Source organism: Oryza glaberrima, chromosome 11 (assembly GCF_000147395.1).
Source record: "Oryza glaberrima chromosome 11, OglaRS2, whole genome shotgun sequence".
Taxonomy (NCBI): domain Eukaryota; kingdom Viridiplantae; phylum Streptophyta; class Magnoliopsida; order Poales; family Poaceae; genus Oryza; species Oryza glaberrima.
The window spans coordinates 11,445,339-11,517,427 of record NC_068336.1 but is presented as its reverse complement, the minus strand read 5'-3'; the positions used below and the strand labels follow the sequence as shown (position 1 = coordinate 11,517,427).

At 43.2% G+C, this 72,089-nt stretch overlaps 1 protein-coding gene and 2 long non-coding RNA genes across 3 annotated transcripts; 1 reads left to right on the top strand and 2 right to left on the bottom strand.

Moving 5' to 3' along the window:
- Positions 1-787: 787 nt before the first annotated feature.
- Positions 788-3,502, bottom strand: LOC127754020 (uncharacterized). Its single transcript, XR_008012741.1, has 3 exons — positions 3,082-3,502; positions 1,228-2,437; positions 788-1,108 (listed from the first exon to the last, which is right to left on the bottom strand). It is a non-coding gene; the product is annotated as an uncharacterized LOC127754020 (long non-coding RNA).
- An 18,260-nt stretch (positions 3,503-21,762) lies between these two features.
- LOC127755357 (uncharacterized) lies at positions 21,763-29,206 on the bottom strand. The gene is made up of 7 exons (XM_052281012.1): positions 28,921-29,206; positions 28,736-28,805; positions 28,528-28,633; positions 27,916-27,982; positions 24,389-24,464; positions 22,601-22,890; positions 21,763-22,047 (listed from the first exon to the last, which is right to left on the bottom strand). Exons 1-7 carry the CDS (start codon positions 29,137-29,139, stop codon positions 21,955-21,957), a joined length of 921 nt encoding a protein of 306 aa, XP_052136972.1. The 5' UTR covers positions 29,140-29,206; the 3' UTR covers positions 21,763-21,954.
- Positions 29,207-50,294: 21,088 nt separating this feature from the next.
- Positions 50,295-52,530, top strand: LOC127753845 (uncharacterized). Its single transcript, XR_008012717.1, has 5 exons — positions 50,295-50,493; positions 50,831-51,112; positions 51,208-51,312; positions 52,158-52,219; positions 52,314-52,530. It is a non-coding gene; the product is annotated as an uncharacterized LOC127753845 (long non-coding RNA).
- Positions 52,531-72,089: the final 19,559 nt, after the last annotated feature.

Sequence of the window (72,089 nt, the reverse complement as noted above, 5' to 3'; positions counted from 1 at the left end):
GTTAACGATGAGATAGGCCACTTTTTCCAGACGAAAAAGGGTTTGAGACAGGGGGATCCCCTCTCACCAATTTTATTTAATTTGGTAGCGGATATGCTTGCCATTCTCATCAATAGGGCTCGAGACCTTGAGACTCTAAATGGAGTAATTCCTCAATTGGTAGACAATGGTCTCTCAATCTTGCAATATGCAGATGATACCATCTTGTTTATGGACGATGATTTGGTTAAAGCCAAGAACCTAAAATTGGTACTAGCTGCCTTTGAAAGGTTATCGGGCTTGAAAATTAATTTTCATAAAAGTGAGATGTTTTGTTTTGGGAAAGCTAAGGAGGTGGAAAAGGATTACACCACTTTGTTTGGTTGTAAGATGGGTACTTTTCCATTCAGATACCTAGGCCTTCCTATGCATTTCAAAAGACTGTCAAACAAAGATTGGAAGGATCTAGAAGATAAATTCCAGAAGAAACTCAGTTGTTGGAGAGGCAAGTTTTTGTCATCAGGAGGAAAGCTGGTGCTCATTAATTCAGTGTTGAGTAGTCTGGCAACATTCACTAGTAATATGCACGTGCTAACGCTACGACGATATTTACCAATGTATTGTAACACATTTTAAAGAAAAATTTCTTTCACAAAAGAAATTTATTGTCATAATTTGTAGATAATTATATACTTTGATTCTTATCTCCATACAGTGAATAGCAACATGCAGTATATTATCTGTTTAAAATGTAATCCCCAACAATCAGAATTAAGAAATCAAATCTCGATTTTTCAACCAGCAAACATATCAATAAATTGCATGATCTGCACTTTTTATCAGTAAAATCAACTACAAAAATCACAAATGCCAACAACACTTTTGCAGGAAGACAGAGCATGTGCAACCAGTGTTATTGTTAATGGAAGGAGACTTCTCGTCTGTATCACAAGACCATTCTGTTGTAGCAACAAGAGACTCGCTGATCATTAATAAATAAACTACTCCCAACACCAGAATTGTGACCTAAAAGACCAAGTAGCAACCCGCGGCAATGCTTCTTCCAGCCGTTCTTGTTTTCCCAGTTGAAAGCCTATGTGTTGAGAACCTTGGAATCCTTTTCACGCACCTGCAATCAGGACAACAATGAATAAGCAAATTAAGCTGGAGGATGCATTACAACAAAGGCCATGGAGTTAAACAGGTTATACAATAAAGCAGTAGTTCTAAGAAAATGCATTTAGTTACCTCCAAATAACCATCTGCCAACTCCATCTACTACACTTAGCCAACCGTCACAACTTACGAGCTAAATATGCATTTTCACCACTTGTATGCACCTTATGATTAATAAAGATGATGTTGTCAAAAGGATAGAAATATGAGGTTTATCTTGATATTGCCCCTGCTAACAAAACAACACACGGAGGGCAACTATCTGAGTTAACGCATATGTATAGAAATATTAAAAAGCATATTAGTTCCTATACCAGTTTAAGGTAGCTATATTGGTAAAAACAAGGTGCAAAAAGAATAATTAATATTTGAGGGATCAGAGAATCAAGAGAATAACTACATAATTAATTAGTTGAAAATAGCTCAAATTGGAGCGGTACATGTGCAGCTAAAATAACCCATGCATGGAATACCTACAAGCATGTGCAAACAGGTACATATAAAGGGTGCATTTTGTAGACAATTTCTGCTGAATGAAAGCCCCACTGATGGCAACCAGATGCAAGATTGCCTGAGTTGACCATATTAATAATTCTAAGCCCAGCCCCCTCCATACCATCAATCAATTTGTAGGATATGAATAGTGAATATTGCACATGGGTTTTCGAGGACAACCTCATTTTCTTTTGATACGAGTCTTATCTTTAATATACGGAGTTCTGGTTGTACACTCAAAAGTCGAATTTTATATAAATATCAACATGTAACAGTGATATAAATTTGTAGTTTCCAATTTCCAGTACATTAACAGAGTGGTCCTCATTTAACTATAACATCAGCAGCAGCAGTGATAAACTCACACATATAAAACCTATGAAATTTCATCACCAATTCAGAATTGCATGGTAAACACGAATCCCATTATATACCTGTTCTACTCCGTACAACTAATTTATATATATATACTTGCCCTACTCCATACCAAATTTAGTAATTGCATGCTCTTAGGGCATATAATTTGTACCTCTATCTGTCCATGTTCAAATGTCATTACTGAAGATATAACCAATTGCTAAAGGGGAGCTCTTATGGTATAATAGATAATGTTTTTTTTGTTTTGAAATGAGGCATTCATGAGCTGCAAAGAATGTGAAGAAATTGGTTCACAAAGGCGGCACGAAGGTGGTGGTGCCCAGGCGCGGTTCCAATCCGGTGGCGGTGGATGGTGGCACCGGCGTTGTCGGCGAAGACTGGAACCCAGGCCTGGCGGCAGGCTTGTTACCTGCAAGAAGAATTTCACTGATTAGTTTGCCTCTTGACCTCTTATTCTGATTAACAGGAAGAAAATTTGATATAGACAAATCAAAATATGAACTCAGTTTGGTAGATCAGAAATAAATCAAGAAAAATCACAAGCAGATTTCAGAATATTAAATCCACATGAACACAGATTCTACATTAAGCTGCATTGCCCTCGACATTATGAATTCATCTATGAAATTATTCCATGAACAAACAACACATCATATCTGACTTTGGATTGTACCCAGCAATTTAAGATCAACACTAAAAGATGTATCACATCTGAGCTGACTTCAAGGGTCAGTGATATTGTACACATTTCTTTTACTTGTAAATGACAAATCCATTTTTCTTCTAGGGTCACTGATACTTGTAAATGACAAATTCATTTTTCTTCTAGGGTCACTGATATTTTACACATTCCTTTTTCTAGATATTCAGAAGAAAGATATATTAACCCATGCCAAGTTTTGTTTTTCTGAATTCATTTTTCATCCGCCCGATTGACTCGAACAAGAAAAAAGAGAAACTGAAGACCTGGCAGTTCAATCAAATATATACTCTCCATCAATTTTTGTACAACGAAGACCTGGCAGAAGAGGAGGAACTGAAGGAGGCACTCACGGATCGGTGGGCGGCGTGGTCGTGGTCGATGGGGATCGGCGGTGGCGTGGCCGCGGAAGACGTGCGGGCGACGGTCGATGGGGATCGGCGACGAGGGAGGCGGCGTCGCGAGGGAGGGGATCGGTGGCGGCGCGCGATGGAGGATCGGCGTGAGGCGTGGTCGTGCTCGACGGGGATCGACGGTGGCGTGGCCGCGGAAGACGTGCGGGCGACGGTCGATGGGGATTGGCGGCGAGGGAGGCGGCGGCGCGAGGCCGGGGATGGAGGGCGGCGGGTAGGGAATCGCGAGGGGAGGAGGGCGATAGGAATCGGTGGCGCTGCGGAGCAAATTGAGGGGCGGCGCGGGGCGTGGAGATCGGCGGCGAGATTGAGGCGCGTGACGGGAGTTACGGGAGAAAGAGAGGGGGAGGGGAGGCCAATCTGCGCGCGAGGGAGAGCCGGAGAGGTGGGTGATCTAGATCGTTGGTTGCACAGCATATGATTTTGGCCGTTGGATTTGTCCAATGATGAATGAGTATGAGTAAGATGAGTTGGTGCATTATAGGGTAGATGTTTTTTTTCTTTGAAATCTCTAAAGGAATTTTAAAGAAGCTGTATTTTTACAGATCCAGATTTTTTTGGCAATGTGATGAGCACAAAAAGAAGTATAGGTTAGCTAAATGGAGTGTGTTGTGCAGACCTAAGGAATGTGGGGGTTGGGAATCCAAAACCTAGAAATGCAGAACAAGTGTATGCTTAGTAAATGGATTTTCAGGTTGATCAATGAAGACGGAATTTGGCAAAGTTTGCTTAGGAAAAAATATTTGACAAAGAAAACCATTTTGCAAGTCCAAAAAAGACCAGGGGACTCACATTTTTGGGCTAGTCTCATGTTAGCCAAAGAGTCTTTTCAAAGGTTTGGTTCCTTCTTATTACAAGATGGCTCAGAAGTAAGATTTTGGGAGGATTGTTGGATAGGAGTTCAATCCTTTGAGAAGGAGTATCCTAACCTCTACAATCTAGTTAGAAATAAAAATGAGGTGGTGGCCAAGGTAATGAGTGGAATACCGTTAAATGTGTCTTTCAGAAGATCAATAGTGGGAAGAAACTTGGAAGCCTAGTATGAGCTAGTGTCGAAAGTTGTTAACACTGTATTGACAGATCAGAAAGATCGCTTCTTTTGGAAAAACAATAAAGAAGGCATTTTCACAGTAAAATCTATGTACAAGTTGCTCATGTATGAAGGGCTGGTTCCTAGGAAGAATTTCATTTGGAAGCTCAAAATTCCACTTAAAATCAAAATTTTCTTGTGGTACCTCAAGGAAGGGGTAATTCTCACTAAGGATAATCTAGTAAAGAGAAGGTGGAAGGGTAGCCTAAGTTGCTGTTTTTGTAACTCTAAGGAAACAATACAACACCTTTTCTTTGATTGCTCAATGGCTAGGTATATTTGGAGTGCGCTCCTTTTTACATTTGGCATTAGGCAACCGTGTAGCATGTCTCAAATGTTTGGGAATTGGCTGAATTTTGTTGAACCTAGGCTCAAGAGAATATTGTTTGTGGGCATAGCTGTATTTCTTTGGGCAATTTGGTTATATAGGAATGATGTGGTCTTTAATGGCTCCAATCCTACATCTTTCTTGCAGGTCATTTTCATGGAAACACATTGGGCAAGGACTTGGTCTTTGCTTCTTAAGGGAAACGATGAAGAAATAGTTAAGAACTATTGCAAAGTGCTGGAGAAGCGTGTGGTGGAATTCTTCTTCGTGTATGGCTGGAACCTTAGAAGAAGATTGGAAGTCTAGTCTTTTCTTCGTTTGTTGTTCTTAAAACCTTTGTGCTGTCATCTCTTATGTAATGGGAGAGGTCAGTTGATGTATTTTGTACCCTTTTATTAGAGAGAGTTTTATGTACTCGTGTTCGAATTTTTGGCTGTGTACACCCCACAAAGGTGTAGAGGCCGAGTTTGATAATCTTTTATCTAAAAAAAAAATGGTGACGATGGCGGCTCAGTGGTCGACATTGGCTCACAGCGGCGCGTGGCACAGCTCGGTGGTCGGCGACGACGTGTGGCGCGGCGTTGTGCGGCGGCGGTGGGAACAATGGGCGACGGCGTCAACAAGCAGTGGGCGGTGGCAGCTAGCAGCGGTGGCAGCGGCTTCGCCGCGGCGGCGGCGAATGTGGGGCGCCACGGGGTGGCCCCTGGTTTTGCAGCGGCGGCGCGGTGGTAGCGTGGCGGCAGCAGACGGCTTGGGCGGCGCGACAAAGGCGGCGACGCTGGGATTGGGCGAGATGGCGGCAGCGCACATGGTGTTGTTGACAGCGGCGGCTGCGCCCATTGCAGGAGGAAGGAGGGATGTGGTTCGGACTTGGGCAAGCTGGGCCAACTGGGCCGAAGGAAAAACGGAAAAAGAATGGGCCAAGTGAAGGGTTTTTGGTCCAATTTGAATAGGGATTGCTATGAATTTTGTATAGAGAGTTTGGAAAGGGAAACAAAGAAGATAAAATCTAAAAGATGAATGTATGTGGATGCTCAGGACTTGAATAAGGAATTTGAATGGAATTTAAAGGAAATGGAAATCAAAGCATGGTTGGATGGGTGGATGTAGACCTTTTTGGATTTTGGCCAAGGAATAAAATAGGATTTCAAGGAAGTGAAAACTAAAGGAGTTTATTTGTGGATTTTGAACTTTAGACAAGAAATTCAAAGGATATGGATCTAAAGAAAGAGATTGGTGGACTTTTTAAAATTTGGAAAAGAAATTATAAAGGGATTTCTAAGATAGGAAACCTAAGGGAATTTTGAATTGAGAGTTTTAAATAAATTTCAAAGGAAATAAAATTTAAAAGACAAATGTTTGAGGTCTTTTGAACTTTATAAAAAGAATTTAAATATAAAGTTTTTAAAACAAAAGGGGTTTGAAATCAAGATATTTAATTTTGAGTTATAGATTTTAAAAAGGATAAAAATAAAGATGCTCCAATTTTAAAAGAATTCAATAAGGATCAAAATGCTCCAATTTTATAGAACTCAATAAGATCCAAATATAAAACTTGACGCAAATATTTTCTTTAATATTTAAAAATTAAAATAATCAAATGGGAAGGAAAGGCAATAATTTAATTTCTAACTTTGGATAAATTTGTGATGGTGGCAAAATAAATGGAAGGGAAGCAAATAGGACTTTAGCCCCAATATATGTGGTATGGATTCTCGGTGATTTATTGGTGGGCTAAAGGAAATTGGATTTTGTACGGAAGGGATTAGAAATAGGTTTCTTAGCACAAGAGCAATCATTCTGGAAATATTATTCTTGTGCCAGAAAGAATCAAACCTAAACTGGCGGTTTGATTTATAGATAGAAGATTTTGGATAGTGGAACATCTAAAAGAGTTTGTGGAAGGTGTTGTATGAAAGAGAACAAGGATTTCTAAGGATAGGTCTAGGTCAAGGGTTTGATCCAGAATAAATTCCCGCAAAAAGGAAATTATACCGGTTTAGCCCCAAAGATAAAAATGGTTAATGGGATATAACAGAGAGTCGGGTCAATCGGGGAAATATTGGCCCAAGCTAAATAGTAGACTTTGGAATCTTGAATGGATAATTTGGAGGAACAGGATTTCAAAGGGGAAATATTTGTGGGAGTATATAACTGGATTCAAAGAAAATATAATTTAGAGCCAAAGCTAGAGATTAAATAAAATAAATGGAAAGGTTTTATAAAATTTGGGAAAAAAACAAAATAGAGAATAAAATAAAGATTTTAAAGAAGAGAACTTTTAACTTTGCAAACAAAATCTAGATCCAGGTTAAAGAAAAAGGAAAAAGTAAGATTACTCCAACGGAAGAATCGAGAAGAACATGACTTAAAATATTCCGCAAAAATTTTTCCCTGAAATTTGAGTCCGTTACACTTTTGTACCAAGTTCTCCACTTTTTTGCAGACAATTGTCAAGCTCTAAAGGTTGTTGACCACTTGGCTAGATTAGGCTTGGTTTGTCTAAATGGGATTCTATTGGTTTCGGTGTTGATGCAATGAGTAGGGTTAATATTGCCCATCAGACCAAGAAAGAAATGTGATGGCTCTTGCAACATGGGGATCATAATCTGGTTTCTAAGGTACTGAAAATAGAAAAATTGAGGAAGAAGCCCTAAGTATGAAGAAATAGAATAGGATGAAGTATGAATTACAGAAGATTGATGAGAAGCAATGGATTTACCTCAGGGACATCAGAAGTGGTCGCCATCGATCTTGAGCGGAGAGGTTTGCCGTCAGAAATTTGCGTCGCCAAGTGTTGATGTGAAAACACGGCGGCCTGGGAGATCTGCTTAACTCCAGTGCAGGTCCAAGGCTAGACTCGAGTGTGTCAAGGGCGTGCCAGCTGATTTGATCCTGCAATCAGCAAGAGAGATAAAAGCAGAATTAGTCAGACAATAGCCGATCAGCCGGAAGGTCGATAGTGTATCGTTCGTGGTCTCAGCCGATGGAGTTAGACCAAATCGGCTATGTACTGAGTATATCAAAGAATATTAAACTCTAAACATGCCTAATCGGCTGTCATACCGTCTATCAAGTTTAATAAATTGGTTTAAGACAATATTGTGAAAGTAGCCGATGCGACAATATTTAGAGCAAGAAAGATAATGTACTAGCTAATACTCTAGTATGAACCTATATAAACAGATTGATATATATAAACATATCAAACAGAAATCAGGCATGAAGGTGCAAGAAATCTAGCCGATACTGACTAAAGCTTGACATGCATATATAAAACGAAGTATCTATATAAGTGGTGAATATACATGAAACAAGTAGTAAAACATGTATATTAGGTAAGAACAGCTGAAACCCCGATACTTAGGGATGCAAGTGGGGCGGGCAAGTGGGCTTTTTTGTCCCGCTTATCCCACTTCTAATTTATTTTTTCTTCTAAATTTTGTACTACCATGCAAAAAATAGACTAGCAAGCGGGTTTTTATGCAGGTAGTGGGACTACCCACTTGCATCCCTACCGATACTATCCTTATTATGTCTAGTTGTTGGCTTGTTTGCATGGTTCTAGGCTCGTTTGCATGGTTCTAAGCACGACTAGACAATCAAGCAGTTAAACACTTTTCAGGATGGTAGATGCATTAGCTAATCTAATCTAGCAAGACAATTTAGCCGAAACCAGCATAAACCCTAAAGCAAGCAGCGACCGATAGAGCTAAATTGAGAAGCTAAGAATAGATTAACTAATACATATGATAGCAATGACTCGCGATATCGAGCCTAACATGTCTAAAGCAACATGTTAGCCCTGATAGCGCGGGCCATTGAGACGAATTAGCTCTTGTGAAGAAATCGCCAAAAAGAGGAAAAGTAAAAAGGGTGGCGATGCGCCGAAGTTGTATTGGATTGGCTCCCGTATTACAATGCTATGGGGTTCATATTTATACCCCGAGTACAAACTAGTCCATTATGGACACAACTCGAACCTTTCTAAAGATAAGATACAAACAAGACCATAAATAGTGGTCTCTTGCCAAATCTCTAACAAATCGACTCAAACTAACCTAATTAATAGATACAATTACTTTATCCGAGCTCTATCTCTAATTGGCAATGACGGTTATCCTAATCTAGGCCCATGCTGAGCCCAAGTCATACCATATCAGTCTTCTCAACTTGTTCAATCTTCGGCCACTGTTTCCAGCCAATGCGGTATGCAACGATGCGTAGTCCAATTCTGAGTCCAACTTGGTTCAACACCAAATCCGCTTCGATCTTCTTCTTTCTTCTCCGAATCTAATGCCCGCAAGTTCCGTTGTTAACACCAAGAAATCACCGAAGAGCTTGAATCGTTGGAGAAATCAATAAGGGCTAACAAAGTTGTTGAAGCAGTGGCGGAAAAGGTGATGGAGTGAAGTTTTCGAGGGGGTTCTTGCTATTTATGAGCTAACGGTTGAAATGGAAAGCCCTAGGATTTTGCGGGATTGAAAGAGATAGTTTCGTCGCGTCATATAACACAGCGGAATTGGGGGGCAAGTGTTAACAACAAAATTTGACAAGATAGATTCGGATTGGGAGTTGGATATCAAAGCGGATTTGAAAGAGATTGGATCTTGCCAAAACAGATTGTACATTGGCTCACAGCGTATCGGCTAGAAATAGAGTCGAAGTTTGATTGAGCCGATATGGAAAGCAGCCGATATAGTTCGACTTGGGCACGATTGAGATTACTGTCATTGCCGTATAGAGATAGAGCTAATTTAAGACAATTGTATTCATTAATTAGGATACTAATGTCGTTTTGAGTTAGAGGTATGGTAAGAGTCCACCATGTAGACTTGTTTGTTTTTATCTTTAGGAAAGTTTGAGTTGTGTCCATAATGCTTGAATTTTGTACTCTCGGTATAAATATAAACCTTAGATCATTGTAAAAAGGGACGACAATCCAATCAATATAACTTTCGGTGCATCACCACCATTTACTTTTACTTTTTCGACGAGTTCTTACTTCGAGTCGGGCATCGACTGCGATCTCTCAACAAGAAGTAAATTGTCTCGATGGCTTGCACTATCGGGCCTATTATGTAGCTTTAGATGCATTAGTCTTTTTATTGTCGGATAAGGCCTTGTTGGATCCTGTAGAGACAAAAGACCATGTAAGATCTGGTCGTGTAAGAGTTTTCGCCGTGCGTATTAACCAAGCCGTGTGATCGGAAATTGAGTTTTCCAACTTCACGGCTAGGGGCTAGGATCAGTGCTTATTCAACCAAGGCAGGTCAAGGGTCCAAGAGCCTTTTCCTCCAAGAACGATTCTCTGACGACAAGGCTGGGGGCTAGGGAGAGTGTATGACTCAACAAACTGACTGATCGAAGTTGGTAAGAGAGAAGACGCTCATATACAAAACATTGGACCCACCACATACCATGTCTTATACAGAAACTGACTTCAGGTATGGAGGGAGTTTCGGATAAGGAAAGACAACTAGAGTTCTACATGGAAACGACAAGGACTACTCGGATTGTATCCATATTGGTTTCCCTAGTTCTACTTGGACAAGGGGACACCTATGTGTATAAATACAAGGCCCCCTAGGAGGAGAGGAGAGATAATCAACACCCACCACAATCTACAGAACAACAGAAGCCACAGCATACAAGCCAACATACGCCAAGACAAGACGCCGGATATTAACTTCAGGGATAAGCACGGCTAGTCTCCTACGGTGTCTCCGGATACTGTCAGGAGAGACGAAAGCGCTATCCCTGATCTCGCTGGGCACGGATTCGAGGAGGAAGACTACCCTGTTGTCGACTATGAGTCAGATCTTCAGACCGCCATGTCGACAACAGTTAGATAGGCTAACCCAAATATTGTACTGGTGTGATTATGATGAATAAGAGCAACAACCGGCTTCGGCCAACAGGATGTAGGGTTATTACCTGACAATTCAGGGGCCCGAACCTGTATAAAAATCCTCGTCCCCATCTCTTTTGCCTCAATCTCGCATATATCCTAGTACCAACGATCCCCATACTATGCAAATACCGGAATCGTGACATCAAACGTCGACAACTTGATTGTTTAGACTTTAGGTTTCTCTACATACTTTGAGTTGCGTCAACCCTAGTCTTGTCTAGAACCCTAAAAACTAACCTGGAATTATACATAACTAGTAATAGCATTGGAGTTTCAGCCGATATTACCTAATATACATGATAGTGCATGTCTCATAATCTATTTTGTGTATATTTGCCACTTATATAGATAGATCACTCTAAGTAAATATATCAAGTTTGATTGATCTCGACTAATCCATCATATATGGTGATTGATTATTACTTGATATATTTATCTAGATTAATTTGTTTATATAAGTTTGTATTGGAGTAATAGCCAATACATTATCTATTCTTGCTCTAAATATTAGATTATCGGCTATTTCTATAATATTGTCTAAAAGTGATTGATAAAAACAAAAGAGATAGTATTGCAATCGATAGGACATATTTAGGGTTTTGTTTTACTTATCTATCATAAAGCCGCAACCGATTTGGTTTATCTGTATCGGCTGGGTCCTGACGATACGTCGTTGGCTGTATTAGCCGATCGGCTATCGTTCATCTAATTACGTTTGGTGTCTTTCTTGCTGGTTGCAGAATCAAACCAGCTGGCACGTTCTTGTCACTCAAGGAAAGCCTTGGACCTGCACTGGAGTGAAGCAAATCTCCTAGGCTGTTGTGTTTCTCGTCAACACGCTTTTGGCACGCCCAGTGGCCGGGGCCACTTCGCCATTCATCATTCCACCATCTTTCACTGAAATCACAAACGACAACATCGTCCTCGTCACTATTGAGCACTTGTCTGATGAACAGAAAGCAGAGATGAAGAAACTTGTTCAACAGATGCAACATATGTGTCTTGGTTGTTACAGTATGACTCGACAAGGGAAGCTGATTCAAAAGAATAAAGTCGAGTTCCCAAAGCTTATTGAAGAAAAGACTGATAAGAAGCCTGATGGTGAACAAGATGGGGATAGAGAAGAATCCAAACCAACTCTGCAAGATCACATTGACTCAGCCGTGCATCATGCATTGATCAACCAATCTAGTGTGCTTGTCAATACATTGACGGGCATGATCAAATCAGTGGTAGATGGGTCCATTGATGAGGAGAAAACTAAGGGGCCAATATATTTTCCAAATCTTGTTTTTCCATCTTACAAAACTGTAAGGACTAAGTTGGGAAGTGGGCAGCATCAAACGACTCCTACATCGGTTCCAATTGCGCCAGGAGTTGATACAATTTTACTCACAAGGCAGCAGCCGATATCAGGGTGCAGACATCTAATACTTTGGCTCTAGAGCAGCTGATGCAGATGTTGAAGCTAAAGCAACCAAGTACTGAAGTACAACCATCAGCCACTCAACCAAGCTCAAGTCAGCCACCTTTGATTCTTCAGCAGCCAGCTCAACACCCAATTGGGTCATCACAGCCGATCGGCCCATAGTATGTGAATGTGGATCCACAAGGCTATAAATATAAACCTCAACAGCCAAATATGGGATTCAATTTCAATAATCACTATCAACCTTTTTCACCAATGAAGCATCGGCCAGAAGGATCTCCTTTTGTTCAGTTTTCACCTCAACCTATGTATAACCAGTTTGAACAGCAATTAATATAAATGAGGTGTGCAACAGTAGCCATTGGCCGATATGATTGCTGATGTGATGAGAGAACATTTTGGCCTTAGGCCTAAGGATAGTGGGATCATATATCGGCATCCCTATCCAGAATACTTTGATAGAGTACCTTTGCCAAACCGATACAAGATTCCTGATTGCTCCAAATTCTTAGGGCTAGACAATGTTTCAACTTATGAGCATATTAGCCGATTTTTAGCACAATGTGATGAAGCATCAGCTGTGGAGGGCTTGAGAGTTAGGTTTTTCCCCTTGTCGTTATCTGGGTCGACTTTTACTTAGTTTTCTTCTTTCCCATACAATTCTATCAGAAGTTGGGCCGATCTAGAAAAGCAGTTTGACAAGTATTTGTTTAGTGGGGTTCAAGAGATGAAGCTGTCGGATTTGACTGCAACTCAACAAAAAGTTAATGAATCGGTGCCAGATTATATTCAGAGATACAGGAAATAGGTGCTATAGCTTGAACTTAATCGATTCACAAATCACAACTAGCTGATTTGGCTTTTCAGGGATCAATAGTTGCGTAAGCTGATCTTGAGTTGACTGTTAAGATGCCTGCCCCCTGCATTGGTTGTTGCTAACTCTACATAAATGTGGAAGGAGCCAAAGAAGAGGGAATAGAAGCAATCAGTTGCCTATGGCCAGCCAACTCAGTCTTGATGGTTCTGTAAGGTGGGAAAATATTATTTAGAAAATATGTATGCCCCTTAACTTTCTCCTCAACTATTGATCATATCTAATAATGTATTGACCAAAACACCAGATTGGTTGATCAAAGCATGATGAACTGCATAATCACTGGTTCCTTCTTCAATCTTCGACTTCGACATTGTTACTTTTCCCTTTTGTATAATTGATCCTTGTCAAGTCATGCTGAAGGATCCCAAGTACATCTTCTGAAATTGTTGAATAATTTGCTCCATCTCTACCCTCTGCTCATCGGACAGCTTGTTGGGTGTAACTGGGATTAAATTCTATTATGTAATAATCAGGAATCATATGAATGGCTTGATGTCCTATTGGGTGTGCCAAAAGTGTGTTGATGAGAAAACACGGCGGCCTGGGAGTTCAGCTTAGCTCCAGTGCAGGTCCAAATCTCGCTTTCAGGTTCAGGGCGTTCTAGACGAAAAATCCGCGCTCGGCCGATGGTGCCGGGACTGTGTTGGCATGAACTAAGTCGACGAACACAACGACCTGGGAGATCTTCTTAGCCCCAGTACAGGTCCAAAATATTGATGAGATGCGGGTGTGCCAATCAGTTTGACCCTGTAACTGACAAGATAGACAAATATGTTGATCACCAGAGAGCCGATCGGTTGACAAGCCGATGGAGTAATTCCAGCTGATGCCGATACTAGTCGATACTCCCTCCATTCCATAATATAAGGCACAACCACTTTTTTTAATGTTCCATAATATAAGGCATGCATGTATGTAGGCAATTAACTATGGCCCATTCTCCATTAAATTATTACTTTTTTAAATCCTCCACTCTCATGTTCTCTAATTCTATTGGATGCATGCATTGTATTTATTATGATGATCCTAACTACAAGATGATAATAATTATTTCTTGGTCATTGAGTTAGGGGTGGTTATGCCTTATATTTTGGAATGGAGGGAGTAGGTTTTTAAACAATCGGCTATATGTCCAATGTAGATAATGATATAAAGAAAATCGGCTAATGATAATAAAATAATAATATAATACAGTAGAATCCAATCGGCTAACAATGATATGATAGAATAAGTGATCCCATGGTTAAATAATACATCAGCTGATGGTATGATGTCATTAAATCCAAATGATTAGATAAACAATGAAACCTTTGTTGCGATCGGCTAAATCCAACTTATATGTAATCCTTATAAGCCGATGCAATAACTCATCGGCTGAAACCCCAATGAAACCCTTATTGGCAATCAAAAGCAGGTTAGTATTTTATGGTTCTAAGCACGACTAAAGTCGATACAACTCGAAGTATGCAAAGAAACATAAAGTCTAAACAATAAAGCCTTTGACTATTTTTTAAGAGTGGTGGATACCTTAGCTAATCTAATCTAGCAAAACAATTTAGCCGATACCGGCAAAAACCCTACAGCAGATCCCAACCGATATAAGTAAATCGAGCTACTAAACTAGATTAACTAAGATATATGATAGGTAGTTAGGCAAATATATCAACCGAACCAGAGCGATCCAAGAGGTCGGAGCCTTGAACAACACTAATGTAGCCGATACAATTGCCAGGGCCGACGGAACGTAGGACTTACCCCTTCATCGAAGATCGAAAGGTGATGCAGCCGCGCGTTAGGTGCCAAGGTCCGCCGGTGATAAGTAAAAACCTCTAAAAAGAGGGTGGCAATGTGCTGAGAGTAGTTGTATTGATCTATATGATAGTTTACAATGACCCCAAGTGTACATATTTATACCCATGGGTAGTTACTAGTCCTTATTGGACAAGAAAGAAACTTTCCTAAAGATAAAAGGAAAACATAAAGTCTTTGTCGAACACTAAATCGCCTATTAGGTATGGGATAATCAATCATGTTCCATCGGCTATAGATGCAATCAAACAAGTAATCCCTAATCTGATGTTTCTCTGAGATGTAAGCAAACGGTATAGATCAAACTTAATCGAGACAGTATGGATAGCTCTTAAATCAAATCAAATAGATTGGAGATTACATGTGTTTATATTATAGTCGATGACACAATACTTAGGTTAAAAAGATATCGTATTATAAATATATTAAGAGCAAGCTTGTCCAAGATATAAGGACTAGCTTGCTCTTAATATACTTAGGTTACATGTGTTTCAATAAAGACAATTTAGCCGATGCTGGCAAAACCCAAGAAAAGGCTTGGTCGATATAGGTAAATTGAATAATTAGGTTAGATTAGCCAAGATATATAACAGTCAATAATTGTATAGGATAGATTAGAACATCTACAATGACATCCTAATCTGCTGATACAAAACCGATGCGACAAGCCATACCTCTTGTTAGAAGATCAAAATTGATGCCCTAACTCGAAGCAAGAACTCGTCGAGAAAGTTGAAAAAAGTAAAAAGGACGGCGATACGCCAAGATTATTATTGAACTGTTGTTATTTTCCTACGAGATCCTGGGCATATATTTATACCCATAGAAGTTAACTTGTCCATATCAAACATGCCACAAACTTTAAAAAACATACTAGCCCCTTGTGGACTCTAACATATATTTCTAAAATACATAAGGAAAACTGACTCTTATTCTAATTAATAGATACAGTTTCCATCTCAGGACCTTTTCCTTGTTTGGCAATATCTCTTAAGCCTCAACTCCAATTCGATACGAACTCGAAATCTAACTTTATCGGCTGACCGAGTCCGACTTTGTATCGACCGATACGATCTCCAGCCGATGCGCTGCTCTGTTTTGGGAACCACTTCGGATCTATCTTTATCCTCGCGTATCTCACCAAATTTGCTGTTAACAGGAGCTCAGCACGGTTTCACGTTCTATTTCACTACCCACTAGGGATTCTTTTCACCTTTCCCTCACCGTACTACATCGCTATCGGTCACCCAGGAGTATTTAGCCTTGCAAGGTGGCTCTTGTTGGTTCACACAGGATTCCACGTGTCCCATGCTACTCGGGGTTAGAGCGTAAGCTAGTGATGCTTTCGGCTACTGGATTTTAGCCATCCTTGGGACAAAAATTTACTAAATTTGGCAAAAAAAAAAAAGATCCAAAATAACATATTATTAACTAGCACAGAAGTTTCCCATCTCAAACTTTGGAAGTTTTACAATCTGATATTTCAGAATTTTTGACCAAAATTTGGAAGTTTTCGTCCTAAGGGTATTTCGGTCATTAGGAAAAAATTATACATTGCTAACTTGACCGCAATGGTATATTATAGAAGTTAAGTGAAATGCGATGGTATACCGTAGAACTTGACAAACCTAATGACATATTCTAAAATAGGCACCAAATCAGTGGCACACAATGGATTCTCTCTATTTTTTTTATGCTTGTTCACTTAATACTATGGTACGGCATTTTTAGAAAAAGTCAAATATTATATTATATAAGTCAAACATTAAATTATATACACTTATAATATAATTTTCAAATTATACAATTCACTATTCACATTTTATAGGAGAAATATAGAATAATGATTTATTATCTATTGATTTATGAGAAAAATATTAGCCAAAATTAACATATACCTAAAAAATAAAAATTAATATGAAAGAATGAGGGAAAATAATAAAAAATAAGAGATAGTCATGATATATCGTGCAGTGAGAAAAGGAGACCACAATCGAATGCTTTATCATTGAGCAAAATCGAGGGTATTATTTTTTTTTTATCTTTTTATAGTAGAAGTCTGTATTGTCATGTTTTAACATATCATGAGATTATTAGTAATAGTTAAGTAGACCAACCCAACAATACCGCATAGAAACGATAAAACTGTAATGGCTTAGCATAGCACGAGACTACCGACTAATGGACAAAAAATAGTAAATTCATTTTGTACAACATATTTTTAAAAATTTTCATATTATATCATTCTTTAATCATTATTTTCATTTACACAACGGCTAACTTTACATTTTTGTTTCAATTTAGACAACCCCATTCTATCCATCTTCAAGTCTAGTGATTTCCACCATTGCTTCACCTCCAAATCCAGTGACTCTACAACCACTCCATACACACACTCTCTCCCCTTTTTCTTTTTCCCTTTGATAGCTGGGAACCGCCAGATCATACAAGGAGGAGCCCAGATCTAGCGTCTTCGCTCTCGGTCAGGTCAGCTCCTGTCATCCCGAGTCCTTGCAAGGCCGATACCCTCGGCCTCAAAGACGACCATGACAATAGCGTGCATGAAGACACGAGACGCGGAAAGACAAAACGGTGATTAGAGGGTGCAGTTGCACATGCGAAGATGAAGAGGAGGAATGATGGTGGCTCGTGAAGAAAGAGCGGTGGTTGGCAGTGCATGGAGCGGTACTGACATAAATCCTCAACCAAATTTGTTGTGTTTTTTCTCTGTGAACCATCAGTCATTATAAACAAAATGGGTAACATTACTAAATTCGACATAAAGGTGAGGCACTCGAGTATCTTCCCCCTTCCCTTCGCGTGAAAGAGAAATCCCCCGACTCGTCTCCTCCGCTCCTTGCGCGGTTGCGCCATCTCGTGGCTGAACAGGGAGGGGCGCCGATCTCCATCTGGCGAGCAGAGGAGGGGATCCTGGTGAGCATCCTCATCCTCTTTTTGATGATTCATCTCTCTCCCACCGGGAGTACTTCTGTCTGGAATTTGCTTGCGTTAACCCTAGCTTCTCTTGTAGATCTGAAAGAAGCTCTTCTTCTTAATTTCAGAGCCTTAACCTTAATACAAGTAACAGTTTGTTTGTTCCCGAAAAGTTTGGGGGTTCAACTGAACCCTCATGTCCCAAGTTGGATCCGCCCGTGTCACCTATCATGAATTTGAAGAGCACAACACATAAAAATATGCTGCTAGGAAGCAAGATGAACATATTGTTCTAAAAAAAGTTGGTCCTAGGCACCAGGTAGCTCTCCCAATTTGGCATTATCCATTGGGGCTCTTGTGCTGCTATTTAGTGTTATATTGTCCAATATATGTGTCATATACTCGCCAATTGTTTGGAATTCATTAGTCATGTTGGACCAAGGCGGTGACTAAGTGCCCCTAGGCGGCTCTTACCCTGTCAACCCTCTAGTGCCTCTTGAACCATGGATGGACAGCAATTGTGCTTTTGCACCAATGTACCCAACACATTTTTTTTTCAAATTACCTTGAGACTTCTTAGTCCTGGATGCTTTTACACAATGCTCAATGCGAAGTTCAGTAACTATAGGGTACATGCATAGTAATGGAATGTCATAACAAGTTCAATAGAAACATAGAACAGCCAAAAATGTAACACATAGTATAATTCGTTTGCTGTTTTCTTTAGAATACTATTGTTTTGTGTTATTTAGCAGTTTAGATTCACATTCATTGTTCTGAATATTATTTTGGAATCCAAAGCATAATAATCATAGTACCATACCATCTAATTAGAGCAACTGTGACATGTTGCTGTGATGTGTGCTTAGTACCAGGAAATTGGGAATCATTATAGGTAGGTTATGATTTTGAGTGATTAAAAGGGGAGTTTTTGTTAGTCTGAGTTCTAGCAGCATAGTGAACGACCTGGTATGTTAGCTGCATGTTAGCATTCCTCTTGGTATTATCAATCAGCATAAAATGCAATATGACTAGCGAGCTTCACTTTGAAGCTTTAGGCCCTTCTCTTGAGCTCCAAACTTCAACTTCCTAGTTTTCGATTAGCACGCTTTCAAACTGTTAAATGATGTGTTTTTTGCAAAAACAATTTCTATATAGAAGTTGTTTAAAAAATTCAAATAAATCCATTTTTCAAGTTTATAATTAATACTTAATTAATCATGTGCTGATGAGCTTTCTCGTTTTGCGTGCGCTAAAGATCTCGAGAGGAATCGAACACAGCCTTAACTACATATTGTTGAAATGTGGATGTTGCAATGCTTTCATCAAGGCAATAGATGTGACATGGCAGATCGTTGTAAATCAGTTTTACTATGGCAGCAGTATTTCCCTGTGTCAATTTCTAGTTGCACTTTAGTGTATTGCTACAGTGATTGCTAGCTCAGCACCACCTTTGTGTTGTATAAATACTTTGGATTTATTATATCTTGTTTTATTTACCCAAATAGGACTAATTTTCATGAGATTTGGTGTGCTTTCTAATGCAGACTGTTTTTGTGTGCATGTAGGAAGCTGATTTTATCATCTGAATCAAGTTTATATATCTACAATATCTGCACAAATGGAATTGGGGGACAAGGCAGTAGGCTTTATTTTAACCTTGACAAGTCTATCCATCTTTACATACTATACTTTCTGGGTCATCATCCTGGTTAGTAACTTCTAGGCATTTTTCATTTCAAATATAACATCTATGATTTTATTTCTGGATGATAAGCTGTTCCTCTTTTTTTCAATATAGCCATTTGTTGACAGTGATCACTTCGCCCACAAGTACTTTCTGCCTCAAGAGTATGCTATTTTGATCCCAGTGCTTGTCGGCGTGATTGTCCTATCTTTCTTAAGCGTGTTCGTGGGTCTTGTTATGCTCAAGTCAAAGAAAAAGAAGAAGACCACTTGATTGAATTTAACCATATTTGTTATTTGATTACGATTGCAAGCTCTATACAAGAAAGCAGTTTTCTCATATGATTCCATTCTATGTAGTGGTTTTTGCATGTAAGTCGTAGTTTCAGCTTTATTATTATTATTATTATTATTATTATTATTATTATTATTATTATTATTTCATTTTTGCTGTTGGGTTGTGAACTAAACTTAAAGTGCATGTTTATATGTTCATGGCTAATTTCAGCTGGACAGTCCGAGGACTTGTATTGTTATGCAAATCAAATCCATTCTGAGTATGCTAATGGAAAGGCCTATGCGCTTCTTATGATTATGTTGTTTGGAGTAGTTATTTCATGTGCCACGCTCTGAAATGCACGTAGACCACAGCAGGGAGTGCCTATGCACGGAAAATGTTAAGTTATGCACGTGTCATGCTAATAGTATGTGAGTAGAACTTACAGAGACCAGGTTTTATAGGACTATGTAAACTCATTGACTACATTCATGCTGACAGTTTGAGCATAAAAAGGGATTAAGAAAAGAAAATGCTTAAGGAATTGTTGTGTCCAAGCAAAGCACAAAGTTTCATTTGGCTTCTCATGTAAGATAGGCTTAACAGAAGGAATCTTCTCAAGAGAAAAGAAAATGCTTATGGAAATGTAGTGTCCAAGCAAAGCACAGCCCTGTTTAGGGGAGCTTAACATTCTAAGAAGCAGCTGTTTGGTAGCCAGCTTTTGAGAATCTGGAAAAGCTGGGTTTTCTAGCTTCTGGCTTCTAGTTCATTTTCTGGATTCTACAATAACAGCTTCTCAGAATCTGGACCAAAAGCTGGACTGTTTGGGGGAGCTTCTGATTCTGGGAGAAGCTGCAGCAGCTTAAAGCTCCCCTAAACAGGCCCAAAGTTTCTTTTGGCTTCTCATGAAAGATAGGCTTAATAGAAGGAATCTTCTCAAAAGAAAAAAAATGACAGGCTAGATTTCACTTGTGCAGTTGTGCTATGTCAGCACCAGCAAGAGGGAACTTTGCAACACCTGTTTTTCACCTGTGTCCATTCTCACAAAGATGCTGGAAGCCTGGAACTATATATATGTACAACAAGGACAGTTGACATCTCAGTGCAAAAAGCAATCCAAGATCTACAAGATAAATTGCAAGTCCCATTCTTTATGGAGATTATCATTCTAATGGCCTGGAGCATTTGGATTACTAGAAACAACAAATTTTCAGAGAGATTAATTCTTCCATACAGTTCTGTAAAGATAAATTTAGAGCTAAGTTTCCATGGTTATCTATAGAGCAAAGGGAAAACTGTTTTAATCATCAGGGTGGATGTCCACCCGTTTATTGTATATCATCTAAATGGTCGTGAAAAAAATTAAAAATAATTGAATAGGTCAATATGTAATATATCACTCCACAAACATGCAAGTTAAAATTCAACTTATACAAATTATAATAAAAATAACAAACAGAACTCAAATTACTGTATATATATCTATAGCTAAATTTGTTATTTTTGGTATAATTTGTAGAAGTTGAATTTAAACTTGCATGTTTGTGGAGTGATATATTACATATTAATCTATCTTACCTGCGATAAACGGATGGATGTCCACTTGAGTTATTAGAATCTATCTCCCAAAGGATAGATTAAAGCCCCTACTAACACAATGGCTAGACATTCTTTGAGACTTTCTTATATAAATATGTAACTTTGTTTTATCTCTACTATTATAAAAATTGAAGATGTTTTTACCGATATTTTGATACGTCATCTGTATATAAGTCGGTTTTTAAGTTTGTTCACTTTTAGAAATACATATCCGTAGTTGAGTCGGTTTTTAAGTTTGTTTGCTTTTAGAAATACGTAAGGAGTCATATAAGAAATCTTTTAAAAAAAACTCCTGTGCTAACTTGAGACAAACAAACTCCTAGCTGCAGCTCATGATTTTCTAAAAATATATAAATATTCAAGTGAATTCTCATAGTAAATTTTTACCTTAACTAAACCAATATATAAACTGTAGGAGCCTCTCCTACAGTAATTTTTCCAAAAATAAGAAAGAAAAACTCAATTTCATCTCCTAGAATCATGACTGCACACAATTTGCTTTCCGAACCATACCATCAAAGAACATTATGATGCGACTTTAGTAAGAAAAAAAAATCATAGGCAGGCAAAGACTGTTGCATACTTGTATTGTTGTGTGTAACTAAACACAGAAGGTAAGCCGAAGGTAGATCGACGCTAAAATTCCTCATACTACGAATACAAAGAAGACATAAGACAGACTCAAATAAAATTATGATACCACTTTAATTCAATAAAATCATAGGCAGGTACGGACTGTTACTTATTTAATTAAACGGATAGTAGCCAAAGGTGCTAAAATTTATCACGCTACGAGTACAACCAAGAGATAGGAAAGAGCTACTACAAAAATAATTTGGTTAGATTCACTGAATCAGAACTGTGACAAACTTAATCAGTTTGGTCGACTTCCATTGCTTCAACATTGTCCATGAGAATTTCTCTTAACTTTCTTCTCCTGTCCTTAGCCAAGCTAATGCATTCCTGCAGAAATTAAAGGTCAATCAGGTGTATCCTCAAATGGTTGTCTATGCCACATGGTGTGCAAAGTTTTCAGAATCAAATAGAACTAACAAATTAGTGAAAATATATGTGCTTAACTTGGGGCTAGTTTGGTTTGCTACCTTGTCAAAATGTACTCCATCAAGACTAGCATATCAAAATTTTGGTAGAGCCTATATATTCCTCTAACATTAAGATAATTTTGGCACAAAACTAAGCAATAGTTCTCCATCTCTACACCCTATTAAAATTTATCAATGCCAAAATTTTGGCATCTAAATTTTGGTAGAGTAGAGAGACAAGCCAACCCTTGATAACAGTATAAGAATAGGAAATATCACCAAAACATAAAACTCAGTAGTATCTAACTTCAGACAGCTGCTATTTCGTCCTGAATCAAATATACAAATGTAATTCCTTTGTTGTCAAATACATGAAGCCTGTTTCGCGCCTGAATACTTTACCAAAAGCCAAAAAAAGAAAACTACCACAGATACTATGGAAATTTTTATTAAGCACGGATTAGCTAACAGACCTTAATAGTTGTCATAGATGTCACTGCACCTCCAGGTTTTTGTATTGACACTATCTGGTCTGAAGAATCGAGAACAATAGTCACAGAAGTCTCTATTATTGATTCTTCTTCAGCAGTTGGATCCGCTAGAACATTATCCTTGTGAAGTGCACATGTAAGGGAAAATGGAACATTAGTAATCGTAAGCTTCCTCTTTTCTCTGTTTACCAATTCATATTTGGCTTTGCCTTCATTGCCCCCAACAGTAAATACTCTACCATCATCACCGACAGATACCAAAGGAATTTCCACTGCAAATATAACATAGTATTAGTAATGAAAATTAACTAAAGCACCTTGAGATGTTAACATGAAGAAAATGGAACAGACCAAGAACTTCAGATGCACAAACTTTCTATAAAATGGAAAATGAACAGGCATAGAGCAGCGAGTTTTGACCAGATAATACTTCCATGTCAAATCTAACAGGACTTGCCTTGCCATCTGAAGTTTTTTGTTGAATTTCAAGAATCATAAATGACCAGGAAATAATCAGTAATATCCTGTACATAAAAATCTCTTTGTACCTACAATGTTTTCATCTTTTTTTTTCACCAATGCAGGGTTGGTTATGATAACAGGATCACATATAGCCTCACTCCACACTCCGCCCAGAGCTCATAAGGTCAAAACAAAACACACCTTCCATTACTCTATTTAGGCAAGCTTCTCACGCACATAAACCACCAAACATAAGAAAAAGGTTTGTGAGACAGCCACATGAAACCATATTAAATGAAAGACCACTTAACATCTTCATTCACAACATCGACTCCAACATTACAATCTTTCAAATGATACAAAACAGAATGTGGATCAAGTTACCCCAATCTTGATGAGTCCCGTTTCTCAATGTTTACTTTAGGGGAGAATTTTCCATTGAAAATTTTCCCCGTCAACAAACTTTACAAATCTAAGAAGTATGGCAAGTAATACTCCCTCTATTTTATTTAGCATATAAGAAATCATACGAGTTTGCATAAGATTAAATAAGTCTATAAAACCAACAGAAAATGCCATGATATGATAAATGAGGAAAAACTATACGCCATGTAAAATGAAATAGACGAGGGCATATATTTATGGCTATTAACTAGTTTTATATATACATAAAAAACTTGCAGTCTTCCTGAAGTTTCACTAGGTAGAATAGAAAAATCAACAATGTTTACATGTTAAACTACTCTATTTTATATGGTTCTCATCTAATAATCTCAAAATGTGCTATGAACTGTCTCATAAACCAATGCGTACAATATTTAGATGATTAGCAATAAAAAATTAAACTAACTATGGATGTTTAACACTCAGTCACATGCACCAACCAGTTCAACCAAAAGCTTAAGCTGATGGAGAAGGATGGACAATTCACTTATCCTTTAACACTCCTCGTCAATCTAGGATCCCTCCTACCTCACACTTACAAGGCTTGCCAGCGTTTTATTTAAACAGTGCCTGACAAGATTTGAACTCAAGACCTCTTGGTAGTGATACAAAATTGAATTGCATGCACCAGAAAGTTCACCCAAAAGCTTAACTAATGGAGAAGAATAGGCAATTCCATGAGTTTGTAGTTATCAAAAAGAGTATTTAATGGGGGCACTAAATCTGTAATTTGATTCATACTGACTGAATAAAGCACTAACTGCTAGCACATATTACAATAGCATATTTACATTTCAAAATGAAGAGTAATTAAGTAGTGAAAAATGTCAAATCAAGATAAGCTATCAGAAATAAGGAACGTACAATGTGTAAATGCAGCAACAGCTGAGATTAGTGCAGCGTCGAATAGAGACCCATCAGCATTCAAACAATAGACATCCTGTAAAGTTGAGATGTCAAGAAAACAACAGAAGTATAAAACACATACTTTTTGCAAACTTGTTTTTGGACGGGCATTGCCTGAACTTATTTTTATGCCATTGTTTGTTCCTTTACAAGAGCTGTGGTTGTATAAAACACAAATACTTTTTGCAAACTTGTTTTTGGACGAGTACTGCCTGAACTTATTTTTATGCCATTGTTTGTTCCTTTACAAGAGCTGTGGTTGAAGTTGTACTTTACACCCACCTCTATTAAAGACCTTCAGCTGACAGATGTACGTAGAAATGTTGTGTTGCTTGCATTTTTGCAATATCTTCCATTAAAAAAGTGTATTCTTTTAAACATGTGTGTGTTGTTTGCATATTGCAATATCTTCTGCAAAAATTGCAATTTTGCAAATATGTGCGTTTAGGTTGTTGATTAATCTCATCTAGTGGTATATATGATTTTCTGATTTCAGGGTACTAGTTGGCATTTATCACAATGCTCAGGTACAATAATAGTATACTGGCAAATCTCACATCATGCGCTCAGTTCTATTGCAGCAAGCAACCGCAGATAACAGATTTGGTGCTGCCACATGAACTGTATTTTAGGGAAACAGCAGGGAAAGTCCCTGTTGGAGTTTCCGTTAAAAAAGGGGCATATTTGTTCAATGCCATAAAAAGGAAATTGGAGTAGGAAAATAACATCAAGAAACCAAAGCTTCCAAAGACCATTAACACAGAAAATTCTTGAGAATACCATCCCCGTAAACTTTTTTCCATCCATATCTAATGTTTCCATCCTACTAGGACAAAGATAAAAATAAAAGATACAGGTTATCTGACATTCTCCTCATCTCTTGACGTTCTGGGAGCTGCTATAGCGTGATTGAGGACAAGCACCGAGCATGCGCGACCACACATGACGTGCTCCAATGACTGAAATAGCAACAAATGGTGAGCATGGCATAGAACACGACAAGAAGGTTCCATTTTTATGGACATATAGAAGAGATCAGAGAAAAATTGACAGGAGCAGCATGGAGGTGACATGGCAAGATTGGCAATACGTTCTAATGTCATGCGGCAGTTGTTGAGCACCAAGGAAATGCGACAAGTGGCAGTGGTGATCTAAGATTCCCACTTTGTCCACACCCTTTTACATCATGTTACAGAACTCCAGTCGCTGGATCCATGTCACAGATAAAGGCAGTACGATGTTGCCAGCCACCATGCTTGAGGACCTGCCCAATGCGGAAGTCATCGCTGTCATGGCCAAGATGCTCTGGGTGGACGCCAACGCCATCATGAAATCTGACCTCACATTTGCTCTTGGTGACAGTGGCTTCACAGGATGTGGCAGCTGGGAGACGCTAATGGCATCATCCTACCACGCACCATGGGGAGAAGAGGTCTGTGGCCATGCAGCATGAGAAGAATAGGCACGTCTATGTGATATGAATTACAGAGAAAAAAGGGAAGCACATGAGAAAGGAGGAAAAGGCATAATGTGGGCCCACCTAGTAGAAATATAAGAAGAAAAAAGAAAGAATGGGTCATTAACAATTAGGGGTGGGCGTTCGGTCAGGACCGACATTTCGGTCCGGTTTTTTCGGTCTTTATAAAAAGGAAACCGAAGTTGTCTCAAGAAACTTGTGGACCGACAGTTCGGTTAACTGATACTTCGGTCTCAGTCTTCGGTCTGACCGACCAAACTGAAGTATCCTTTGTGGTACTGGATTGCAGACTTGCATATAGGGACGAGGGCGAGAAAAAAAATTAGTATGAGATGCTAGTCGAAGCAGGTAGTAAATCACAAGCATACACACGCAACTATTGCTCTTAAGCACAAAAACCCAGATCTGACAAAAATGGAATTCAATCGTTCAAGAAAATGGGATTCAATCATTCAAAGATTATGTGTTAGAAATCTGAAAAAAAAACAATTGAAGGATAGAGAGTATAGGAGAAACAATCATCAACGAGAGAGACAATCCTCTCGACAGCAGGCCACGGCGCTACTGACAATGGCGCTCAGGCTGCACATGCACAGCAGGCAGGATATGAGCAAGACGACGACGATGACCTCACCGCTACCGCACCGACGGAGACCCTTCAGCAGCAGCCACAGCCATCATCTTGTGCCGTCCTGCCACCAGATCTCGCGCTGCCTCTGTGGATCAGATGAAGCGCCGCCGCCAAAGACGGGAGGGAGCAGGCGCCAAGCTGCTAACCCTAGCACTGGCGGCGCTGCCGCTCTACTCCCCTTTCTTGTTTTTTTTTTTTTTAGAGATGTTGCCCACCAGCTGAACATATATGTGCTACGCTAATGGGCTTATGGGCCATATATACGTGAGCAAGAGAAGGTATTGGGCCACTTCGGTCAGTCCGGTTACTTCGGTCGGAAAGGCCTGATGACCGAATACACCGAACTAAGTTCGGTCTTTAAAATCGTACAACTGAACTAGTGACCGAAGACCGTGATTTCGGTTTTTTCGGGTTCGGGTTCGGTCTTTTCGGGTCTGGTCTTCGGTCCTCGGTTTTTATGCCCACCCCTATTAACAATCATGGGAAAATGCACTGGTGATGGTATTCTCCAGCATTTGTGGGGTTCGCGAATGGTATTTGGCAGCATGTCACATTCACTATGGCATTTTCCAACTCCAATTTCTATGCGATGGTATTGAGCAGATTTGCTCTAAAAGATTTAGTTTTATGTACAAGCCTAGAAGGGAAAAGAAAAAGGGAAAACAGGGTAGCAGACTAAAGCATATCATTATTCATACATTTTCCCAGAAAATCTTCAGCACTTTTTTAGAGAAATACTTAAGGATAGGAAGCACTAAGAAAAGAGCCCAAATAAGATATTTATTTAGTTCCGACTTATCTGGGGGACAAAATTCACTAATAATAAGTTTGTTGTCCCAGATGAAAAGTTTGTTGTTGCAAGCAAGTTACTTTGTGTCGATCATCCGAGCCATAAAACATTGGACAACTTTTACAGTGGTTCTATTGAAAGTAGAACTGATCTAGACCTTCTGTCTTTTTTCATTAAACGGACCATATCTGTTTATAGTACTGACTCAATACCAGTGGTACAACCAATGGGGGTACAATTGTCCAATGAAGACCCTTATAAAGCTGTGAGTTAGGTTGTTTCTACTGGTAGTATTACTGGAAGTAGATAAATTCCAGTAGAGACCACTATGAAAGTGCTCTAAACATTAATGTCCACAATCATGACAAAATAACTATCATCCCTTGAGGAAGGCTATTGCTGGCTACTTGACATTAGGCAAGCAGCAAGCAATTGATGCTTGGACCAGGCTTCAAGGATGAGAAGCCTTGCGCATCTTATTTAATGTATCACGACTAGATTTCAGGTGAAGCTTTTCAATTTGACTTATTGGAGATGCCCAGTAAGCCTTACAAAGAGAAGGAACCAATAATGAAATCAGTGATTACCAGGTATGCTAACCAAGATGCCTTCCCACTGATCAAACAGAGCTCCTTCAAATTTAGCATCCCTGATCTGCACGAGAGGATTAAATAAAGTCGCCTCTGTATATGCCATGTATGCAAACGGATATAGAAGTTTCACGGGCATACAGAAAAATAGATAAGTCATATGATCAACAAGACTGATTCCACAAAATTAAATTCCCCATTTCTGGTTTTCTACTAACAAGTAGAACAAGATGAACCAGCCCCACTGTACAGTATGCAAACGAACTGCCATTTTATCATGCCCAATCCTACATACAGATCATATTGGCTAGCTAAAAGCGAATCAACAAAATACTCTTCAATAGTTCCATTTGTGCTAATGCAGTTTCACATGACTACTTTGCTGATTAAAAAGGAACCCCATGATTAAACTCTAAAGTCCAATTGCTACAATATAGCAAATCAGCATGATTTACTGCAGAAAATAAATAAATTAAATTCACTCCTGCAGACAGGCATTCATCCATTCAAGCAAAATTCAGATTATACACATGGAAAGCACAATGATATGCCCATTCAGTCAAAGGACATGGTACGTGACGAATGGAGCAACAGCAAGGCACGATATACCTCATGAGGATGTCCTCTAGGTTCTTGGAGATGACTGGCGCCACCTCTGCCGGCCGTCCTGGTCTGACAAGCGGGGAACAGATAGGCGGCATGTGGAACTCCACAGCTGCAGAACACCACGGCACCACGCCACAATAGAAACGCAGATAAATTAGCCAAACGCGCAAAGCAAAAGCACTATGAGAAGATAAATCAACGGCAAACATACCAATAGATCCTTCGTCGGGGGCCTCACCGGAGGGCGACATCACCTCGAGCTTGATCGACGCGAGCATGGCCTGCCGCAAACAGATACGGGAGGCATTTCGTCAAATAGGTGGCGCACGGACGCCTAAATCAGGAAGAGTGGCGGGGAGAGGGAGGGGTGGAGAGCGGCGGCTTGGGGGGTCGTACGGTGTCGCCGAGGCGGACGAGGGCGGAGCCGTGGGCGGAGGACACGGCGGCGAGGGCGACGGTGGTTGGGCGGGCCTCGGCGGGGCGGCGCGCGTCGGGGCGGACGGATTCGCGGAGGTGGCGCTCGAGGAAGGCGAGGGGGAAGAGGCGGCGGTACGCCTCCACCTCCATCTCGCCGGCGAGGCCGCCGGCCGCCGTGGCTTGGGCCTCCGCCGCCATCTCACGGGTGGGTGGGAAAGGAGCTTGGGACTGGCTTTGTCGACAAAGGGGGTTTTCTTTTTGGTTTGGGGTGAACGGTCCCTTGCTAGGGTTTAAGGCTCTTCCTTTTTCGTCTACATATGGCATCAGTTCGTCCGGTTTGCATTGGAGATTTTGATAATTTTATGTAACTAGCAAAATGTCGGTGCGTTGTAACGGTAAAGATAATATATGCATCGCTTTATGTTATAGATATAGCTTTAAAAAACCATGATGGTTGTATTAGAGGGCTAGAAATTCTTACATTAAGAATTAGACTTTGTTAGTTAGATTATAACGGTGTAGATTAATCGATATAGTTGTACATCTTTATCTTTACCTATTATAAAAGTTTAAGATGTTTTTGTCAAAAAAAAAATTCGTAAGTTGTCCGACTCTATCCACGTGCGCGGCTATTTTTCTTCCCTTTTCTTTTTACCCCGCGTACGGGTATATCGCGGTTCATTGAGATCGACTTTTTTCCGTGTGATTTCCTTCCCACGCGTTGGATCTATTACATGCAGGCCCCAAATCGATTGTATCCTGGCCCATGTCCCACATCCCACGTCATCCTTCAATTCCATCCTTCAGATGACGTGGTGACCTTTTTTTCATCTATCCATATCTCTATCTCCATATCTACTATTATAAAAATTAGAAATGTTTCCCCTAAAAATTGGATGCGTCATCTGTGTTTGAATCGGTTTTCATTTTATGTTTTAGTTTTAATTTAATGTTTATGTCAAATCCTTTCCTTTTATCTTATGTCAAAGTGTCCCTCTTATCCGAGACGTGCGTAAATTAATTGGGCCTGCACTTTTCACGTGTCCCTTGCCGCACGCAATGCCCTCACGCCCGTGATTCTCTGATGCCAGATTAGGCCCGCAACGCCCACGCGTGCGCAATTTGCCTTTGCCGCATGTTCGATTGAGATTGTGTCGCCCTCGCCCGTATCTGAAGATGTTTTTGTCAAAACTATGGTACGTCGTCCGTATCTGATTTCCGTCACACGTAACATTCATTGCAAAGTAATAACTCGTGAGTGAACTGCGAAAGAGAGTTCGTGTGATGTGGATACCAAGCGAATGATACTCACAGAATCTGTGTGGATATCACATGTATTGTTGCTCAGATCATCCAATTCTATTTGTATTATAAGACACGATTTCTAGGATATGTTAGCATGATTTCAAGTCAGTCTCCACACATGATTGTACGTACTACCAGGGATGCCGTTACAATAATCTGTAATAATCAATTTTACTTTCGAAAAGAACATGCCAACTGAAATAAAGGATGATCAAAGTTGCTGATTTCGTCCGTTATCAATTCCTACTCAACTTGAGATAAAGCTGGACAACAAAACGAGCTCGTGTTTGAAGGCCTTATTGTTTGGCTTATGCTTATTCCTATAAGCCAAATTTTAAATTTTAGAACTTATTTACACACAAATAGTCTTTTATTTGCTAATAAGTGATTTGGGTAAGCACATGAATAGACGAAACAATGGGCTGTGACCGATACATATGTATAAATTAAATTGGCTCTACCCGTTGCAACGCACGGGCATCTTTTCTAGTAAAGTATAATTTTATTTAAATTGTAGAATGGGATACAATCATATTTATGTAAACAACCATTATACCAATTCAAAAATATGTTGTTCCGTATAGAAACTATGTTTCATATAGAAACTAAAATTTCCATATTTAAAGCCAGCGGATAACTAAATATGAAGCCAGCAGGTTTCCAAGGTTGTTGATATTTCTTAATGATATTACTAAAAATATAATTTCTAGCAATGACACCCGAAATATTACTCGGTATTCTTTACGGTTACAGATATAATCCGCAAGCGCGTGGATACACCGCTGTAGCATTTTACCCAGAAGTATTTTAAGGTATCATATTTATTTAATCCTAGGAAAAGATATGATAACAGAGTACTATGCTAGAAATTTATATCACTCGTACAGATCAAAGTCTAATGCAGGGGTTCATCAATTCAAGGATAGATAGATTAACACACAGAAGGAACTAACCAGAATACTCTCACTAAAATAATAATCTAAACTAAGTGGAGAAAGAATAAGAACATAATTATTTTTGTACTTATAGTATATAGTCATTTTAGCCTGCACTTGCCATTATACAATTATGTAGCCAATATCCCCAAACTATGCCCTCCTGGTATTTCGAGAAACCACCCCTAATTGCTGAGTTTCTTACGACAATCCGTTATGGCCATTCAACTGGTAATAGATACAGAGGAGTACCCACACCAGGAAAATCTCTTAGCCCTATATACGCACATGGAGGAATACTCGTGGCATACATCACCATTTAATGTTATCTAATAATCTAAGCACCACGATTACATTACTAAATATTACTCTACATCTTTGCAGATGACATAGAGAAATCATATAAATGAATATCAAACCAATACCATTGCATATCTCCAGTAAGCTAGCTACATAATTATTACGAGACAAGTATGAACTAAAGTAGGTACTCAAATAATTATATAAATGAAGTAAAGGACCAAAACTATACAAAGAAGAATATTTCATTACTGAATTAAATCTTACAAGAGAGAGAAGAGCTACTAGAGTCATTCTCAAAATCTCCAGAAGACTTGAAGAACTAATAAATTATTCTAATTCTACTCCACAAGCACTAGACACAAAGTAAATAAACTAGAGAACTCCTGCTTGATCCTCCTTGGTGTGTATTGAAATGGAGAGGGAGAGATCCTTAAATAGCCTCCATATGACGGCTGTGGTGGTTGGAAATGTTCTAAACACCCCGCAACCGTCATTGGGGAGCAATCTAGGACGTCCACATGAAAGGCCAGGATCAGAGGCACCGGTGGTGGTTCGGCCGAACCCTGGTGTAGGATCGAGATGTCGACTAGAGGGAGGTGAATAGGCGATTTAAAATTAAATGACACCTAATCAAAACTAACCTAAGTTGCTAGGCTTGGTAAGGGATAAGTCTAACTAAGCAACTAAGTTATGTTTTGCAATCCTAGGGTGAAAGTGGCTCAAATAAAAGTAAATCACAATTCCTAAGTCTAGTTTAGCAATCCTAGGGTGATATGATCTCAAGTATGTCTCTAGGAATGTAAATTGCACAAATGTAAATGCAAAAAATAAATGAGATAAGGAGACAATAGATTTTTCACTGAGGTTCGGAAACTCGCCGGTTTCCTACTCCCCGTTGAGGCGAGCCCAACTCCACCGCTCAACCACGAAGCCACGCACGCCCCCTTCGTCAAGGGGTGGGCAAGGCGGGAGCCAGCCCACGGAGAGGACTACCCAAGCCTCGATCACTCGGGGTAGTTCTTCCTTCACTCCGAAGGTGGTGAACTCCAAACCACTCAACACCGGCGCCAGGGCCTCCTCCACAATCTTCCCGGAGAGGTCACCGGGAAACTCCTCCACAAGTCGTCTAGGAGGCGGCAACCTCTAAGAGTAACAAGCAATGACGCGGCTCGGAGAAGATCAAGTGCCACACTAGCTCTACAATGAAGCAATGCACTTGACTCTTGGCTAAATCAACCCTCAACCACTACAATGGATGAACATTAAGCTCAAATGTGTGTGAGAGAGGTGCAAGGGGTGTATGCAATTGATTTGGGTGCCAAGAGAGACCCCTTGCTGTTGGTGGGGGAGTATTTATACTCCCACCCACCAAAACTAGCTGTTGGGGGCGAAATCCCCCAACTCAGTGCTCTGCCGGTCTGACCTGAGGTGTATGGCCGGTCAGACCGTGCTAGTCTACAACAGCTAGAAAACAACTTCTAGTTTTCTAGCCGTTGTAGGCCTGTCATTGGGCCCCATTGCCCTAGCCGGTCAGACCGACGTTGAGTGGCCGGTCAGACTGGCCTCGGCTCGGTCTGACCGAATACGGCTCCGTCGGCTCTGTATCGCCCAAACCAGAGCAACACCATCCCGGCCTCCAGGCGGCCGGTCTGGCCGCACAAGTGCCGCCGGTCAGACTGGCCAGTCATGCCGGTCGGACCGCCACTAGGTGGCCGATCAGACCAGCCTCTGACCTGTGGTCAGACCGGCCCTGGTCAAGGCGAACTTAGTGAAAAGGTGTGTGTTGTGAAATGTGAGCACAAGTCTAGATGCATAATGACCTAATGTGGCAATTAAAATCATCTCTTTGCTAGGTCATTACCCCTCTTAATAGTATGGCAAAGCTATAAATAAACAAGCACAATTTTGATCACCCAACACCTCGATCAATTTAAAATGAAAACACTAGTTTACCGTCTTCTCTTCCTTTTGCTTTGCGCCGTCAATTTTAATCCATCGGTAGACATCCATGCGCACACTTAATGCGAACCTAACTTAAAATATATAGCTCAAAAGAACAGTTAGTCCACAATTAGTGTTTGTCATTAATTACCAAAATTAACATCGGGGGCTTAGATGCTTCACCTGGGTTGGCCCATCTTTTCTCCCGTACCTCGCTTGATGGATCCTAAGCTCAGTGGCATGGTGGTTGGGCCCAATTGCAGGTGTTCTAGTGGGTTTGTGGGCCCATTCATCCATAAGTCTGCCACCCGTCGAGCTATGATTGATTGAACGATTATTTTCCATCGTTTCTCCTCCATTTATATGAAAATCTCCTGTATACAAATACTTTGACAAGTACAAGTAAAAATAGATTATGCTTAAACAAATATGCATGCAAGCATTGCTAGTTCTCCTTTATTTCCATATGTATTGACGGTCGAAATTGGTATATAACGACCGTCAACAAAGGTCCAATTTGAGAGCTGGGCCATAGGTTTGTAGCCTGTTGGGCTTTGGCTTTGACCATGTTATGTGTGGCTGTGTGAGCAGCTAGGTGCAGTAGGCTCACGTAAGGAGTATTGACTCCTCTGACGATCAACGCATGGCCGTTCGTTCCACATGGTTACGGACTAGGACTTACGGACACAAGTGATCGTAAGACGTACCAAAGCTCAAGCACGAAAACAGAACGATCGAATCGGAGACATGGCAAAGTGGTGGGTTATACACGGCATGTGCGAGGATGTGAATTAGACTGGGACACGAACGACGTACCAAAGTACCGGTAAAAACATCTTCAATTTTTATAAAGTAAAGATAAGTCTGCTTTGTTTTATTTACCACCTAATCCGCGTGCCTCCCATAACACGCTATCGGGACTACGAATTGTTCTATTTGGTACCACTTTCTCTACTTTTACTGTATTTCACCTTTTTTTTATTCCATTTTATTTATTTTTCACATGTTTCTGGACTTATTTGCCCTTGGCCCCACCTGTCAGATCCAGAGAGGATATCCTCCTCTCTTTGGATCGATTGATCCATCCATCCGCCCCATTCTTTGGAGAAAACGGACAATATGCTACTCCATTTGTGGGGTTTCAATGAAATGCCACCCACTAAAAAGCAAAGGATAAAATGTCACTTAATAGGTTACCTTTAGAATACTTTGCCACTTTGAGTTTTGAGACCAAAATATCCCTAGTTGTTTAGAAAGAGGATATCCACATATTTGTTGAAGCTCTCGCTGAAAATGAAGCATTTGAAAACGGACAATATGCTCATAATATACTGTCGGGACTGTGAATTGTTCTTATCCTTTTCATCGCGTTGAAGCTCTCGCTCGTCCAAACGTCTCTGATAGTCAAGCTACCCATTGTTGTTTCCTCTTTCTAGTGTTTGAGCTTCACCTTGTTCTCGGGACAAGAAGCTTCGTCGTAGCCAACCAATGCGACGAACTTGATGGCACCAGAGACGTAGGCGATGGAACGATTGTGCATTTGCGCTCAAGAAATGGCGAAGTTTGTGGGGGACATCACGGCAGTGGGGCAACGGTACAAACACTAGCTTGGGGCCTTCCGGCGACAAGATGTTGTCACAAATCTGAACTTGTATGACTTGGTTATGTATAATATGGGTCACATTCTCATATTTGGTTAAGTAATCTAGATGGAATTCTCAAATTTGGTTATTCAACTTGTTTGGCTTCATGTATGAATACATATTACGGATACAAGCTACCAAAGGTTTTCATAGGTTTTCTTTAGTTAATTGACATATATGTTATATTATCAAGAACTAAACATTTTAGTTCTCATTTCAGGTAGCTGGCAGTATTGCAATATCCTGTCAAAAATTGATCATTGCATTTAGATAGTTCCCATTTCTTTACAGGTACATGCTATCAAAAAGTTGCATTTGAGAGCAACACTGTACAACATATGGTTACACTATACATGCTACCAGAAAATTGCATACATCAGCTTGAAAGGGTATCATGTACACAGGGCAAATGAGCAAAAATGAAATCAAGCAATTCCTTCTGCCACCATCTTCTCTTCCAATTGATTTTGGGAGCAACTAGAAGAGAGCGTGCGGCATCATGCTGCGCGACCGATAAAGTTTCATATATAGATTGAACAACCATTTAAATTTTCAAAGACTGAGAAGAGTTGTATACAAAATGTGAACAAATTGGTGAGAGGAGGTTAATTATCAGTGTGCACAGAGAGGGCCACATGTAGTCGTCGGTATACACAGCGCGCTCCTCGAATGACATTGGCTCGCCGTGGAGCTTCACCCAGGTTGTGACATCGTTCGGCCGTTGTCGAGCATGTAGGTTTCGTGTAGTCCCCCGTGGAGAGGAGGAGACCATCGTGATATGACCTGTGGTGCATGGTCCAAGCGACATGATGTGGCAGCTGAAAAGGTTGCGGTAAGGGTGACCATGTCTCGCCAATGCCAGCCCTGGCCTGGTCAACCACCTCTAACCTCGGTTCCGTAAGCAAGCTTGCAAATTATGTCTTTGTGGTAAATCTTGCTATCAAGCTTGATAGCGTTGTACTTGGCGAGCCAGCGAACACTTTCCCTGAGCCGGTGTCGGTGATGTCGCTCTCAACATTGTTGGCGCCGCTGGATTTGCCGGTGATGCCGATGATCTTCGAACCAACCTTGATGAAGTCCATGCCAATAAGGTGAGCGATAGGGGGTTTGGTGAGCTCTTCACCAATGTTGAAGATGCTATGTCAATGCAGTGTGCACGACATAGCTGAAGTGGTCATTGTGGCCATCTTGCAAGATCAGCTAGAGGCGTAAAGAGGCTTCTTGGTCCTCTAATGATGGTAGAGCCGCTGATCCTCATGCATCGGTGTTACCATCTGCCACAAACCAGAGTTGCCAAAGTTTGTTGTCTAGCATTGAACCCCAAACAACGATGGGACTCTGGCTCAGGGAACATCAAGGAGATCAAAATTCGTGGTACATGGGTGATAGTGAACACCAGCAATACCCATAGTCACTATCATCAGAGATGGGTGACGGTGAAAGCCAGCAATAAAATCGACGACCTCGGAAGCTTATAATTGTGTAGGCGAGCTCGGACTCAGAGATGAACAATCATCATCAAACTCTGCACTCACGTGGCAATCGACGCGGACACTGAGAAAACATCTTCTCATACGACGTGGTGAATGTTGGTCGGAGTACTCCTCCATCGTCAACACCGACGACGAAGGTGTGCACGATCCTACAAACCACCGATGCAAATGGAGTGATAGCCCCAAGCTCTAGGGTAAAGCTTGGAAGATAGGCACATTAAGGTAGACGCGGTGGAGGAACTCACCTTTGTGTGTAAGGAAACACAAGCAAACATATACGCCAGGAGAGGAAGGAAGAACAAACAAAATTGTGACAGCACACAAAGGCGGTAACTCATCCTCATCTAAGCTGGCCACTGGACTAGCCAATCAAAGAGAAGCACAAGGAGTAGTAAGTTCCAACTAACAAACAAATCGGCATCTGCGCGTGATGGTAAAGCAGCGATGAGCAACCTGATGAAATGGTAAATAACTCACCCAGATGTAAATAAGGAAAAAGAAATGAAGACGTGTCGCACCGTGAGACACCAACAGAGACCAAAATCTATCTATTGAAAAATTGAAAAGAAACCAGCAACTTTGCCACTATCTTCTCTTCCAATTGCTGCTTTGCCCTTGGGGCCTGCTCCTCGCCTCCTCTTCTCAACCAAGGGCCACTGCATGATGACGCGACGGACGAGGCGTTGAGATGGGGATAGCGACATCGGGCTGTGCGCTCAGTGGCTAGGGCAGCACCACCGCAGGGCGCACAGTGGCTGGGGTGATGCTCGGCGGCGACAGACTAAGACTGCGAATTTGGGAGAGAACATTTCTTTGATATGACATGTGGGACAAGGGCAAAAATGTTGACAATCTAACAAGGAAACAACAAATGGAATTAGAAAATCAGAAATACATAAAAGAAAAGGAAAAAGTGGTGTCAAATAAAACAATTCGCAGTCCTGATTGTATATTATAGAAGGCATGCAATTAGGTGGTAAAAAGATCAAGACGCACGAATTAGATGGTAAATTATCAAAATTCATGCTTGCAAAAGTGACAGAAGAAAAACTTCTAAATACGGAGTATATAGAAACTATTTGATACTAGTAATTTGCTCGTGCTAACGCTACGGTAATATTTAGTAATACAAATTAAATAATCAAAGGAATACAATATATGTTTTTGTCAAACAAGCATAAAATAGAAGGTTCAAAATTAAACATGAGTTATTATATGTTTGTAAAAAAGTTTCATGTTTCGAAAACATATACTCCCTTTGTTACACACTGTAAGACATTTTGACATCCTTGTCTTGATTCAGTGATATGCATATCAATTTGGACAAATATATTAAACATATATGTAGATCTCTCTATGAATCTATTCAAAATCCAAAACGTCTTATTACCATGAAACAAAGGAAATAATTCCTAATGCACAACTTCACAATCAGTGCGTAGACATAAAAATCGAAACCATCCATCAACTCTAATGTTTTTTTTGAAACGTATAACGGCAAAAGACTTGCAGGATATATTAGAAGAAATAAATAAAGGTTACAAAAAATCGCAGACTCTCATGTAGTAGGGGCCTGTGTTACGATATTACAAAGATTGTGAGCCCCCCTAAACAGATCTCTAGCTCAAGAGAGTCTAGAGCTAATAAGATGGCCTATATTTTCCTTTATAGCAAAGGCGACCTGCAACTCATTTTGTGAGACATGTTGGAAGATTCTACGGTTTCGCTCCAACCAGACATTCCACTAGGTAGTTAGCACGGCTCCTAGGATTTGTTTTCTCATAGCGGTTGGCGTTACAGAACTTAGGATATCCCACCAATCTGTTGTGCTTTCATGAGTCGTTTGTTGAGGAAAGAAAGAACTATAGCCCATCTAACTTGAGGCGTGGTGCCAAACTCTGCTTGTGAAAGGACACTATTTTGCTAGGTGATTTGAATCTTCAAAAGCACTTCTACAGAGACTGTATATCCAATCACATGGCCAATGTCTCTTGAGAAGGTTTTCAGTTGTTAGTGTTCTTTGGTGCAGGATCAACCAGCCAAAAAAACGATGCTTTGGTTCAGAATGCGTTGTCCAAAGAGTTGAGAAATTTGTATGTGTTATCTCCCCTTGAAATTGCATTTGATATGCACTCTTTGCCGAGTATTCTCTATTTGCAGTCCACTTCCAGGAGATGTCGTCTGTTCTTTGTTCATCTAAAATGACACCCTGTATTTTGCTCCCTAGCTGAACCCATTCCTCAATCTCCGAAATAGATGTAATCGGGTTAAGCATGGCAATCCAATGGTTGTCTTGCAGTTCCACCTGGAGATTATTTCCCTTTCTTTTGGCAAGCTTGAAAATAGAGGGCGCAATGTGTTGAGGTGCTCTTCCATCGAGCCAATGGTCTGTCCAAAACCTGATTTTGTTCCCATTTCCTATCGAGATCTATGTTGCCGCCTGAAAAAGGGCATGGTCGATTTTTTCGCAGGGTGTCTCCATGTTAACCCACGGCTTAGTTTCATCTTTCCATCCAAACCATAGCCAGCGAAGCCTGAGTGCTCTCGAGAACTTTTCTAGGTTTAGAATACCAAGCCCCTCCAAATACTTTGGTTTGCAAACCGAGTTCCAATTTAGCAGGCTACAACCCACGGAAACACTTCCGGATCTTCCCCTTTCCACAAAATATGCCGTCTAAAGCAGTCAATTCTTTTGTAAAGCCATTTGTGAGAAGGAATAACAAATATGTGGTAAATTGGCATAGCTGAGAGAGTTTATTTCACCAAGACCTTGCGGCCTGTAGCTGTGAAGAAACATCCTTTCCACCCTGGAATATGACCCCCCCCCCACATTATCAATCAATGGTTGTAAGTCTAATTTCCTAATTTTCTTGAAGTGCAGGGGGAGACCGAGGTATTTGCAGGGGAAAGATTTCAGGCTTCCTGTGAAAGAAGGGAGAAGGCCTTCAACATCAATACCAGAGCATGATATTGGGAAGATTTCAGTTTTGGTGAGATTTGTGTGCAGTCCACTTATTTGAGCAAAGAGGGAAAGGATCTTCTTCAGTGCTTGAAGGTCATTTTGTGATAGTGCCATGAAGAGAGCAACATCATCTGCATATAAGGAGCATCGGAATCTTGCCTGTCTTTGAGGAAGATTAGTGATTACAAAGGACTCTTCCGCCTTCTTTATGATCTGTTGCAAAGGTTCCATCACGAGAATAAACAACGTTGGTGATAGAGGATCACCTTGCCTGAGCCCACACGTGTGATTGATGTGTTCCCCTGGGATTCCATTAAGCAACACTCTGGAAGATGAGGTTCCCAAAAGGTTGGAGATCCAGTTTCCCCATTTTTGACCGAACCCCAGATTTTGCAGGGTTTCGAGAAGGCCTTCGATATGTCCACCTTGATGAAGAGAGTGCCTTTTTTCTTTCGATGAAGCAGCCTAATCACATTTTGCATGTAGAGGAAATTGTCATGAATAGCCCTTTTTTTTTATGAAAGCACTTTGGTTTTGGAAGACCAAATCATTTAGCTTGGGTTATGATAGAATTTGTTATCTCGTTTACTTTTCTGTCATCTTGCAAAAGACCTTTGTCTCCGAAAAACTTAGCATTCTCTACTCAATGTCTCGATATCTATGATGAACATGTGCGTTTAAACATCAATGATAAGGACGGAACAAAAGAGGACCTGTGTGTGTGCCAGCAATATTTGTCGACTTCAACAACACACACACAGATATGGTTACCAATGAAAAAAAATGAAAATAATGCAATTCATGTAGCAAATATGAAGCATTATCTCATTACCAGATGGTTACCTATTGAGAAGTTAATATATATAAAAAAAAATCAATACAGTACCAACACTGAGTAGTATGTTGAGAACATCATCATATATTTTTGAAACAGAAATCAATCTACCATGTTTGAAACAATGTAATTGTATCCCACAAGTATATGGCACACTACATAATTGCTCTGTACCATATGCTATGTCAGTCAATACTTTCTTTGTAGCCTAAAAGCAAGAGTGTATCAAAAGAATGTATTAATACCATGTGAGGAACACCATTGAGCTTTAACATTTTAAGAGGCCCCATCACAAAGGTCAGACAGTTGAGAATCCAACCCATTGCTAGCCAAGATGCAGTTGATGTTATTAGATCCTTCTTATCATTTGGTTGAAACAGATCACTGCTTGTGTTGAAGTGTGAGCCTGACTTCCCCAAACTCCTTGCAAGCTGCAGGCATGACCCCAAACAAGGAATTTAGTGCGACATTACAAAATAACATTTGTTTTTAGTGCCAACTAGGCCATGAGTGTAGCAGCAAGATTGCCTACATTGTTTTCCTAAATGAATCTGGTTGCTGAATTGATTCATGAGGCAAACAATTCCCAGAAAATCTTCCCAATCAGGACCTCGGCTCTGAGAAAAAAAATAGTGAGTGAATGAATATTGAAAAAAACCATTATGGGTTGCTCTCATTGAATTTTGCCTTTGTGAACAACCATGGATGTATATATCCTATACACCATAGAAAACAAATCGGATCACTTGCACCACCATTGGTTAAGACCAATGCCATCACTGTTGCTTCCTCCATCATTCAGGACAAATGGTGTTGGAATTAATGAATGGGCCTTAGCCCACTCGAAGATTAATTCTTTGGAAAATCACAAAAGCCCACCTCATGGGATGACATGCATGTGGAGTTTAGTACCACCTTCCTTATTCTAGGAGTGGGGGACCTCCTTAAAAGGAAGGATGCCCTCCTAGCCACTTGAAGCATGTGTGGTGGAGAGAAGAGGGGGGAACACACGCGCGCACTCGCTCGCCTCGCCTCGCCTGGCAGTTCGGTTACGCGTATTGGAGATCGTGCGGGCGCCCTGATCAAGCGACCCTTCTCAATATAAACCGACCCGCCGTCTTCACGCAATATACGCGAAATCAATCTAGGGTTTGCCTTCCTACTCTGTGCTGCGCTGTCGCTCGTAGATTACTCCATCCCGCTCGCCGGTGTGCACCGGCGATCGCGAGAGCAGGTCTCCGGAACCTCTGCCTTCGACGTCCTGCACCGGGAGAAGGCGGCAATAAGGTTTTTGGGAAGTGCTTTGCGCGACTGCTCCCTGTTCATCTGCGATGGCTCGTCTTCCTCTTCGCTCGCGTGCTGCGTGCCTTCGTAGATGCCTGTGAAAAGTTTCGACCAAGCAGCCGGTCTTTCCGCCACCTCGGTACGTGTTCAATATGTTGCGCATATTTAATCTGTTCATGTTATACTGTGTAGTTTACATGTGTAGATATAATGATGCGTTCATGCTAGTTTTCATCTGTAATGTCATGATTTATTTATGGAATAGATTAAATCATTATATGCCTATAATCTCAACAATACAAAAACTTATTATAGGCACTGTGATTTTACTATGGCTGGTTTTGCCGATGCACTGAGGCCGGATAAATTCACCGGTGTGCATTTTAAGAGATGGCAGATCAGGGTCACTCTGTGGCTGACAGCTATGAAATGCTTCTGGGTGAGTACTGGCAAACCTGAAGGAGTTCTTACTGCTGAACAGCAAAAGCCATTCGAGGAAGCCACTACTCTCTTTGTGGGATGCATTCTTAGCGTTCTTGGCGATCGTCTGGTCGAGGTGTATATGCATATGACCGACGCTAAGGAGTTGTGGGATGCACTGAATACTAAATTTGGTGCTACTAATGCTAGCAATGATCTGTATATCATGGAGCAGTTTCATGACTACAAGATGGCTGACAACCGTTCTGTAGTCGAACAGACTCATGAGATACAAACCATGGCTAAGGAACTCGAACTCCTTAAGTGTGTCTTACCCGACAAATTTGTGGCCGGGTGCATTATTGCGAAACTACCTCCATCTTGGAGAAGTTTCGGTACTGCACTCAAACACAAGAGACAGGAATACTCCGTTGAGGGGTTGATAGCGTCTCTTGATGTTGAGGAGAAAGCTCGGGAAAAAGATGCCGCGTCTAAGGGCAATGGTGGGCAGTCCAGTGCCAATGTTGTGCACAAGGCCCAGAACAAGAGCAAGGGGGAAATACAAAGCTCAGCAGACCACCAACTTCAAGAAGCAGAAGAAGAACAACAACAATCCTAATCAGGATGAGAGGACTTGCTTTGTGTGTGGCCAACTTGGTCATCTGGCTAGGAAGTGTCCACAGCACAAGGGGATAAAGGCACCTACAGGGCAGACTTCTAAGTCTGCTAATGTGACCATTGGCAACACTGGAGATGGAAGCGGGTATGGTAATTTACCTGCTGTTTTTTCAGTTAATCAGTCTACTAATTGGTGGGTTGATACTAGGGCCAATGTACATGTTTGTGCTGACATCTCATTGTTTTCTTCTTATCAGGTCGCACGGGGTTCCACCGTCCTAATGGGGAATAGGTCACATGCTTCTGTTCATGGTGTTGGCACGGTAGATCTGAAGTTTACTTCGGGAAAGATCGTGCAGCTGAAGAACGTGCAGCATGTCCCTTCTATCGACAGGAATCTTGTTAGTGGCTCCCGTCTGACTAGAGCCGGATTTAAGTTGGTTTTTGAGTCTAATAAAGTAGTCGTGTCCAAACATGGATATTTTATTGGTAAAGGTTATGAGTGCGGAGGCCTGTTCCGCTTTTCCCTTTCTGATTTCTGCAATAAGTCTGTGAACCATATTTGTGGCAGTGTGGATGATGAGGCTAATGTTTGGCACTCACGTTTATGTCATATTAATTTTGGCTTGATGTCTCGGCTTTCCAGCATGTGTTTAATTCCTAAGTTTTCCATTGTTAAAGGTTCTAAGTGCCATAGTTGTGTGCAATTGAAGCAACCTCGCAAGCCTCACAAGGCTGCTGAGGAAAGAAACTTGGCACCACTAGAACTCCTACATTCAGATCTTTGTGAAATGAATGGGGTGTTGACAAAGGGTGGAAAACGATATTTCATGACTTTGATTGATGATGCTACTAGATTTTGCTATGTGTACTTGTTGAATACGAAAGACAAAACTCTAGACTATTTTAAAATTTATCAGGCAGAAGTTGAAAATCAACTTGACAGAAAGATAAAAAGACTTATGTCTGATCGTGGTAGAGAGTTTTTCTTAAACGAGTTTGACTTATTCTGTGAGGAACAGGGCATCATACATGAGAGGACGCCTCCCTATTCTCCCGAGTCTAATAGGATTGCTGAAAGGAAGAACCGCACACTGACTGACTTGGTGAATGCCATGTTGGACTACCTAAGGCATGGTAGGGGGAGGCATTGTTGACCTCGAATCATGTGTTAAACAGAGTTCCTAATAGAAATAAGGACAAAACACCATATGAGATATGGATCGGGAGAAAATCATCACTTTCTTACTTGCGCACATGGGGGTGCTTGGCGAAAGTCAATGTACCAATAACGAAGAAGCACAAACTTGGACCTAAGACTGTGGACTGTGTCTTTCTAGGGTATGCTTATCACAGCATTGCCTATAGATTTTTAATAGTTAAATCTGAGGTACCTGACATGCATGTTGGTACAATTATGGAGTCTCGTGATGCTACCTTCTTTGAGAGCTTTTTCCCAATGAAGGATACACATAGTAGTTCGAGCCAACCATCTGAAATAATTCCCAGTTCAATCACACCACCAGAACAAACTGAACATACACATGAACATGTCACTGAGGAGGATGACAGTGAAGCTCCTTGAAGGAGTAAGAGACAAAGGACGGCTAAGTCTTTTGGTGATGATTTCACTGTGTATCTTGTGGATGATACTCCTAAGTCAATTTCAGAAGCATATGCATCTCCTGATGCAGACTACTGGAAGGAGGCTGTCCGTAGTGAAATGGATTCTATTATCGCTAACGGGACTTGGGAGGTGACAGAGCGACCCTATGGGTGTAAACCTGTGGGATGCAAGTGGGTGTTCAAAAAGAAGCTTAGGCCTGACGGTACTATTGAAAAGTACAAGGCTCGGCTTGTTGCTAAGGGCTATACTCAGAAAGAAGGCGAAGATTTCTTTGACACTTACTCACCTATTGCTAGATTGACCACAATTCGTGTGCTACTTTCCCTAGCAGCCTCACATGGTCTTCTCGTTCATCAAATGGACGTTAAGACAGCTTTTCTTAATGGAGAGCTGGATGAGGAGATCTTTAGAGGTGAGAATGGGATTACACTCTTGCAGTCCCATTATGTGGAGAAGATCTTGAATCGCTTTGGCTACATTGATAGTAAGCCTTCTCCAACACCTTATGATCCTAGCTTGTTGCTTCGCAAGAACAAGAGAATTGCTAGGAATCAACTGGAATACTCCCAAATCATTGGCTCGTTGATGTACCTGGCTAGTGCAACTAGGCCTGATATCTCCTTTGCTGTGAGCAAGTTGAGTCGATTTACCTCTAATCCGGGAGATAATCACTAGCGTGCGCTTGAGCGAGTAATGCGCTATCTGAAAGGTACTGTGGAATTGGGGCTTCACTATACTGGGTATCCTGCGGTACTGGAGGGTTATAGTGATTCTAACTGGATCTCTGATGTGGATGAGATCAAAGCCACTAGTGGATATGTCTTCACACTGGGTGGTGGTGCTGTTTCATGGAGGTCTTGCAAACAGACCATTTTGACGAGGTCAACCATGGAAGCAGAGCTGACGGCACTGGATACTGCTACTATTGAGGCAGAATGGCTGCGTGATCTATTAATGGATCTGCCTATTGTTGAAAAACCGGTGCCGGCTATCCTTATGAACTGTGACAATCAAACGGTAATTGTCAAAGTGAATAGTTCTAAGGATAATATGTAATCGTCTAGACATGTGAAAAGACGATTGAAGTCTGTCAGGAAATTAAGAAACTCCGGAGTTATAACGTTGGATTACATCCAAACAGCTAGAAACCTGGAAGACAATGCATCGAAGGAGATGGGTTTGAGACCCATGTGAGTTATACTATGGTGGTAACCCAGTCTATGTGATCGGAGATCCCGTGAATTAGAATCTGGGAAGAACAAACCATTAGTAAACTAGAGGAGAGTACCAATCTATACCCTCTCTAAGTGAAGATGCATGTACTCTCGTGAGCTGCAAGGCAGGTTGGCTATGCCTTAATGAGTTCTGTTGGCTTTAATTAGCGAAGATGTTGTCCTGCATAGCATTCTTGAAAGAACTCACCTTTGTGAGCTTGACTGTTGGTCGCAGTCTATGGAGATTTTGGGTGAATCTTCTAGGAAGCTTACTCTATACCTAGGAGTATGACTTATACGCTCCACCCGAGGGGTAGTCTACAGACGGTCTAGTACCAGATAAGACTCTGAGTGAAACTTGCTTGCACAAGACTTGCAATTCAAGGCATAGTCCATTGTTCAATTTGTGAGTAAGTGTAGCTTGGAGTTCTAGGTGGATGTTCAACCTTAATCGGTCTCCATCGAACCGCTGGTATATAAATAGTACATTGGAAAAGGCAAATCTCAGTGGGATTTTGAGATTTGGTGGGGGATTGTTGGAATTAATGAATGAGCCTTAGCCCACTCGAAGATTAATTATTTGGAAAATCACAAAAGCCAACCTCATGGGATGACATGCATGTGGAGTTTAGTACCACCTTGCTTATTCTAGGAGAGGGGGACCTCCTTAAAAGGGATAATGCCCTCCTAGCCACTTGAAGCATGTGTGGTGGAGAGAAGAGGAGGAACACACGCGCGCACTCGCTCACCTCGCCTCGCCTCGCCTGGCAGGGCAGGTTCCTCACCTTGCGCAGATGCAGCCTCCTTTTGCAGTTTTGTTTTGCTGCAAATTCGGATTCATTTTTGTTTTGGAAACGTTCTAAAAAATCCGGTGCGTGCAAACGGCGTGGAGTCCGGATAAGTTACGCGCGACTTATCCGGTTCGATTACGTGCAGTGGAGATCGTGTGGGCGCCCTGATCAAGCGACCCTTCTCTATATAAACCGACCCGCCGTCTTCACGCAATATACGCGAAATCAATCTAGGGTTTGCCTTCCTACTCTGTGCTGCGCCGTCGCTCGTAGATTACTCCATCCCGCTCGTCGGCGTACACCGGCGATCGGGAGAGCAGGTCTCCGGAACCTCTGCCTTTGACGTCCTGCACCGGGAGAAGGCGGCAATAAGGTTTTTGGGAAGCGCTTTGCGCGACTGCTCCCTGTTCGTCCGCGACGGCTCGTCTTCCTCTTCGTTCGCGTGCTGCATGACTTCGTAGATGCCTGCGAAAAGTTTCGACCAAGCAGCCGGTCTTTCCGCCACCTCGGTACGTGTTCAATATGTTGCGCATATTTGATCTGTTCATGTTATACTGTGTAGTTTCTGTGTGTAGATCTAATGATGCGTTCATGCTAGTTTTCATCTGTAATGTCATGATTTATTTATGGAATAGATTAAATCATTCTATGCCTATAATCTCAACAAATGGTTCCACATAAAGCTAAGGAACGTGATGCTCTTCTTCTACTCCAAAATGAAGTAAAGAAAAAGAAGAGAAGTTCAGAGTAGGAATGTACGTAAACGATGATCAGAAAAATGCAGTCAATTTACACACTTCTCCAATCCGTTTGCACCAGACAGCTGCAAGCATTCTGCAGCATCTTCTGATGAAAGCTCCTTGTGAAATGTATTCAGCTCCTCAAAAACATCTATAAGGGGCAGATTCACCTGTTATTATATGCCCTCACAAAGCACAGCATTAAGAGTGCTTTCGATGAAAACGGCAACATCCTAACAGATGTACCTACCAAAACAATATGCCCGGTGAAAGAATTCTCAAGCCCACGCAATGGTTATCCAATATCTCCGGGAAAAAAATTCTCAAGCCCCAATAAAGGTTATTTGTGTTTCTTCTTTTGTCTTGTAAATAACATTTTGATTCACTTTTATAAAATTATACTGGTGGACAAATGCCTGATAGTTTTCCCTAAAAAATGGTTATCCGCGTTAGTCCAAGGTTTGGGTTCTATGACCGGCGGACTGGATCCACCAGCAACCTATGGACTAGCAGGTGGTGTCCGTCTTGGCGCCGAGGGGACTGTGGTGGTGATTAACACAGAGTGGGGCTCGGGCGAGGCACAATTTTCGTCTGCGGAGGCATGTGGACAACGACAACACCGTAAATCACCAATTGAAAATATTAAAACTTAATAATCAGATAGGTTACCTCATGACTATATGTTTCAGAACCAGCCAAAGTCTACAGCATGCCAAAGTATACAAAAGTCTATGCCTTGCATATGTTCTGGTCTCTGGTCACCTGAAATGTAGATATTACCAGAAGATTATTAACGGTTGTAGACCATGCAAAAGTCTAAGATGCAATTGAAAGGTCAATCCTGAGAGAAAATGTAGAAAATTATTAGGGCACCGCATCATTCTGAATTTAAGTCTTCCAAACACATATAATTTGTGATGAACTGAAGCAGCACATTTCCTCTAAAAGTCATGGAAGTGTGGATAAATCGACATCAAACTCTAGTCGACAGAAGGTTTTTTTTGTCTGCACCGGAAGATGATAGTAAAAGTGTCAGGAAAAGCTCCATTATGAAGTAATATTATAGCCTAATCTCAAACAATCAAAGCAGTTTTGTAGTTTTTTTTTGTTCGATATGCTTTAAAAACTATTCAGATCAAATGAAATCAATTTGTTTCGTAATGCACTCAACACAATAAACACAAATAATCAGCTGATTATAGTTGGAACTGCAATTGTTTTCCTCAACAAAATTAGTGTGCACTCTCATTAGGAACTAAAGTACAATCAGTAGTGCTGCTAAATAGGACAGCAGGAGACCAAAATTTGGTGCTGCTAACTGGAAAGCGAATTACATATACATGGAGCTAGCAGTACTCACGATTCAATTCCTCAATTACCCCATTGCATGCCTTGCCATCACTACAAAGAAATATGATCTTCTGTGACGAATTCCTCGTGACATCAGAGCTCTTCGTCATTAGCACATTCCATTTTATGACGATTAGTATGAGATGGGGGTGGCTTAGTGACGAAAAAAATGTGTTCGTCATTAACACCAACTAGAAATTGTCATAAAGTATTTCAATGGGACATTGTGACGAATATTAATTTGTCATAGATATATAATGCATTTCTTGAAAAAAAATATACTCCCTCTATCCCATAATATAAGGCGCGGTAAAAGCTGGCACGGTCTCCAAAACTAATCTTTAGCTTATAATTTCTCATATACTATAAGATTTATAGCAACAAAACTATAATCATATGAAAGTAAATTTAAATATCAATCTAATGATATAATTTTTAACAAATAAAACATTTTATATTATACTAAGTGTTGGCCAAATGTTTAAAAGTTGAATCTTGAAATGCGTGCACACCTTACATTATGGGATGGATGGAGTATTAAAAGTTAACGCAATTTAATCAAGTGAATTAATGAGGAAACTAAAATTTTCCTTTAAAAATCATGGACGGAAATATTTTTTGTAATATTTTACGTGGTCTAAATTATTATTTGAAATTTTTCGTGAATTTTCAGAGCTCAATAACTAATTTTAATACCACAAAACTTATTTAACCTATTAAAATAAATAGAAAACAAATTAAAATTCCTCTCTATGTACTTGGGCCTTTTTCAGCCCAAGTATTACTCTATCCCTCCCTCAGCCCGCAGCCTATCTCTCCCTCTTCCTCCCTCTTCGGGCCGCCGGCCCAGCCTTTTTGCTACCCCTCGCCGAAAAGTCCATTTTACCACCATCCTCTAAATTCAAATAACATTTCAGGTAGCAAAGATTTCAAATAAAAAAATTGTCAATAATAATTGTATAACTTATCAAGATCTACAACATTTTTTTGGTCATTTTTCTATATGACTTTATTTCGATAATTTGAATTTGAATTTCAAATTATGACAACTTCAAACATCACTTTCAAATACTAAATGATTTCAACTGAAAAAGTCATCAACAACAAAGTTGTATAACTCATCAATATCTATAACTTTTATTTTGGTCATTTTGCTATATGACTTTGTTTCGATAATTTGAATTTGAATTTCAAATTATGACAACTTTAAACAACATTTTCAAATACTAAACAACCTCAACTGAAAAAGTCATCAACAACAAAGTTGTATAACTCATCAATAACTATAACTTTTATTTTGGTCATTTATTCATCCGACAAAGTGACAGTAACATTGTTCATAAAATTTACACACCTCTCTTATAATTTATGAAACCATATGGGAGATTTGTAAAATTTATGAACAATGTTAAAAATACTTTATCAGATGAACAAATGATGTTTATCAAATTTAAAATTGTTTAAATAGAGTTAGATTGAGAAATTACCAAAATAGAAATTTTGGATCTTGATGAGTTCTACAACTTTGATTTAGGTGACTTTTCCATTTGAAATCATTTATTAACCCCAATTTTTGTTCGAAGTTGTCAAATTCTAAAAATTCAAAATTTGCATTGTTCAAATGAACTTATTTGTAAAAAAGACCAATACAATAGTTGTAGATCTCGATGAGTTCTAAAATTTTGTTTTTTGCGATTTTTGCATTTGAAACATAAAAAGCAGCCTAAAATTAAATTTGATGTTGTTCATAAATTAAAATTAAAAATACCATAAGATCATTCATGTTTAGGCCCAAATGGCCCAACTATTTCTGACCGTCCATCTCCGATCTAATAGTTCTCATCGCCATCCCTAACCTTAGCCCCATATAAAACCCTCCTCTCCACCCCTCCTCCCTCTCTCTCTCTCTCCACCCTCAGCCGCCCCACTACCATCCATTCTCCTCTCCTCTCCTCTCCGGCTTACTCCCCCCTCACCGCTTACTGCGCCGCCTCCGTCTCTGCCGCTGCCAGGCTCGGGAGCGGCGGATCTGCCGCCGACAGCGCCGGCATCCGTCTCCGCCTCTTCACGGCGGCGTCTGAGCCGGGGCAGGTATCCCTCCCATTCCCTCACCTCCCCTCTCACCTCTCCTCTCTCGGCGCGGATTCCGGCCGGAGCAGCTGCCGGAGGGCGGTGGCGGCGGCGGCTCCAGGCGGTTCCTGCGCGGAAGGTGGAGGCGGCGGCGGTGGCGGCTCCCCTCCCTCCTCCCAGATCCGGTGGAGGCGGCGGCGGCTCCCCTCCCGCCCGTGTACCTCCCGCGCCAGCCCGCCGCGCCCCTGCTCCTCGCGCTCGACATCGGCTCGCGGGTTTTCCTCGCTCTCTCACGCGCGAAGTAGTTCGGTCGTGGTGGAGGGATGAACTCGTGGGGTTTTTTTCTTTTTGTTCGCAGGGACTCTGATAAAGCTGGTGTACACGGCGAGCTGCGGTGGCGGAGGCGCGGAGCTGCGGTTTGCCAAGTTCGAGAGGCGGAGGCTGCAGGAGTGTTTTGACTTCGTCAGGGCGCAGGGTCTCGTCTCCCCTCACCGCTTCCCCAGTGTAGCATCACCACCATGGCGACGCAGCGGAGGCACGCGGCTGTGGCATGGACACCTACTACCGCCGCCACCTCTCCGGGCAGCAGCCGGGAGTACATGAAGGCCAAATGCAGCATGTAATGCGCTGATTTAAGCACGTACGAAAAGGCTAATTCTGCACATTATCTTTCCTTTTCTTATATGGTACATGAATTATTCATTATCCCAAAATATTTGTAAATGCTATGTGCAGATTATAAAAGCTGTTCTGTAGGAGGAAAATCATTCTTGAAGATTGAGTATCATGAATTCCTACATCTAGACAGTCTTGATGTTATATAAAGAACTGTATAATTTGGTAAGTACTGATACAATGAATGTCAGTGATTCCCATGTAGCAGATAACTGCAATAACCCTTCAATCAAATCTGGGATGAAACGTGTAGTTGGGAATTATTGCCATGTTGGTTAGTCCTATTTCTGATGGTGTCGAACCAAGCAGTAGAACTGTAGAAGTAGTAGCTTTGCTTACAGAGTTGGATATGCTAAGCATTACAAATGCATAGGTGGCTAGAATATTAGTTCATTTCATGGAAAGTAATTGTACATGTAGAGCTTACAATTGTATCCTGATCTGAATGATTATTGGTGTGTCTGCAATTGTACATGTAGAGCTTCCAATTGTTAAAATTTAGACCATCATGTCATAGAATTGCTTAAGGTGAGATAAATTCAGTAGGACCCTCATTCTTGATGATTTTGGGTTGTCATGCATCAAAGGAACCTTCAGGAAGTTTCAAAAAGTCCCACATAATTGGGTTATTACTAAATGGAGCTGCTATTGCTTCTCTCTTTGAAATTATCATGCTAATTAAGGCAAGGGCACTTATGAGATGTATGTGTTTGTGTAATACATGAAATTGTACCTCTTCAGTTCTGTAGTTACGCAGCCAATGGCGCAGCGAGCTTGTTTTTTTATGATGAAATGGCTAGCTTCGGTAGCTGATTTAGAGTTTTGCAGCAGCAAAATAAAACGTGATAGCTGAAGGAAAATCTTGGATTTATGGTAGTATTCATGCACATCAACTGGCATTAGACAATCTCACATTTTGCTTGCTTAATTTACACACAATCAAAGCTTAATTCTATATATAACATCAGGATTTTGTTGTGCCTAAGTAACACCTCTTTTGCTATGGATAGATGAATCGGAAGCAACAAGGAAGCATATGCCCTTTTGTCGTTTGATTGGCCGCAACACTCAGGTCAGCCTCAATAAGGTTTTTGTCTATTCTCTTAATGTTACCTTGCTAATTCAAGATCTTTTGATTCGTGTGATTTGGATATGACTTTGCTTAGGTCAATGTGTGAACGGCTATTTGGCATTTGGCTGGATTTGGTGGTCAGTGACCTGTACTAGTGATGTATTATATCTGGTCAGTGAACCTGTGATGTAATTGAACATGTTTTGGATAGTGATTTGTGGATGTAATTAGCTGACTTGTCATGTAACTGATTTACGGATAACCTGTGATCTTTTTTTTTTCTGAATTTATGATAGCCTGTTTTGTGATCATGTATTAAATGTGAGCTGAATTTTGTTAATTGGGCTATAAGATGTCAGATTTGGATTTTAATTGGGCTAATTCTGTTTGATATATGGGCTTTTTGAGTGTGCATGGCTGTCACACCCTGAAGTTCTTCTCCCAAGCCTAAATTGAATTTATAAATGGTCCTAAGAAAATACCGGTGTAAAAGCAAGAGTGAAACCCTAAAGGAATTAATGTAAATAATAATCGGAATTAGCATGTGGAATTTTTTTTGAGTTTTACATGTCGAAATACGCTAACAAGATTTTTAGTGGAATTTTCAGAGCTCTAAGAAATAATTTTAACCAATTAAAAATGAGCACAAGCAATATTTAATTCCCTGGAAATTCTTTTCCTCCTTTTTCTTTCTTTTTCCCTTCCTTTTTCTTTTCGGGATGGGCCGCCGGCCCATTCTCTCCTTCCCCCCTTTTTCCCGCTGGGCCGGCCGACAGGCCGAGGCCCAGCTGAACCGGCCGCCCGACTCCCTTTCTCCCGGGGTCGCCGACAGGTGGGGCCCACCTGTCGGGTCCTCCCCCAACCTCCAGCCGCCGCCACCGCGCTCCGCAACCGCCGCCGCGCCCACGCTCCTGCCTCCTCCGGGCCACGTCGGCCACGCCCGCGCGTGCGCCCGCGTCTCCTGTGCCCACTTCCTCTCTCTCCCGCCCGCGCCCGCGCTCGAGACGACCGGGATTCGATTTTCGAATCCCGCCTCTCTCTCCTCTCCCACTTCCCCCACGTCGGCCGGCGATTCCCGCCTCTCCCGGCCACGTCCGAGCTCCCTCTCCCCTATTTAAGCATCCCCACTCTTCCCTCTCTCTTTTTCCCCATTTCGCCAAGCTTCCCCGTGCCCTCTATCACCCTAGCGCCGTCGCCCTCCTCTCCGCCGCCGCCGCCGCCGCTCCGGTTGCCGCTAGCCGCCGTGTTGAGCCGCGCCGTCGACGCCGTCGCGTTCGCCGTTGTGCGGGCCGTCCTGTCCACCCCTCCTCCGTCGGAATCCGCTACCGGAATCCACTCCGTGCCGTGCGCCGGTGAGCACCGCCATGGCCGCCGCCTTTGGCCGGCGTCCTCGCCCTCTCCCATTTTCCTCTCTCCCTTTAATCCCTCTCATCTTGTTCGCTAGGTGGTTCTAGAGCTCGTCCCGCTGTCGCCGTCGCCCTCCGTCGCCGATCGTCGCCGGTGAGGCCCCTCCTCCCCTTTTTCCCTCTCTCCCGCGCCGCTTAGCCGCCACGCCGCCGCCTAGCCGTTTAGCCGCCGCTATCGCCACCCGCGTCGCCGTGACGCCGTCGTCTTCCGCCGCGGGCCGGTCGCCGCCTCGCGTCGCCGCTGTGTGCGCACCGCGCCGCCGCGCGCCATGGCCGCCGGGCCGGCTTGAGCCGTGCCCGCACGCGCCGGCCGCGAGCCGCATCCGCCGTCCGATCTACCGGGCGGTAGATCGGGGCCGTCCGTTCGGTCGCCCGCGTGGCTGCCGCGTCGGCGCCACGTCAGCACCACGTGGTGCGCCGCCCCTTCCCCGGTCCGTGGACTCGGCCCACCGTGAACCGCCCTCCCCGAGTCACTGCCATGTGGGGCCCGCATGTCTCTCTTCCGGGATTTATTTATTGCGCAATAATTCAATTAAGGATTTTTCTGTTTATAGTAAAAACACAGTGAATCTTCGAAAATTCATATCTAATTCATCCGAGCTCCGTTTAAGCCCATTCAAGTCTCAGTAAATCAAGAAAAATGTGTAGAATCCATTAAAAATGGTTTTGTTCTCTGTTTCAGTAATCTTATAGCCTGTTTGTATTGTTTGCTTTGTATGTCGCTTAGATTCCGGCTCTCCCGACGCTCCGGTGTACTTTGAAATAGTCGCCGAGGTTCCTCCAGCAGCAGAGCAAGGCAATTCATGCTTGTCACTTGAACATGTTGATCCTATATTGCAAATGGTTTATTGTTTTCCTTCAAATACTGCATTGTTTTGCAATAATACTATGGGATGTTTACCTACTGTTATAGCCATGCTATTCTTGTACCATGCTCCTTTGTTAGCTTGGGATGTGACATGACTAGATGTTGGACCAGGGATTGCTTAGCCATGCTTAGTTCAACTAGCACACAATGGGGGAAATCATATTAAAGTATAGACTGTAGGTTCTAATGTTAATGTTGGATTACTGCCACCGTCCTGGTGTTGCTTAATTAAAATAAATCATATGGTGGGCTGTGGGTGCATGGTTTTGCTGGTCGCGCCCATGGCATTTAAGGACCGGTTCGCGGGATGCCCTGGAAGAACTTATCATACTTACCACAAGCCAGCGTGGGCAACGGCTGCGCCTTGTAGTGTAGCTTTCCTCTAGCTGACGCATCCAGGCAAGGGTGGGCGTGATGGAGTTTGGATGGGCCCTGCGACGGCCTATGCGGCTTCCGGATTCACCTAGGCACGAGAGGGGACTGCCCGCTGCCTTGCGAGGAGTGGGGGTGAAACCTGAGGTGTGGTGTGCTTGGTTAGAGGGGGTTATGCGAAGGGTCCTGTCACGGCCTCTATCCGGTATGTCATGGTGGCATGTCGGCGCACGGAAACATGTCGTGGGGCTGTGTCTTGTGGATACAGTTGTACACCTCTGATCAGAGTAAAACTATTCGAATAGCCGTGCCCGCGGTTCTGGGCGGTCAACCAGATTCACCGTGATTAGTCTCACCCTAGTCTAGTCTAATGGAATTGAATAGTCTAGGTGGATGGTTGGGCCTGTTGCAACGTGGTGTAGCGTTGGACAGTGGATGGTTAATATTGATTAATTACTACAACTGTTTTTCTGCTTTCAACTACTGTTTATAAATGCTCGCTTTATGCAAAAGAACCTCTATAGCTATCCTTTGATAATTCCCTGCATCATACCCCTATTCCGGTATGACTTGCTGAGTACGGTGATTGTACTCAGTCTTGCTCTATTTTCCCCAAACCCCAGAGTTTGAGTATGCGTCAGATAGTTGTTTCTCCGAGGAGTAGGCTCCGTCCGTGCCGTCGAGGATGCATGTGGAGTGGTGTTCCCGCTCCAGTCCAAGTCGAAGCTTAGCTCCAATTGCCTTTTAATTTTCCGCTGCATTTATGTAAGACTTTTATAATGTTTGTAAGACGTGGATCTGTATGTCAACTTTGTCGTTTGTGTACCCCGGCCGGTCCTGGACGGGGATTCTAATGCACATTCTGCTTGGAATTCTATTCGGGAATTTCTGGGCGTGACAAGTTGGTATCAGAGCCGACCTTGACCGTAGGACAAGCCAAATGGAAAAACCTAAGAGCCCTTTGAATCCTTTTCATTGCATATGTTCTTTGCAATTGGATTTGTTCCGGGAAAATTGGGATCTGTTCTTGTGGTTCAAGGGAAAAATCTTGGTCGCTAGTTTAAGTGAGATTTGTCAAATCAAGTCAGTCTAGGGTTTTAGTAAAATTATTTGAGATTTATTTGACAGTCAGTCGGGATTTGATGGGAGGAATGCATTAGGTCCTAACTCAGGAATATGGGTTGCAAGGTATTTATGCTCTTATTGTTATTATTAGTAAGTATATAATTTCTCATTATTTGATCGCTATGTAAGTCTGTCTTATTTATTCGCTCTCATGCAAAATGATCTATGCATAAAATTCCGCTCTTACTCGCTTATTTTATTTGAGTTTTTTATAGCTTTATTTAAATTGGATTTGAGCATGCATTGATCCTACCCCTTTGTCTTCTCTAGATGGCCGACCACCCACCCAATCACCGCGGAGAAGGCATGGACGACTTTGTGGCAGAGTTGGCTTGCATGACCCTAGTGGTGGGCTACCCCAACGCGTCAGAGTACTCGACTGTTCCGCCGCTCAGTGGCGAATTTCCTGACCGTGTTCGTCTGGAGGTTCATGGCTATGTGGGCACCTGCCTCGCTAACATGGTGGTTGAAGCATCTGGAGGCACCGCAGATCACGCCTGTCAAGAGGCAGCATATCGGATGATGGCCAGACTTCGTGAGCGCCACAACTACATCTTCTGCAACACGGTGTACCGTTTCCACCCTCGCCGAGCAAGTGGTGACGATGTCAGCACCTTCCGCCCGACAGCCGGCGAGAACGACACCACCTTCGGTCACATGTGCGCCGTGATGAGGGGAATGGACAGGATGCACTCGGATCTGCACAAGATGTCCAAGGCCTTAAATGATGGGAAGCTCGTGAGGATCATAGCTTTGAAGGATGAGATAGCACGCCTGAAGAAGGAGAACGCTCAGTTGAAGGGCCTCCCAGCGCCAGGAGGAGTCCGGATCCGCACCACGCCCCGCAAGTCGACGACTGCACCCGTGCGCATTTAGTTTGCGCCCAGGAACCCACCTCCGCCCGCAGCTCCCGCAGCTCCTCCAGTTCCGCCCGCAGCTCCCACAGTTCCAGCAGTTCCTGCAGCTCCAGCTCTAGTCCCGGCTCCCGTCCCTGTGTAAGCTCCCGCGTCCGCTCTCTCCTTCGCTCCAGCGTCAGTCGCCAGGGGTCCAGCCGGTGGCAACGGAGGTTGGTTGCCTGCTACTCCCAGTGGCAGCCGCGACCACAGCAGCAGCAGTTCCAGTGGCACAGAGCCGGGCAGCGGCGAGACGTATCTGCAAGACTCCAGGAGCCGCTCAGAGGGACCTGGTGACGAGCAGGAGGACGCCTTCGACTCCATCGACCGCAGGAGCCGTTCCGAGCATTAGGCTCGCTTTCCCTTAGTTTACCAACTGCTTAGTATTTGTCTGTTAGTTTGAGTGTTTAGGTCTGTTCGCTTGGGGGTCAGTCGACGGTCGATATCATGTGCCTATGATATGGCTGTCTTAATAAGGATTTGCTTGCTGTTTTGAGTGTTTTAATTCAGATCAGAACAATTGCAGTTTAAATTCCTATATAATAAAGCTTAGTTCCTGAGCATCTGTTTTTCTTCTTTTCCACCCCCTCCGTCTGCTCTCCCTCTAGATGGTCAACACCAGGAATGGCAGCCGTGCAATAGGTGAGGGCAGCAACGGCGAAGAACGCACCGACGGTGGGCATCCCAACAGCGCCTCTAGCCACGGTCCGCCACCGCTCCCCGAGAACTTGACGCTCGCACAAGTGATGGCCCATCAGACTCAGATGATGGCGGCCATGATGCAGCAGATGCAGCAGCAGCACCAGCAGATGCACCAGAGGATGCAGCAGCAAGCCGAGTAGCAGCAGTTTGGTCCCCCTCCCCCTCAGTCCAAGCTACTAGAGTTTCTATGCGTCAGGCCACCCACTTTCTCTAGCACCACCAACCCCATGGAGGCGAATGACTGGCTCCATGCCATAAAGAAGAAGCTAAACCTTCTGCAATGTAATGATCAGGAGAAGGTCGCCTTTGCCACACACCAGCTCCAGGGCCCCGCGTCAGCTTGGTGGGACAATCACATGGCTACCCGCCTGCCAGGTACAGAAGTCACTTGGGCGGAGTTCTGTTGCAGCTTCAGGAAGGTGCAGGTGCCAGACGGGGTTGTGGCACAGAAGAAGAGGGAATTCCGGGCACTCCACCAGGGCAACAGGACAGTGACTGAGTATCTCCATGAGTTCAATCGTCTAGCGCGATATGCACCGGAGGATGTCCGCACCGATGCCGAGAAGCAGGAGAAGTTCCTAGCAGGCCTGGATGACGAGCTGACCAACCAGTTAATCTCTGGAGACTATGCCGACTTTGAGAAGCTGGTTGACAAGGCAATCTGTCAGGAGGATCAGCGCAACAAAATGGACAGGAAGAGAAAGGCAACGCAGTTCCGGTCCAACCAAGGAAGCCACCAGCGCCCGCGCTTCACTCTCGGACAGCAGGGTGGACCTACCACCATGATCGTCCGCCAGCATCGCCCTTTCAACTCGAGCAGCTTCCACCAGGGCGCCAGTGGCAGCCAGAATCACCAGGGAAGTCAGCCCAACCGAAGTGCAGCTCCGCGCCCGCCAATGGCACCAGCATAGTCAACTCCATCAGCCCAAGCCAAGAAAGAGACTGGAGCAAAGCCAAGGTCCTGTTTCAACTGTGGCGAGCATGGTCACTTTGCTGACAAGTGCCCTAAGCCAAGGCGTGCCGGGCCAAGGTTTGCCCAAGCTCGTGTCAACCACGCGTCCGCAGAAGAGGCGCAAGCAGCACCAGAGGTCGTACTGGGTACGTTTCCTGTTAACTCAATCCCTGCAACCGTACTTTTCGATTCTGGTGCAACGCATTCGTTCATTTCAAAGAAGTTTGTTGGGATGCATGGGTTAAGAAAAGAAGAGATTAGTACACTAATGAGGGTTCATACCCCGGGAAATAGTTCAACCTCGGTCAGTTATAGCCCTTCAGTGCTAATAGAAATACACTGATCACGATTTCTAGCCAACCTCATCCTTCTTGAATCCAAAGATCTAGATGTCATCCTTGGGATGGATTGGCTAACCAAGTTCAAGGGAGTCATTGATTGTGCGAATCGCACAGTCACCTTGACCAATGAGAAGGGAGAAACCGTGGTGTACAAGTCACCAGTCTCACCGAAGCAAGGAATCTCCTTAAATCAGATTGAGGTGGAAAACCTTGTGGGCACCGAGGAGAAGAGTTCGCGGAAATTGGAAGATATCCCCATAGTCTGCGAGTATCCAGAAGTGTTCCCCGAAGACCTCACTACCATGCCACCCAAGAGAGAGATTGAATTCCGGGTTGATTTGGCACCGGGGACCACTCCAATTTACAAGAGACCGTACAGGATGGCAGCCAACGAGCTAGCAGAGGTCAAGAAGCAGGTTGATGAGTAACTGCAGAAAGGGTACATTCGACCAAGTACTTCACCTTGGGGTGCTCCGGTCATTTTTGTGAAGAAGAAGGACAAGACAAAGAGAATGTGTGTTGATTATCGCGCACTCAATGAGGTCACAATCAAGAACAAATATCCTTTTCCGCGGCTTGATGATTTGTTTGATCAGCTGAAAGGAGCTAAAGTGTTTTCTAAGATAGACCTGCGATCAGGCTATCACCAGTTGAGAATTCGGGAAGAGGATATCCCCAAGACAGCCTTCACCACTCGGTATGGGTTGTATGAGTGCACGGTTATGTCTTTTGGACTTACCAACGCACCTGCATTCTTCATGAACCTGATGAACAAGGTGTTTATGGAATTTCTGGATAAGTTTGTTGTGGTATTCATTGACGACATACTCATCTATTCAAAATCTGAACAAGAACATGAGGAACATCTCCGTCTGGTACTCGAGAAGTTGAAGGAGCACCAATTATATGCCAAGTTCAGCAAGTGTGACTTCTGGTTGTCGGAAGTCAAGTTTCTGGGTCACGTCATTATAGCTCAGGGCGTGGTAGTCGATCCATCGAATGTGGAGTCAGTTACCAAGTGGACCCCACCTAAGACCGTGTCACAGATTCGGAGTTTTCTTGGACTTGCGGGTTATTACCGTCGGTTCATTGAAAATTTCTCCAGGATTGCCAGACCTATGACTCAGTTGCTTAAGAAAGACGAGAAATTTAAATGGACGGCCGAGTGTGACAAGAGTTTTGAGGAACTCAAGAAGAGATTAGTGTCTGCTCCAGTTCTGATTCTGCCCGACCAAACAAAGGACTTCCAGGTCTACTGTGATGCGTCCCGCCACGGGCTTGGATGTGTTCTAATGCAAGAGGGCAGAGTGGTCGCTTATGCCTCGCGGCAGTTGCGTCCACATGAAGGGAACTATCCAATGCATGACCTGGAATTGGCAGCGGTGGTTCATGTTTTGAAAATCTGGAGGCACTATCTGATTGGCAACCGCTGCGAAGTATACACGGATCACAAGAGTCTGAAATATATCTTCACCCAACCTGATCTAAATCTCCGACAGCGAAGATGGTTGGAACTAATCAAAGATTATGACATGAGCATTCACTACCATCCGGGCAAAGCCAATGTGGTGGCAGATGCATTAAGCAGGAAGAGCTACTGCAATGCCTTATGCACCGAGGACGTGTGTAAGGAATTGCAGTAGGAGCTTGAACGGCTCAACGTGGGAATTGTAGAACACGGGTTCGTAGCTGCTCTAGAGGCACGGCCTACGCTCGTGGATCAAGTCAGAACAGCTCAAGTAAATGATCCGGAGATAGCTGAACTGAAAAAAAATATGAGGGTCGGAAAAGCCCAGGACTTCCTTGAGGATGAACATGGCACAATCTGGATGGGAGAAAGATTATGCGTGCCTGATGACAAAGAGCTGAAAGATCTGATACTCACCGAGGCTCATCAGGCTCAATACTCCATTCATTTGGGTAGTACCAAGATGTACCAAGATCTCAAAGAAAAATTTTGGTGGGCCAACATGAGGAGGGAAATAGCTGAATTCGTCGCGCTCTGCGATGTCTGTCAGCGAGTTAAAGCAGAACACCAGACACCCGTAGGATTGTTACAACCTCTTCAGATCCCGGAATGGAAATGGGAAGAAATTAGAATGGATTTCATAACAGGTCTACCCAGGACATCATCGGGCCACGATTCAATCTGGGTAGTCGTGGATCGACTTACCAAAGTTGCTCATTTCATTCCAGTGCATACTACTTATACGGGCAAAAGGTTGGTGGAGCTCTATCTCTCGAGAATCATGTGTCTGCATGGAGTACCCAAAAAGATAGTATCTGATCGAGGGAGCCAATTCACTTCAAAGTTCTGGCAGAAATTGCAAGAGGAATTGGGAACCCGGCTGAACTTCAGCACAGCCTACCACCCGCAGACCATCCCGATGGTCAGACCGAGCGGGTCAATCAAATATTGGAGGATATGTTAAGGGCTTGTGTGCTTGATTTTGGTGGAACATGGTACAAAAGCTTGCCGTATGTGGAGTTCTCTTACAACAACAGCTATTAGGCCAGTCTACAAATAGCGCCGTTCGAAGCGTTGTATGGCCGGAAGTGCCGCACACCTCTCTTCTGGGATCAAACAGGCGAACGTCAACTGTTCGGAACAGAAGTGTTAACGGAAGCAGAAGAGAAAGTCAGAACCGTTAGAGAGAGGCTGAGAATTGCCCAGTCTCGACATAAGAGCTACGCGGACAACCGCCGAAGGGAGCTCACTTTTGAAGCAGGGGATTACATGTACCTTCGTGTTACTCCGCTCCGGGGAGTGCACCGTTTCCAGACGAAAGGCAAGTTAGCACCACGCTTCATGGGACCATACAAAATCTTGGAACAAAGAGGAGAAGTTGCTTATCAGCTAGAACTTCCATCCAACATGATCGGCATCCATGACGTGTTCCATGTGTCCCAGTTAAAGAAGTGCTTGAGGGTACCCGAAGAACAAGCCGATTCGGAGCACATCGACATTCAAGAAGATCTGACTTATGTGGAAAAGCCGGTTCGTATTCTTGAGACCAGTGAAAGAAGAACCAGAAATAAGGTTACCAGGTTGTACAGGGTTCAGTGGAGCCACCACTCAGAAGAAGAGGCAACGTGGGAAAGGGAAGATGAGTTAAAGGCCGCCCATCCGCACCTCTTCGCCAGCTCTTCCGAATCTCGGGGTCGAGATTCCGTTTAAGGGGGGTAGGTTTGTCACACCCTGAAGTTCTTCTCCCAAGCCTAAATTGAATTTATAAATGGTCCCAAGAAAATACCGGTGTAAAAGCAAGAGTGAAACCCTAAAGGAATTAATGTAAATAATAATCGGAATTGGCATGTGGAATTTTTCTTGAGTTCTACATGTCGAAATACGCTAACAAGATTTTTAGTGGAATTTTCAGAGCTCTAGAAATAATTTTAACCAATTATAAATGAGCACAAGCAATATTTAATTCCCTGGAAATTCTTTTCCTCCTTTTTCTTTCTTTTTCCCTTCCTTTTTCTTTTCAGGATGGGCCGCCGGCCCATTCTCTCCTTGCCCCCTTTTTCCCGCTGGGCCGGTCGACAGGCCGAGGCCCAGCTGAACCGGCCGCCCGACTCCCTCTCTCCCGGGGTCGCCGATAGGTGGGGCCCACCTGTCGGGTCCTCCCCCAACCTCCAGCCACCGCCACCGCGCCCACGCTCCCGCCTCCTCCGGGCCACGTCGGCCACGTTGGCCACGCCCGCGCGTGCGCCCGCGTCTCCCGCATCCACTCCCTCTCTCTCCCGCCCACGCCCGCGCTCGAGACGGCCGGGATTCGATTTTTGAATCCCGCCTCTCTCTCTTCTCCCACTACCCCCACGTCGGCCGGCGATTCCCGCCTCTCTCGGCCACGTCCGAGCTCCCTCTCCCCTATTTAAGCATCCCCACTCTCCCCTCTCTCTTTTTCCCCATTTTGCCAAGCTTCCCCATGCCCTCTATCGCCCTAGCGCCGTCGCCCTCCTCTCCACCGCCGCCGCCGCCGCTAGCCGCCGCTAGCCGCCGCTAGCCGCCGTGCCGAGCCGCGCCGTCGACTCCGTCGTGCGGGCCGTCCTGTCCACCCCTCCTCCATCGGAATCCGCCACCGGAACCCACTCCACGCCGTGCGCTGGTGAGCACTGCCATGGCCGCCGCCTTTGGCCGGCGTCCTCGCCCTCTCCCATTTTCCTCTCTCCCTCTAATCCCTCTCATCTTGTTCGCTAGGTGGTTCCGGAGCTCGTCCCGCCGTCGCCGTCGCCCTCCATCGCTCGCCGTCGCCGATCGTCGCCGGTGAGGCCCCTCCTCCCCTTTCTCCCTCTCTCCTGCGCTGCTTAGCCGCCGTGCCGCCGCCTAGCCGCTTAGCCGCCGCTATCGCCACCCGCGTTGCCGTGACGCCGTCGTCTTCCGCCGCCGGCCGGTCGGCGCCTCGCGTCGCCGCTGTGTGCGCGCCGCGCCGCCGCGAGCCGTGCCTGCGCGCGCCGGCCGCGAGTCGCATCCGCCGTCCGATCTACCGGGCGGTAGATCGGGGCCGTCCGTTTGGCCGCCCGCGTGGCTGCCGCGTCGGCGCCACGTCAGCGCCACGTGGTGCGCCGCCCCTTCCCCGGTCGCCGCCGGTCACCGCCTCGCGTCGCCGCTATGTGCGCGCCGTGCGGCCGTGCGCCATGGCCACCGGGCCGGCTTGAGCCATGCCCGTGCGCGCCGGCCACGAGCCGCATCCGCCGTCCGATCTACTGGGCGGTAGATCAAGGCTGTCCGTTCGGCCGCCCGCGTGGCTGCCGCGTGGCCGCCGCGTCGGCGCCACGTCAGCGCCACGTGGTGCACCGCCCCTTCCCCGGTCCGTGGACTCGGTCCACCGTGAACCGCCCTCCCCGAGTCACTGCCATGTGGGCCCGCATGTCTCTCTCCCGGGATTTATTTATTGCGCAATAATTCAATTAAGGATTTTTCTGTTTATAGTAAAAACACAGTGAATTTTCTAAAATTCATATCTAATTCATCCGACCTCCGTTTAAGCCCATTCAAGTCTCAGTAAATCAAGAAAAATTTGTGGAGTCCATCAAAAATGGTTTTGTTCTCTGTTTCAGTAGTCTTATAGCCTGTTTGTATTGTTTGCTTTGTATGTCGCTTAGATTCCGGCTCTCCTGACGCTCCGGTGTACTTTGGAATAGTCGCCGAGGTTCCTCCAGCAGCAGAGCAAGGCAAGTCATGCTTGTCACTTGAACATGTTGATCCTATATTGCAAATGGTCTATTTTTTTCCTTCAAATACTGCATTGTTTTGCAATAATACTATGGAATGTTTACCTAATGTTATAGCCATGCTATTCTTGTACCATGCTCCTTTGTTAGCTTGAGATGTGACATGACTAGATGTTGGACCAGGGATTGCTTAGCCATGCTTAGTTCAACTAGCACACAATGGGGGAAATCATATTAATGTATAGACTGTAGGTTCTAATGTTAATGTTGGATTAGTGCCACCGTCCTGGTGTTGCTTAATTAAAATAAATCATATGGTGGGCTGTGGGTGCATGGTTTTGCTGGTCGCGCCCCTGGCATTTAAGGACCGGTTCGCGGGATGCCCTGGAAGAACTTATCGTACTTACCACAAGCCAGCGTGGGCAACGGCTGGGCTTGTAGTGTAGCTTTCCTCTAGCTGACGCATCCAGGCAAGGGTGGGCGTGATAGAGTTTGGATGGGCCCTGCGACGGCCTATGCGGCTTCTGGATTCACCTAGGCATGAGAGGGGACTGCCCGCTGCCTTGCGAGGAGTGGGGGTGAAACCTAAGGTGTGGTGTGCTTGGTTAGAGGGGGTTATGCGAGGGTCCTGTCACAGCCTCTATACGGTATATCGTGGTGGCATGTCGGTGCACGGAAACGTGTCGTGGGGCTGTGTCTTGTGGATACAGTTGTACACCTCTGATCAGAGTAAAACTATTCGAATAGCCGTGTCCGTGGTTCTGGGCGGTCAACCAGATTCACCGTGATTAGTCTCACCCTAGTCTAGTCTAATGGAATTGAATAGTCTACGTGGATGGTTGGGCCTGTTGCAACGTGGTGTAGCGTTGGATAGTGGATGGTTAATATTGATTAATTGCTACAACTGTTTTTCTGCTTTCAACTACTGTTTATAAATGCTCGCTTTATGCAAAAGAACCTCTATAGCTATCCTTTGATAATTCCCTGTATCATACCCCTATTCCGCTATGACTTGCTGAGTACGGTGATTGTACTCAGTCTTGCTCTATTTTCCCCAAACCCCAGAGTTTGAGTATGCGTCAGATGGTTGTTTCTTCGAGGAGTAGACTCCGTCCATGCCGTCGAGGATGCCTGTGGAGTGGTGTTCCCGCTGCAGTCCAAGTCAAGGCTTAGCTCCAATTGCCTTTTAATTTTCCGCTGCATTTATGTAAAACTTTTATAATATTTGTAAGACGTGGATCTGTATGTCAACTTTGTCGTTTGTGTACCCCGGCCGGTCCTGAACGGGGATTCTAATGCACATTCTGCTTGGAATTCTATTTGGGAATTTCTGGGCGTGACAATGGCCTAGATTCAATTTCATTGCAACGGTTGGGCCTATTGGCCCTTTTGAATATGTATGGCCCACTTAATATGGATGGATATAGTATAATTGGGCTGAATTTATTAGTCTACCCCATAAACAAGTTGCTCACTATATGGACCTTAATAGGCCACATAGAATCTCATTACGATTTTTAGGCTTGATGGTGACGAAAATGGATGTCATAACTCTATGACGAAATGGATGTCATAACTCTATCACGACAGAAGAATCGTTACTAGATTAATGACAAAAAATAAGATTTCGTCATAGAACGCTATTAGAGACGCATGATAGGTGACGAATGTCACAGATTACACAACATGACGTAAATTTCACTGTTTGTGACGTAAATGAAACGTCACTTATCATAAAATCTCTTGTAGTTGTGCCTGATGTGCCTGCCATCGTCGAGTTGGCCACCTGCATGGCTGCCACATGACGTCCTCGAGCTTCCCTGTCAGGCTCATATATATGCTCTGCTGCCACAAAAATCATCAAATGGAACAGCTCTTCAAGAAGTGGAGCAGGGGTGATAGGAACTGACCTTGTTGGTGGTGACAATCTGTGACTCCGAGGTAGGCTGCGGAGGAAAGGAGGTCGGCGTAGGTGAGGAGCCAAGGAGGGAGAAGTCAGGCCACTGGCAAGAGAGATGCCCTCCACCTCCAGGAGCTCATCGATGGCTGGGTGTGGGTGTAGGTCCCCCAGCACTACGCCTGCCACGACACAGTCTTCGGTGGTGCCGCGGTACAGAAGGGGATGTGGTCAGCGCGACGGTGGCGCTGAGGAGACCGGCAAGAGGGTCGGGGGGCATGGCGCGGCAGCGCCTGCGGGCTGCGGCATACTTGAGCTAGGATTTGGTGCAACGCATGCGAGATACGGCGCATGGTGGGGGTGGCGTGCGACCCGTGCAGGGCAAAGTGGGAGAGAGGGGAGGGGAAACGTGAGACGATTTGGAGCGTTGGGTTGGACGATATAGGTCGTTGGATTTAATGAATAAAGTTTCTATAGGACTGCAGTTGATAAACTATAGTAGGGTAAATAATTTAGTTAGTGTATTCGTGCTATTTGTATAATTAAGCAACGCTATTATGTCATCTGTCTGATCGGCGATACGAACCATATGCAAAAAAAATGAGGAAGCAATTTTATGGCTACAACATTTCTGACACCATGTCGGGTGGATTTGTTTTGTATCAATGATCAATCACATAAAGTATTATTGATGACTTGCGATGGTTATCGGAATCACTAAACATTAGAAAATTTTTTGGTCTTCTAGAACTTTCAAATTTCTAAATGTTGGGTTGCTTCGAGTCATGTAGGGTGGGAAAAAAAACTTGCAACAGTTGAAAGTGGATGCTCAAGGTGCTAGCCAACTAACTACAAACGTGTTTTTTTAAGTTATATACGAGTTATATATTGGTTACATGATAGTTTTAATATAATTAAACACTAATTATACTATTGAAAGTATTTTTTTTAAAAAAAATCTAGCGATGTATAGTTACTCTCCTAATTAAATGTTTACAAGGTTGGGATTGTGCGTTGAGGAATAGCTACTTTTCTTTTCTTTTTCAAAAAAAAAAGAAATTTCCATTTTGCTTGAAGTTCTGTGGTGATTTTCCATTAAAAAATGGAGAAAACTCGAATTCCCCTTGGACCTATTGTTAACAACCAAATTTGATAATTCAAGTATCGGAGATGAAGATAAAACCAAAGCAGAATCCAGGATGGAGATCGTTACGGAAACAGAGCGAGGATCGACTAAAGTCTGAATCGGCTGCAATTAGGATCAGCAGAGTTCGAGTCGAACAAGGATTAGCCGATTAAGCCGATTCCGGCAATATGACTTGGTTCACGTTGTCGGATTGAGTTAATGTGCTTCATATGGATTGCCATGCACGGATTGAGTTCTGAGGAGGCAATTATATCTATTAATTAGGATATTTTATGTAATTTCCTTAGAGATAAGTTTAGGCAAAAGTCTGCCGCAAAGACTTATGGTATCTTAGAGTTTGTTAGAGATAAGAGTCGTGTCCGACAAGGACATATTTTGTATCTCGGGTATAAATATGACCCGAACCCATGTAATCAAATAACACACGTTCAATAACAATCTCGGCGCATCGCTACCCTTTACTTTTCGTTTACTTTCGACGAGTTTTTGCTTTCGAGTTGAGCTGCATTGGTTTCGATCTTCAACCAGAGGTAAAACTTGTTATGGTGGCTTGCGTTCTCAGGATTAGTGCTTCCATCTTTATGATACTCGAATCTTGTTTATGTAATTCGTCGAGTTATCATATGCTCTATATAATCTCTGACAATATCGTTATCTAACCTTCAAATCGGCTAACATCTATCGTTGGAAGGCAGCCGATTAGGTTAAATATCAATGTTAACTTAGATTATATAGGGTATCTACCATCCTATGAAACAACCAACGGCTTGATTGTCTAGATTTTTGTTGTTCTTTTCATACTTATAGCTGTATCAGTTAAGTTTGATCTTATAAGTCATGATTAGAACCATAATCTCTAGCCTGCTTTTGGTTGCCGATTAGGGTAGTGTCGAGGTTTCAACCGATCTTACCTGATTTAGCTTCATATTTTATGTGCTTAATTGATATGCTATATCTGCCCTTTATGTTAAGATATTACTGCATTTAGGTATATTAAGCTTCTTGTTTGGTATATTCTGCTTGTCTTAGTATCTCAATATAGAGTTGTATCGAAGTATTAGCCGATACATGCTAGATCTATCTGATCGACTACGCTATGAATGCTTATAATCTTCTTGTTAATATATATTTCGATCTAAGTGATTTATATTGTCTCGGCATGGCGACCGATCTATCCCAATCATTTGATTTAAATATATATAGATATTAGGATTATATTTCATTAATAACCACAGCCGATCGAATAGATTTAGTTCGTTCTTGCTTATTTATATCTGCGATCGACTCAAATACAACATTGGCTCAAAGATAGATGATATGTCATCAGCGACTGGCCGATCGGCTATCATTTATAAATTTAACTACTATTTTTCTGTCTTTATGTTCGACGATATTTTGTACATTTTTTTATAAATGAAAGAAATGAAGTGTGTCAAAGTATTAATTTCGGGAATGGCGATATAATAACGAAATTGGTGATTAATTATCACTAATAACACAACCTGGCGTACATGGCGTATACGTATGAATATTGTGAGACACTTGCCGTCGGCTGCTCTAGTATATACGTACTCGCGACATTTTGATATAGGGTGATCGATCCAATTTCATGGTTGGCTGATGGAAGGAAAAAGGTGTGAATGTTTTCATGGGAATGGAAGCATATGCCACTGTAGCACTGTCATTAGAGGAAGTTAATCACATGATTTGCCGGCCGTTAATCTCTGACATCATATGCATGGAAACCACGTACATGCTTGCATGGAAACCAAGGAAATCAAAAGGGCAAGATAGCTCTATATGAAAGTTTCTTTCTATGAGCAGTGCGTGAGCGTATAAGTATACAAGGAAAATTGATCCATATCACGTCAGATTGGAAACGAAACAGATAATAGCAGCAAGCACCTGAGATTTCACATGGAAATACTACTCTCCGTATCACCATAGAATGGAAGCTTCAATAATCATATCACAATACAATGGAATTATCATAATCATGATATTTGCTAAATGGAAATTTGGCTTATAGATGGAAGCGGCTGGCTGGCTGAGCAGATACTAATCCATGTATGAGCTAGCCTGTGAACCGACTTATCACCCCTATAAAAGATTGTCCATTTCATTTTACAGGGGGACAGGAGAAACACAGGGACACAACACACAGAGACAGAACACACACACGAAAAGGCACAGAGAGAGAGAGAGAGAGGCACACGCCATTTCGGCCGGAGTATCTCGGCGTCCGGCGGGAACGCGTGTGCTCGGTGGCCGGTGACGTTGGCCGCAGTATCTCGGCGTCCGGCGAGGAGGCGTGCTAAGGAGGAGGGGAGAAGACAGAAACGCAGAGGCATACGAGAAGAGAGACTGACACACACGCAACACAAGCTGTGCCGCCATATCGCCGCCGAGAGCAGACACACATACAGAGAAGAAGAGGTGGAACGTCGTGATCGGCAGCACATGGCGGTGATGCTGCTACCTGCCATGTGTAATGCTATTTGTTTCTTTGTCTCTTGTCTTCTCCATTTCAGCTAGCATACACGCAAGGGTGGCGGATCATCAGTGATGACGAGGTTCGGTGGTCTGTTGGGAGATATCATGGCATCGCTGCCGTCGGTCATCACACCGGCCTGCACGGTCAAGGCGTCTTCACTCCTGCCGTCACCACCGGTGATGTGCTCGCGCATCGTCGACCTCCTGTGTTCGCTTCATGGCTGACACTGATGATGAGCTTGACCCCGTCATCGTCGCCGGCGCCAACCGTGCCTTCACCGACAACGGGCGCAAGCTTGGAGTCGGCGCTGGTGTCATCATCAATCATCATCGTTTATCCTCGCGGCTGCCACCGATGGCGAACCTGATCCTGGTCATCGTTGCCGGCGCCGACCGTTTCTCCCCTGCCGACCGTCTCTCAAGCTTGGAGCTGCCGTCGGTGTGGTCATCAACCATCGGCGTCTATACTCCTGGCTGCCACCAATGGCGAACCTGTCCCTGGTCATCGTCCTGGCGCCGGTCGTTTCTCTGCCGATGACAAGCTCGGCCTTGTTACCGTTGCCGGTGCCAATCGCGCATTCGTCGCCAACGTGCAAGTTTGGATCCGCCGACTGTTATCACCAACGTGCTTGGCGTCTCCGCCGGCTAATGATGACCTCGCGTCCATCGTCACTACCGGAGTCATCCTCACGCCAACGACGATGGCGTCACGCTCGCCAACCTCATCCGTTCGATGAACGAAACAGTTATATATATATGTATGCCCCGCCACCGTTCGTCTGCTGCTGGCGAAGTCCTCCGACTCGTTGCTGCCACCAGTGTCATCCTCACATGAATCCTCACCTCACCGTCTAGTGATCACGAACTCGGCATCCCCACCGGTGCCTCTATCACTCCGCAACGCCCATACACATGACGGCTTCTTCGTGGCCGCCATCGGCGCACTCCCGAGTCAAGCCACTACGATCGGAGACGGCTCAACATCATTTGAGTTTAGCCCCGATTGTCGGCGCATATACAAGAGGGCCACCCAGCTCCTGGAACGCATCTCATCGTTCCCAGGCTAGGCTACACCCCTAACATCCCATAAAACCACTCAATACTAAGTGCGTGCTGCAGCAGCGATCAGTAGGCTGACTCATGTACCATGATGATGGTCGACCAGTGCCATCTAGGCTAGATGGGTGATTCTACCCCAACCGCCAGTGACCACAAGCTTGGAATCTCCACTGGTGTCTCTGTTACTCCTAGCGATATCAAGATGACTTCTTTGTGACCACCGATGTCATTTGTGCTTTCGCTGATGACCTCTTCATGGCCACCATGAACATACTCGAGCTCAGCACCACTACCGACACAATCATCTTATTCTCACCCCAGCCAATGCCATGCTAGTCCCCACTACGAGCACCATCTTTACCTCCACCGACAAGGCTAAATGGCAGGGCGGGCGGAGTCTATATGAAGATGACGTCACCAACACCGGTGCACGGACCAACGAGGCCGTGGACCGTTGCCGATGCCCACACACATCTACACCACCATCACCGTCATGCATGGGACACTAGTACAGATCCTTCCATCTGTGACGGCCCATAACAAGACTGGAATTTGCGGGCCGTCACAAGGAAGTAATCTCAATCGGGCCGAAGTTTCGCTCGATTGAGATATGGTCGCACAACCATGATATATCGGCATAAAACTAAAGCCCGTCACGGATGACACTTATCTGTGACGGGTTATAGTTGAGGCCCGATTGAGATGAGGGTTCCATATCTCAATCGGGCCCTAAAAGAAGCTCGTCATAGATGAGGGTCATCTGTGACGGGCTCCAACTAGAGGCCAGATTGAGATAAGTTTATTGCCCGTCAGATGACACTCTTTTTTGACGGCCTTTTATTAAGGCCCGATAGAGATTACTTGTATGCCCGTCACGGTTGATTGTTTGAGGGCCGTTACAGATATTTGTTGCACAGTATAAATACCCTCCACCACCTAGTGTAACTGTATCCCACTGTTCACTATTTTGGTGGGAGGCTGTTGGGGGCATTTTTTGTCCTTTTTCCAAGGAAAACAGAAATTAAATTCCCAAAAGTGATCAAAATGGATCAATCAAGTGAGTAATATAAATCATTAATTGAGAAATTTCATCACGTCTTACTTTTGCAACACTGATCTTATAATATGTGCCTCTAATTTGTTTTTTTATTTTGTAGCAATTGATCGAAGTTGGATGTATACCAAAAATTTGAAACGTCATTCTACGGAGTACCGAAAGGGTGTAATAAAATTTATGAACGCCGCGGAGGAGGATCGGATAAGAAGAAACAGTGATTACATGTGTTGTCCATGTGCAGATTGCAAGAACGAGAATATGTTTGATAGCGGAGAGGACGTACACGGTCATCTGATACAACGAGGATTCATGGAGGGCTATACATGTTGGGTGAAGTATGGAGAGCAAGAATCAGGAAGTGGAGCAGCAGCAGACAGAAGTGG

Excerpts from the sequence above, each read along its gene's own strand:
- LOC127755357 (XM_052281012.1), bottom strand. The coding sequence starts at position 29,139 with ATGGCGGCGGAGGCCCAAGCCACGGCGGCCGGCGGCCTCGCCGGCGAG. Across the intron at positions 24,465-27,915 it reads CATCTTGGTTAGCATACCTG|GATGTCTATTGTTTGAATGC; the intron begins GTAATCACTGAT and ends TCAACTTTACAG. Across the intron at positions 22,048-22,600 it reads CATCTATGACAACTATTAAG|GAATGCATTAGCTTGGCTAA; the intron begins GTCTGTTAGCTA and ends TAATTTCTGCAG.